The sequence below is a fragment of the Tasmannia lanceolata genome, unplaced genomic scaffold, assembly GCF_043159265.1.
Source record: "Tasmannia lanceolata isolate RefF3 unplaced genomic scaffold, GAP_Taslan_0.1 ptg000012l, whole genome shotgun sequence".
NCBI classification, from domain to species: Eukaryota; Viridiplantae; Streptophyta; class Magnoliopsida; order Canellales; family Winteraceae; genus Tasmannia; species Tasmannia lanceolata.
This window is the reverse complement of record NW_027518689.1, coordinates 58,101,137-58,171,254: the sequence shown is the minus strand read 5'-3', so window position 1 is coordinate 58,171,254 and position 70,118 is coordinate 58,101,137. Positions and strand designations below refer to the sequence as shown.

At 42.7% G+C, this 70,118-nt stretch overlaps 4 protein-coding genes across 5 annotated transcripts; 3 read left to right on the top strand and 1 right to left on the bottom strand.

Annotated features, from left to right (window-relative positions):
- The first annotated feature begins 18,831 nt into the window (after positions 1–18,831).
- On the top strand, positions 18,832–21,371 carry LOC143888984 (uncharacterized). The gene is made up of 2 exons (XM_077393362.1): positions 18,832–21,117; positions 21,242–21,371. The coding sequence occupies exons 1-2, from the start codon at positions 18,832–18,834 to the stop codon at positions 21,248–21,250; spliced, it is 2,295 nt and encodes a 764-aa protein (XP_077249477.1). The 3' UTR covers positions 21,251–21,371.
- Positions 21,372–35,301: 13,930 nt separating this feature from the next.
- Positions 35,302–37,841, top strand: LOC143888983 (uncharacterized). The gene is made up of 2 exons (XM_077393361.1): positions 35,302–37,587; positions 37,712–37,841. Exons 1-2 carry the CDS (start codon positions 35,302–35,304, stop codon positions 37,718–37,720), a joined length of 2,295 nt encoding a protein of 764 aa, XP_077249476.1. The 3' UTR covers positions 37,721–37,841.
- Positions 37,842–50,933: 13,092 nt separating this feature from the next.
- LOC143887480 (uncharacterized) lies at positions 50,934–63,002 on the top strand. Of its 2 annotated transcripts, none has more exons than XM_077391558.1 (4): positions 50,934–53,721; positions 53,902–53,979; positions 60,700–60,790; positions 62,476–63,002. In XM_077391558.1, the coding sequence occupies exon 1, from the start codon at positions 51,254–51,256 to the stop codon at positions 53,525–53,527; it is 2,274 nt and encodes a 757-aa protein (XP_077247673.1). In that variant the 5' UTR covers positions 50,934–51,253; the 3' UTR covers positions 53,528–53,721; positions 53,902–53,979; positions 60,700–60,790; positions 62,476–63,002. The 2 variants fall into 2 exon arrangements, with proteins under 2 accessions (XP_077247673.1, XP_077247674.1); XM_077391559.1 differs by having other exon boundaries at positions 50,934–53,789.
- LOC143888982 (uncharacterized) lies at positions 55,705–58,031 on the bottom strand. Its single transcript, XM_077393360.1, has 5 exons — positions 57,753–58,031; positions 57,045–57,635; positions 56,699–56,944; positions 56,308–56,512; positions 55,705–56,141 (listed from the first exon to the last, which is right to left on the bottom strand). Exons 1-5 carry the CDS (start codon positions 58,029–58,031, stop codon positions 55,705–55,707), a joined length of 1,758 nt encoding a protein of 585 aa, XP_077249475.1.
- Positions 63,003–70,118: the final 7,116 nt, after the last annotated feature.

Sequence of the window (70,118 nt, the reverse complement as noted above, 5' to 3'; positions counted from 1 at the left end):
GGTTGGCCTCAACGCGACCCAACCCCGACCTGAGTTGCACCCCTAGCAAGAGCCTACAGAGTCCATGAAGTGGATAGTTAGGATCATTTCACCCCTAGATGGGTCATGTTGATTATTTGTTAAAAAATGAAATGAAATGAAATCAACTCAAATCCGACCCAATTTTATAGTAAAAGCTCAACCCAAAATCCAAAAAAATTCCCCGAGTTGCACCCTTAGATGTCTCCCATAACCCGTACTTCAATCGACTTTTCAAAATGTTTCAATTTAAGTTGTGGGCAAATTGAGTTGGTCAATGGCCTCAATAGAAAAAATAAATCCCACAGTTGGGCAATTTAGCCATCGAATAAATAAGGGAAATGATAAATGCGCCCCTTTTCATCTTATGGGACACCCAACTGCATTGTACGTAGCAATCAAATCTGTTGAATACTTCGGACGTGAAGTACATCAGGCCCTTTGCAGTCATTGATACACTTCTGCTGGGTGTCCCAAGTGATGAAAAGGGGCGCATTTATCATTTCCCATAATTAACCTGCATATGAGTAAATAAAAGAAGATAAAGATTAGGCAAAAATGGCCATAGCTCTGCAGATATGACCTATACGGTCTGGTTTTGATGAACAAAAATGACCATAGTTCAGTGCACACATGACACATTTTCTTGGTGATTGGGCCCACATTACCCTCATTCTGTTAATCTATTTCAATTGCGATCGATACCAAATAAAGATCTCATTCGTCTGATTGATGCGTGCAAAAATCAATGGCTAGAAGATTTGCTAAGGATGTTTTTTCATCATGCTTGATTGGATAGTCTTCGGATGAGATGAAGACAGATTTTTAGTAAAAAATGTGAGTCATGAGATCGTAAGCCCCATTATCCATGATTTTTTATTAGTAACCTTATGGGTTTCTTGTTTTACTTCTTTCTGTCACATGTAATAATAAAAAGGAATTTTCCAGGGTTTTATCCCTATAGTATTAGTAGCCATCTCTGGTTTCTTCTTCTTATTCTTCTGCTGTGGCCTACATTCCTCTCAAAAGAAAGGGTTTTTTTTTTTTTTCCTGGGTTTTGGACAAGGTTGCCAAGGCGGGAATCGAAAGCGAGATTCGATTCGGGATTCGAAAGCGGGAATCGAAGGCTCCTGGGATGGTGGGAAGCGGGAATCGTAGGTTTGCCAGAGAGTCGACGGGGATTCGTTGGGGATTCGCCGGGGATTCGCCAAAAGTCGCTGGGGAGTTGGGATTCGCAGGGAATCGCCTGGGAATCGGGGTTCCTATAAAGTGAGAATCGGGGTTTTCATAAATTGGGAATCGGGGTTCCTAAAATTGGGAATCGGGGTTCCCAAAATTGGGAATCGGGGTTCCCCATAATCGGGGATTCGAATCGAATCATGGTTCGGATTCACGATTCGGGGATTCGCGAATCCCCAACTCCAGGTACGAATCCTGCTTCCCTGGTTTTGGGTTAATAACTTTCTAGGTTCCTTCTTCTTCATCTTTCACTTGCTTACATTTCTATAAATGCACAAGGTTTTTCTCACGATGGGATGGAGATTTTTTTTTCCAGTGTTCTTATTCTTCTCTCAGCTTCTTTATTTGGTAATTTCTGATTTTTCATGAGGACCTTTTTCATTTTCCCTCATCATGGCAGGACTTCATATTTGATGTACTCATCAAGGAAACATGTAAGGATAGAAGGGTTTTGGAAACTCTATATAGTATGCTTGTTAACATTTATGTTCAGGGAAACATGATAGACGTGGCTTTGACATTCATTTATCGGATGAAACTACTTAACTTCTTCCCTGCAATAGGGGTCTGTAATTGTTTAATTCGGGTATTGTTGGAGTCAAAGCAGATGGAACTGTTGGAGAATTGATTGTTGGAGAACTCGAGAGTACTGTTTGTGATAGAAAACAGAAACTAAAAACTGTTGCTTCAAGGTGTGATATCACTTTCCTTAAGACAACATTCGCCCCACCAGTAGTGTGCAAAGGGGATCCGTGAATTGCCTCCAAGATACAATGAAGCCTAGTAGGGAAGCCCTACTAACGTTTGATGACGCCTCGCACTAGCGGAATCAAACTCGAAATGCCCTTCAGAAATTTCAAGCCTTAGAGAAATTTTCAGATACTGTTTCTGCAGAAGAATAGTATCTAGAATAATAAAACAAAAGAAAGCAGTATGTAGAAATACTTGGGGAATTTGTAAGAATGTAGAAGTGTGTTTAGAATCTGTCAGAATGGCAGAAGGAAATTGGTAATTCGATTCTGTAATGAAATGATAGAATTCTGCACATTTTACAGACCACCAGGTGTCTTTTCAGTGTGTAAAACACCTCTACAGGGCACCTTTCCAGAATGATTGAAATCTGACCGTTAAATCGCACCCATTTGAAATTGAACGGTCCTGATCGATCTTAGACGTGACTGTTGGTTTGAGCAAAACCTCACTCCAACCCCGTCATCGTTAGATCAATTATCTATGGTGCGGATCACACCCCCTTGGCTCTTGACCGTTGGGGGAAGGGACATAACCCATTTGATCACACTCCTTGACCGTTGGAGTTCTGGGCCCGTTGGGCAGACTGTTAGGCCCGAGTCAAAGCCCAACCCAACCGAACCATTCGGCATTGGGCTTGATGGGCCTACGAACCATTTGGCCCATCCATCCAACCGGTCCACCTTCATCTTGATCCAGCGGTCTAGATAAAATCTGGAAAAATTAAAAGCTCCAATCGCTCCTCGCAACATTGTGTACGTGTGAAGTGCAAAGCGTGCATTAAAAAAGCGCAAATAAAGTGCCACTATGTGCCCTATAGCCCACGCCGCGCGCGCGTGTGTGAACGGTGCGTTGCACCGTCCCGTGGGTCCAACCATGGGTTCAACCCAATGTGTAACCAAACAAGTGGTAGAAAAGTATAGTGCTTTATAAGCTCTTCTCTTTCCTTTCTCTCATTCGGTACGGGACTATCTTTTCAACTACACTTCTACATCCTTTTATAAAAAGCAAATCTTTGCAAGAAAACATTTTCTTTTTTCCAAACGCTATTAAGAAAAACACTAAAACATGGCAAAATATAAGATTTTGAAAACCAAAATCACTAACAATCCCCCACCATTTTCAAAATCAAAGAAAATTTTCTCATCAGGCTTGGAAATCTTATGCATAGATGAAGGTATCTCTCAATTTGAACCTTCACTTAGTGAGGACACATCAAAGTTAACCAGAATTGCATAGTAGACGTATCTTTGAACTAGCTATTCTATTTGGTTAACCGGATACGTCTCACACACATGATTTCACCTCTTCGGGCAATTTCTAAAAACCGACACATGTACTGGCCTTGTGTCTATATCTTGGTTTCATAAGCGCTCTAGAGACTAGCCAGGTCTCATAGGAAGCGGCACCACTCCCTCACTCACATATGTAGGCTTATCAAGAGTGCCCCTGTAACTAAAACACTCCAACACTATGTTATAAGCCTATTAAGAGTTTAAATACTCAGCCTTCTCCTTTTAAACATTACAGGTACCAAGCACTTTACTTTGGGATGGCAAATAATAAAGATTATAGTGCTTGCAATCACTCCATATGATGTACTTGGACTTAATGAACTCAAGACTTGATGTTTATTCAAGTGTTGAGTTGATGTTCCATCATTGGTGACTATTGGTTAATGGCTTTAACCCCATCCCTAATGATATTTTACACACTAGATCTCTTGCAAGAGCTTTAGTGAATGGATCGGCCAAGTTCTGGCTCGATCTCACAAAATCAATAGTTACTACTCCATTAGTAAGTAACTTTCTTATAGTACTATGGCTAAGTCATATATGTCTGGACTTACCATTATAAACATGATTATATGCCCCTGATAGTGCGGCCTGACTATCACAATGGACATAAATCAATGGCATTGGTTTAGGCCATAACGGAATTTTCAATAACAAATTCCGAAGTCATTCCGCCTCTTTACAACATGCTGCCAAAGCTATAAACTCTGCTTCCATAGTTGAAGTTGTTATGCATGTCTGTTTCTTAGAAGCCCAGGAGACTGCTCCCCCACCAAGGGTGAAAATTCACCCACTGGTTGATAAATGGTCTATTCGCTCAGTTATCCAACTAGCATAAGTGTATCCTTCTATTATAGTTGGATACCCACTATAACATAAATCATAGTCTATAGTTTTCTTTAAATATTTTAAAACTCTATAGACTGCATTCCAATGAGAAAAACTATGATTACTGGTAAACCTACTAAGTTTACCTACAACAAATGCTATGTCTGGTCTAGTACAAGTCATAGCATACATAAGACTACCAATTACACAAGCATACCCCAGTTGAGAAATAGTCCTACCAGTATTAAGATACAACTTCATATTTGGGTCAAAAGGTTTTGAAATGGGTGAACATTCAAAATGGTTAAACTTTTTGAGAACTTTCTCAATAGAATGAGATTGGGTAAGAATAAACTATTATCCTGTATTATGATTCTAATACCCAAAATCACATCAGCTTCACCCATTTCTTTCATATCAAAATTTTGAGAAAGAAATGATTTAGTACTTTGAATGCTTTAAATATCGGTACTAAAAATTAACATGTCATCAACATATAAACAAAAAACAACACATTTGCCACCTTTAAAGTTACTATACACACATTTATTTGACTCATGAATCCTATAACCATTTGATACGAAGACTTTATCAAATCTTTCATGCCATTGTTTAGGGGCTTGCTTAAGGCCATACAAAGATTTGATTAGCTTCCATACTTTATGCTCTTGGCCTGGCAGAATAAATCCTTCAGGTTGTTCCATATACACTTCTTCATCAAGTTCACCATTTAAGAATGTGGTTTTAACATCCATCTGGTGAATGTGAAGTTTGTATATGGAATCAAAAGCAATCAACACTCTAATGGTAGAAATCCTAGCAACTGGTGCACATGTGTCAAAATAATCAATACCGGGTTTTTGAGTAAACCCTTTGGCAACTAACCTTGCCTTAACTTTTCTATGGTCCCATCTACTTTGATCTTCTTCTTGAAGATCTTTTTACATCCTATAGGTTTAGACCCAGGTAGTAGATCAACCAAAATCCAAGTTTTATTACCCATGATAGAATCCATTTCGTCATTAATTGCTTCTTTTCAAAAGACAGCATCTTGTGACTTTATGGCTTCTCCATAGGTTTGAGGGTCACTTTCTATGCTTAAGCTTAACAAGACAGAACCTTGGAGTTTTTCTCTTGTCCCTTCTACCAGATAGGTTACAAAGTCAGGGCCAAAACTCCTATCTCTTCTATCTCTTGAACTTCTTTTTATTTTACTAGGTTGTACACTAGGTTCACCAACTTCTGTTTGTGATTCTAAAGGTTGATCTACAGAATTTGAAGGTTCAATTTCTTTAGGAATTGAAGTGAACCTATTTTCATAGAAAATGGCATCTCTAGACTCAATTATGGTATTGACATCTATGAAATCATTAGGTTTTATAACTAAGAACCTATAGGCCTTACTGTGACTAGCATATCCCAAAAAAATACACTCAATACCCTTTTCACCTAATTTCCTTAACTTAGGTTTAGGGACTTTAACTATAGCCCTACAACCCCAAACTTTAAGGTAACTTAAGTTTTGTTTCATTTTCTTCCACAATTCATAAAGGGTTATATTAGATTTCTTACTAGGTACCCTATTCAAAATGTGACAAGTCGTAAGTAAGGCTTCACCCAAAAAACTCTTATTTAAACCAGAATTAACAAGCATAGAATTAATTATTTCAGTAAGAGTCATATTCTTCCTTTCTGCTACACCATTTTGTTGTGGTGTATAAGGGGTGGAAGTTTCATGGACAATGCCTACTGATTCACATAAATGAGGAAAGTGATATTTACCACCTCTATCCGATCTGAGACACTTAATGCTTGTTTCACATTGGTTTTCAACTTCTGTTTTATAAATCTTAATTTTTTCTAAAACCACATCTTTATGACTAAGTAGATATACATAACAGTACTTAGAATAATTATCAATAAATGTAACAAAGTACCTTTTACCTTCCTTTGTGGGAACACTATGTATGTCACATACATCACTATGTATTAAATCTAATAAATTACAAGTTCTATCTACTTTAGGAAATGACTTAGTGATTATCTTGGTTTGCATGAATATTTTACATCTATCTACTAAGTCATTTTCATATTTAGGAGTTAAAGCTAACTTAACCATATCATTCATTTTCCTAGTATTTACATGTTCTAAACGATTATGCCATAAAGATAAAGAAGAATCCAAAACATAAGCAAAGACATTCACTTTATTGATATTAAGTTTGAACATCCCTTCATACATATATCCCTTCCCAACAAAAGTACCCCCCTTAGAAAGAATGAACTTATCAGATTCAAATACAAGTTTGAAGGCATTATTGTTAAGAATGCTTCCAGATACTAAGTTCTTTCTAACTTCTGGTACATGAAAGACATCGGTTAGAGTGAGTCGCTTGCCGGATGTGAACTCAAGTTCTACCTTTCCTTTCCCTTTGACTTCTGCTGCCGACGAATTTCTCATGTATAACACGCTTCCATCTTCAACTGTTTCATAAGTTGAAAACAGGTTCCTGTCTTTACAGACATGCCTCGTCGCACCAGAGTCAATCCACCAATCATTGCCATCTTCAAGCATATTTGCCTCTAAAATCATGGCGACAAACTTTTCTTTATCTGTTGGTGCACCGACTTCTTATCCTTAAGAAGCCGACACTCACTCTTGTAATGGCCTGGTTTGCCACAGTTGAAACAAGCACCCTTCTTTTTCTTATTCTTATTATTCTTCTTTTCAGGGTGTTTGTTTCTCTTCCGATTGCCTTTTCCTTATTGGTTCGGTTTATTGACATTTTCCACCAAGTGTATCTTAGAGGAAGAATTCTCATGATCTTCTTTAGGATCTTTAATTCTCGACTCTTCCTCAATCCTGAGACATTGAGCCAAGTCATCAAGAGAAATCTCCTCCTTCTTGTGTTTAAGACGCTTTCTAAAGTCTTTCCAACTTGACGAAAGTTTGTCAATAATCGACGGAATTATGAAGGAATCATCAAGTAAAATGCCTTGCAAATGAATTTGACTCACCATGTGTTGAATTTCATGCAGTTGATCAATAACAGGTCTATCATCTATCATTCGATAATTCAGGAAACGACTCACAGAGAACTTTTTGCTGCTTACATCCTCTGCCATGTATTTTGCTTCGAGTGCATTCCAAAATTCGCTTGCCAACCCCATTCCCTGATATATGTCGAATACAGTATCAGACATAGCGTTGAGGATATGCCCTTTGAAGATGTAATCATCTTGTTCCCATTTCATTCTTGCACGAGCCTGCGCTAATGTCTAATTTTCAACTGCCGCCGGCCTTGGGGATGTGAGAACTCGAACAACTTTGAGCGACGTAAGGATGAAGTGCACCTTCTTCTGCCATCGCTTGAAATTCCCTTTGTCAAACCTCTCATTTTTGACAAAGTCTTGGGACATTTGACGGATTGAAAACAACACCATTGAAGCAAGAAATAAATCTTGTCTTAAGATTGTAGGAGAATTGATTGTTGGAGAATTCGAGGGTACTGTTTGTGATAGAAAACAGAAACTAAAGACTGTTGCTTCAAGGCATGATATCACTTTCCTTAAGACAAGATTCGCCCCCACCAGTAGTGTGCAAAGGGGATCCGTGAATTGCCTCCAAGATACAATGAAGCCTAGTAGGGAAGCCCTACTAACGTTTGATGACGCCTCGCACTAGCGGAATCAAACCCGAAATGCCCTTCAGAAATTTCAAGCCTTAGAGAAATATCTAGATACTGTTTCTGCAGAAGAACAATATCTAGAATAATAAAACAAAAGAAAACAGTATGTAGAAATACTTGGGGAATTTGTAAGAATGTAGAAGTGTGTTTAGAATCAGTCAGAATAGCAAAAGAAAATTGGTAATTCGATTCTGTAATGAAATGACCGAATTCTGCACATTTTACAGACCACCAGGTGTCTTTTCAGTGTGTAAAACACCTCTACAGGGCACCTTTCCAGAATGATTGAAATCTGACCGTTAAATCGCACCCATTTGAAATTGAACGGTCCTGATCGATCTTAGAGGTGACTGTTGGTTTGAGCAAAACCTCACTCCAACCCCGTCATCGTTAGATCAATTATCTATGGTGCGGATCACACCCCCTTGGCTCTTGACCGTTGGGGGAAGGGACACAACCCATTTGATCATACTCCTTGACCGTTGGAGTTTTGGGCCCGTTGGGCTGACCGTTAGGCCCGAGTCGAAGCCCAACCCAACCGTGCGAAGTGCAAAGTGCGCCTTAATAAAGCCCAACACATTTTACAGACCACCAGGTGTCTTTTCAATGTGTAAAACACCTCTACAGGGCACCTTCCCAGAATGATTGAAATCTGACTGTTAGATCGCACCCATTTGAAATTGAACGGTCCTGATCGATCTTAGAGGTGACTGTTGGTTTCAGCAAAACCTCTCTCCAACCCTGTCATCGTTAGATCAATTATCTATGGTGTGGATCGTACCCCCTTGGCTCTTGACCGTTGGAGTTCTGGGCCCGTTGGGCCGACCGTTAGGCCCGAGTCGAAGCCCAACCCAACCGTACGAAGTGCAAAGTGCGCCTTAATAAAGCGCCAATATGCGCCCTATAGCCCATTGCCCACGCCGCGTGTGCGAACGACGCACCGTCCCGCGGGTCCAACCCAATGTGCAACCAAACAACTAGTAGAAAAGTATAGTGCTTTATAAGCTCTTCTCTTTCCTTTCTCTCATTGTACGAGACTATCTTTTCAACTACACTTCTACATCCTTTTGTAAAAAGCAAATCTTTGCAAGAAAACATTTTCTTTTTCCGATCGCTATTGAGAAAACATTTTCCAAAAATACTAAAACATGACAAAATATAAGATTTTGAAAATCCAAAATCACTAACAGGAACTGGCTTGGGAAGTGGTATGGGGAATGCAGACTTGTGGAATGAGTCTTAGTGCTACTATTATGAGCTTATTTATTCATGCTTACTGTGTTGAAGGTAGCTTGTAATCTGCTTGTAAATTGCTTTTTGATGTGAAAAACTATGGGTGTGAAACAGATGTTATTGCATGCACAACAGTGATTAACACACTACGCAGAAGGATTCTCCTTAAAGAGGTGATGTCATTCTTTTACAAAATAATCCAAATGGGTATGCATCCCGATTCTGTTTTAGTTGCTTCTGTCGTTGATGGTTACTGTAAAGCAGGAAGGCTTGTAGCAGCAATGCATGTGTTTAAAGGTGTCTGGCATTTCTCCTGACATTTTTGTGCATAAAAGTTTCCTATCAGAGTTATGAAGAATTGGTAATGTAGTGGAAGCCGCTAAGACGTTTGATGAAATGTCTGAGTCAGGAATGTTTCCTGATTGTTGTAGTTATACTACTATAATTGGAGGTTGCTGTAAAGCTTGTAAAATAGATCAAGCTCTTATGTTTTTGGCAAAACGTTGAAAAATGGACTTAAACCAGCTATTATAACATATACAATGGTGATTGATGGCTATTGTAAGATCCACGATTTGTAAGGGGCATAGTATTTCTTTAAGATGATGTTGAGAGACGGTTTGAAACTAGATGTCGTCACTTACAATGTGTTAATAGATGGGCATATGCATAAGGCTTTTCAGTGGCTTGATATGATGAGGAGAGCTAATGATTCTTCGGATGTTGCGACTTAAACCTAGCCCAATCCCTCAAATGATTTTTAAATATTGGCTCTAGGGTGATACTACTTATTCCCACTGCATAAGTTGGAGAATTAAAAACAGCATAAGTTGGGGAGCCGACTGTCCACTGCATGGTCAATACCGGACTTGTTCCCACTATTGACTTTGGAAAATCATATCGGATTTTGATGTTCTCGTGCATTCCAAAAACCTTGGAGAGTCTACTTTCTGTTTAAAAATGATTTCAATATTATTTGAAATTTCCCCAGTGCAATTATCCACACATATATAAAGAGGGGTTAGTTTACATTCTAAGACTTTACACACATCTTCAATTCTTCAAGTCGTCTTCAGTCCTCTTCTTCATAGATCTTTTTCTCCTTCCTTTGGTTTAGTTGATGTTTAATTCAATCCTTGCTTGTACCCAAGCTTTGGTTCCTTGATTCATGCCTTCTTGCCTCAATGCACTACTTTTGTTCTTTACAAACTATTCTTAGACAACTTTGAAGGCATTAGTAAAAAAATTAAAAATAACATATTGTGTCTGTTGTCATCAAAACAATCCTTGAGAAAATGACCGAGGTTGAACCCTTGGGCAATCACATAGTAGAAACCTCTTCACTAGAAGCTTCTTCTTCCAATCTTTACTTACAACCTACTACAAGAAAGTGTACACATTAGAACATAACATTTTGTGTTTGTTGTCATCAAAACAATCCTTGAGAAAATGACCGAGGTTGAACCGTTGGGTTAACACATAGGTGAAACCTCTTCTCTAGAAGCTTCTTCTTCCAATCTTTACTTACAACCTACTACAAGAAAGTGTACACATTAGGACCCTAACCTTTTACTTTTTATTCCCTTTAATACTACTCAAAAGTGAGTGATGGGACACAAATACGGCGTCGCTCTCAGATATCGTCACGTGTCGTCCACGCACAAGTAGAGCCTAACCATCATGAAGAAAGGCGTTGGAAAACGGCAAAGACCATACAATCATGACACGTGTTGCCCTCTCACCGTCCGGGTCTCATCATCACAAGTTATTGAAGGAAATATCCGGCAAAGTGTAGACACCCCATTTTGACCGTGCCCTAAACCCTTCCCATTTTGTGCAAAACCCCATCAGATCAATGATCTAGGGTCCCAAACTTAACCCTAGGCTAGCTTTGGGTCCCAGCTAGGTCCCCGCAAAATTTCGTCAAAATCCGAGTACATTTGCCTAGCGAACGAGCAGAGAAAGGACCGTAGTGTAAACCAGAAAAGGGGGGTGAATTATCCTGGAACGGTGCAGAGCAGATTTCGAATAAGACACGATTGGATGGTGCGTCCATCAATTTTTCCGCCAATAGTGCGCCCATCAATATTGGTAGTGTCAATATCACCACCCTGTTTTTATAAAATAAAAAAAATATATATATATATATATATATAATGTGGGACCCGCTTGTGTGGGGCTCACTTGTGTGGGACCCGCTTGTGTGGGGCCCGCTTGTGTGGGGCCCGCTGGTGTGGGACCCGTTTGTGTGGGACCCGTTGATGTGGGATCCGATTATATTCAAAGAAAGAAGAAAGGGGACATCATCATTTTCTTTTGATTTTTAAAATTTGTAAGCAATGATTATGTTTTTTGTTTTCTTTTGGTATCCTATGCATGTAATGATTTTTTATTTTATTTTTTTAAAAAAAAAAAATAAAAAAAATTAAGAAAATGGGGGACATGAGGGGGACAACCACTCTCACTTTCTCTCCCCCTCATGATGACTCATGATGGTTTTCTTCTCTCTCGCGAGGAGAAACCAGAGGAGGGAAGAGAAAAAAAAAACAACACAGAAAAAAAGAAAAACGAGAGGAAGAAAAGAAAGGAAAAACCAGAGGAAAAAAGAGAAAGAGGAGAGAGAGATCTGCAGAGGGGAGAGAGAGAGAGAGAGAGAGAGAGAGAGAGGAGAGATCTGTAGAGAGAGAGAGAGAGAGAGAGAGTCTTCTCCTCCGGCAACCCAGCCGGAATCCGGCGAGGCCAAACCCATTTCCGACCGGCCATCCACCGATCACCACCACCATCATCCGACCCTCCATCCACCACAGACCACCACCTCTTCTCCTCCGGCAACCCAACCGGATTCCGGCCACCTTCTCCGACATCCTCCCAACCAACCACCGGAGCTCCACCGGCATCCACATCTCCTCCACCCCACCTCCAGCGGGCCCCACCTCCAGCGGGTCCCACATCAGCGGGTCCCACATCAGCGGGCCCCACACAAGCACGACTCTGTCAACACCTTCCTGGATCTCTTGTGGCGTAAGTTCATTTTTTTTTATTTTTATTTTATTTTATTTTTTATTATTTTTTTAATTATTCATTCTTTGCACTACACACACGGGTCCCACAGCGGGTCCCACAGCGGGTCCCACAGCGGGTCCCAAAGCGGGTCCCACAGAGGGTCCCACATCTGCGGGTCCCACATCCGCGGGTCCCACAGCGGGTCCCACAGCGGTAGGTCCCACAGCGGGTCCCACAGAGGGTCCCACATCTGCGGGTCCCACATCCGCGGGTCCCACAGCGGGTCCCACATCCGCGGGTCCCACAGCGGGTCCCACATCAGTAGGTCCCACAGCAGTAGGTCCCACAGCGGGTCCCACATCCGCGGGTCCCACATCAGTAGGTCCCACAGCGGGTCCCAGCGGGTCACAGCGGGTCCCACAACAGCGGGTCCCACAACGGGTCCCACAACAGTGGGTCCCACAGCAGTGGGTCCCACATCAGCGGGTCCCACATCAGCGGGTCCCACATCAGCGGGTCCCAGCGGGTCCCACATCAACGGGTCCCACAACAGCGGGTCCCGCAGCGGGTCCCACAACAGCGGGTCCCACATCAACGAGTCCTACTATGAATAGTAGTTTTGAATAGTACTTATAAATAGTAATTATGAATAGTAGTTTTGAATAGTAATTATGAATAGTAGTTTTGAATAGTACCTATAAATAGTAATTATGAATAGTATTTTTGAATAGTAATCTTGTATAGTAATTATAAATAGTAATTATAACAGTCTTCAGCACAGGAGTTAGTCCTTCAGTCAGTCCAGGAGTTTTTCCTATTATCATAGGGGTTAGGATTCTGTCCATCCTCTCATCAAGTCGTGATCTTTACCCGCTCCTGCAAGGTATAGGATGCTGTCCAACCCTTGCCGAGTTATTTTCCTGTTCGTTCCCCCGCAAAGCATAGGATGCTATCCAACCTTTGCGGGATTCCAGAAGTCTCCCTACCCGTATGATGATAGGATTTTATTCTCTGGTGTCAAAAAACAATAAAAACATTTCAAAAATACTTGAAAACAACAAAAACATTCCAAAAAACACTTGAAAATTCAAAAACATTTCAAAAACAATTCAAAATCCAAAAACATTTTAAAAATCAAAATTTCAAAAAAAAAAAAATCTTGAGTCATGTGCAGAGTAGTTAGGAATTCTGGTCCGAACTACGGATGGCTTGATCCCTAGCTGAGGGGTACGTAGGCAGCTCAGGCGTGCTGCTGGCACCCTGAGTTCAGTCACCATTTTTACACCCTTTCACCATTTTTAGACACCATTTTTGTAAATATTTCTCACAACTTTCACCATTTTTCATAACTTCAAAACCTCAAAAAAATACAAAAAAAAAAACTTCAAAACCTTTTCAAAAAGATCTTCCCCTAGAGTTAGGAGTCTGTCCTAGATATTTAGGGTGTTTTAGAGTTAGGAGTCGGTCTTGATTTGTATTGATGTGGTGTGTCCTGTCGTGTGAGTGTCCCTAGAGTTAGGAGGCCTCGAGTCGATCGGTCAGACACTTAGTCGAACCGATGGCTAGACTAGGAAGCATATAGTCAGCCCATGGTTTTCTTTATGTTGCACAGCCTAGATACACATAGGATGTAGGGCCCACCTGCATTAGCTTAAGGCTAATCAACTTGCATTAGTTAGGGCATATAGAGTCCTAAAAATTACAATCCACTTGAATTTAAGCAATCGCACAAAAAGCTTTAAACATCAGTCGAGTCTAGTGGATCGAGTCTAGGATAGCGGTCCTAGAGTTTTAGGCATCGTAGTTTAGAATAGGGCACCGAACTACGTTGGCTCTGATTCTTCCCGAGGCCGGGATACGTAGTGCAGCTAGGATGGATGGCCATCCTGGTCCGAGTCAAGTATTGCATTAAAGTCTAGGGTTTGTCGTGTCGGGTCATGTGTCGAGTCGTGTTGTGTTGTGTGTTTTGCCGTGTTTTCTTATTTTTATGTACAGATCCTATACCTTTAGCTGTAGCATGCATGTGCTTGTCCACCAGAACTTAGACACCAATTAGGCATGGCACTCATAACCTAGCTATTCTTAGGCGACATATCTTTCATTTCTTTTGTGTGTGCTTCTTATTCATCTCCGAGACATGCATGATTAGCTAGACGTTATCTCGGAGATATTCGTTCTCATTTCGCATGATTTTCGCCCCAAAACTCTTCAAAATTAATAATAAATGGCATAAGAGACCAGGTGCTAGCACTTGGGCGAATTGGGGGCGCCTAATCCCTTCCCCATTCGTCATCAGGCACGAACCCTATTTTATATCTCTGGTTATCCGTTGCAACAGAGCACAGCATGGGATCCAGGGCCCACTTCCTTGGATGGCGACTCTTCTTTGTTTAAGATACGCCTCGAATCTGGGCTAGTCCCCGAATCGAGAGGTATCTCACTTTACATCGCCGCTCATGCTGTGAGGGGCACTCTTTCGAGAGTTCCTTGGTGGGGCTCTCCTTCACGTGGACGATCTAGAGAGACTCGCGCGGGGGCCCGTCCCCTCACGCCCGTCCCGGATCCGGTTCCACAGATTGGCGACTCTGCTGGGGATTTCTTGAAACATTGCCTAACTCTGTAAAAATGCCATTGTTACTAATTTTGAGGAAATTTGGGCCAAAATCGAGTTAAATGGGAACTTTATCGTTAGAAATCCAGGGGCACCAAGTAGGCGCGTAAATAAAACAAGGGATTCACACATCGCACATCATACATTGTCATATTCTTTATTTCTTTCATCATTTTCATTATTGGCCTCAGGGAATAGATATGACGCGTACCAGATGGGAACCGTTGTATCTATTTCCGAGCTATGCGCCGGAGCTGCAGCCGTAGACACTGGGTGTGCTGGTGTTCTACAGCAGCCGATGAGCAATGAACATACTTTGTATAATGCTGGGTGTGCTGGCGTTATACATCAAGGGTATGGTCATAAGCATAGTACCCTGCAGAAATGCCCGGGCCCTACTTTTATTTCATTATATTATGTATATATATTAGTTTCTCCCTTTAGAACCAAAATTAGGGAACCCTTGCTAGGACACTATATATATGTACTCATATAGGACGAACATGTGCGACCAGCATATGTGAGCCTAGGATAGAAGTCAGCCTACCCATGTAGTGTAGAAGGGTAAGTCACACCGTGGTTACCCGCGCGTTTTCTAGTACACTCACAAGCACTTTTGAGTCAAGATTATCTGGGCTCCGCTAGATCAGGTTAGGGCTGGTGCCCCTGGTTAGGATATGTATGTATATATGTACGTGTATGTGTTATATTTATTCTCAGATTAGGACATGTCTCCTAGATTAGGTTTCTGTATCTGTCGCAGTCGTGCATTCCTTCAGACCTGATCGATGACCCTTACTCTTGCTCAGTTGTCAGCTAGATCGTGATTTACCCTGTGATCTCTTATCATACGGTCACCCCGGTGTGTTGGGTTCATGTGTTTGAGTTGTTCTGATCCATTACATCAGGTAAAGTCTATTCCTTCTTTCAGTTTGGGTCTGGCCGACGGTTTTGTTCACCGCCTTTCATGGTCATGGTCCAGTCCTTGATTCCTTATTTTCCTGATCGGTCTTTGTGCTAACCTGTTAGACCAGGGTCTGTCTATCAATAGAATTTTCTGGTCTAACTATCAGCTACATAGTTTCATTCCTCAGTCTTCAAAATGGTTAATCATTTTCCCTGGTCTTTGTCCTGATCATGGTCTATGTTTTGTCTCCTGAGTGTACGGTGGTCTTGTTCCTTTGTACATGTATTATTCGCTGAGTCGATGTACAGTTTAGCCATCTTCTTGTGCATACCCTATGTGTCGAGTCGGTCGTTCAGATCAGGCCACCTTTTTACAATAGGTGTTCCAGGTCTGATCCATCCTATTGCACTCCTTCGATGCAGTCGATAGTATTTCTTTTACCTTTGTTGAGACTATATCTGTCGTTTTGTCTTCAGATTGTACAAATCTCTTTGGTATGTCCCGTTTTGTCGATTGGTTAGATCAGAACCCTCTTTTCCAGTGAGGGATTCCTGGTTCAATCAATCATATGTACATTCTTTCAGAGTCACCTGGTTAGTGGTCTATACTCGTCACTCTCATTGCCATGGTCTATTCATGTGTCATAGATCCGTGTTGTGTGTGGATATTACTCATTGGGTTAGATTTTCGCTACTTGCATGCTCTGTCTTAGATATGGTTGATGGCTTGTCCGCTGTCTCTATGACCATGATCTATCATTATCGATCCTCTTGATCATACAGTTGTCAATGTCCATCATCAGATTTGAGATCCAGTCTATGACCTACTTCTGTCATTTTGTGGCCGTGGTCTACCTTTCTGATCTATTCGAAAGTCTATGATTATTGATGAACAAAATCATTGTCACCAGTTGTATCCTTCCCATATGATCGGTCAAAATTATCCCTATTATTTCGTTATTCAGGGTTATCTTCCCTCTCTTCTGATCTTATCCTATCTGTGATTAGGTTAAATCATGTCGAACAAAGTGATGAGGGTTTGGATAAGTGAGTCAATTCGAGCTCTCCCGCGCGAGCGTGCACAGTGGAGTACGGCCGACAGGTTCATCAGCACGTTTAATAATTTGAGCGCATCCGGTGTGAATTGGCAATTTCTTCAAGCAGCTGCAAGACTCTGGGATCCTATTCTTCATGTTTTTCAATTTGGTCCCTTTGAAATCTGTCCTATATTCGAGGATTGGTGCGCCCTGTTAGAACTCCCACCCGAGGGACTCTGGATCCAACCTTCGAGTATAGCGTCTCCTCGTTCCATTTTCTGTAAGCTTTTCGAGAACCAAACTGTTGATGCTATGCCCTATTTCAAAGACACGTACGTGCAATTCGATGACCTCATTGAGCGTTTTTCTAAAAACGTTGACCCTATCGATTCCCGTTTCCAAAATTGTCGACGCAGTGCCTTAATCTTTGGTGTCCTTGCACGTCACGTTGTCCGTGAAGACTCCAGTATTGCCCCTGTGACCTTATTGAGTGTAGTCGATCAAATTCATGAAGGAAGGAATCCTGTCCCCCTCATGCTAGCAGAAACCTTCTCTGGGCTGGATCTTATTGCTAGGCAAGAGGTGAAAGATAATTTCCATGGGTGCGTCAAGTTACTTTATTTATGGCTCTGTGAAAAACTCACCATCCTTCGGCCACAGAGTTCCCTTCAGTACACCCTCAAGGATCATCTTTCGTGGCAACCAATGGCCAATAAACCTCAATCCATTGATGAGTGGCGTAATTGGTTGCAACACGTGGAGAAGGATCAATTTCACTGGGTGAGTCATTCATGCTTACATGTTATCACTAGCACCTACCCACACCCATTTGTGTATCTTATGGGTTTGGAAAAGTCAACCTTTTATGCGCCCACTCGTCTGCTTCACCAGATCACGGGAAATCCATGTCCTCCCGGATTTGTAACCCCTCCTCCTTGCGAAAAGCTTACTCCCGGTCTCATAAAGTCTATAATAGCTGCTTGGGGAAACAAGGTTACCACTAAGAGACTTGCTCTATCATCTAAAGTTCATCGGAAGGAGTTACCAGAAAAGCCTGCGGGAAAGAGAGCTCGGATCATGGAACATTGAAGACCATTTTCATGCAATTGTCATTTTAATTTCAAGTTTCATTATGCTCATTTGGTTCATCTACTTGTTTATCAATCGTAACTACAGTCGGATTTGTGAATCGTAACTACAGTCGGATTTGTGATTAATGAAAATGTGTTCTTTTCAATTTCTCTTGTCTGGAATTTGTGTGAAGTGTTCCATCTCAATTGTCAAATGTGCAATCTAACTTATTAACTTCCACTCAGGAGTCTTAGCGGAACATCATTGCTCCCAAGAAAGTCAATTCAAAACCGGCCTGGTCCCGTCCGTCTTCAGATTCCAGGCTGAATAGACTTTCTTTTTCCCCAGAATCCTTTACTTCTCCTGCGCCGCTTCTCCTTGGTTGTCCAGAAATTCTTTCACCCATTTCACTTGCATCTGAATCAATGGAAGGTACCGGAAACAACAATCCAGATACGAATGAGATGATGAAGGCTATTCTTCTTCAGCTGAGTGCCATGAAGGATGATATAGCCCTCCTGAAAAATGATCGTCTTTCTACCTCTAAAGACCCGGCCAATCAGCAGCCTTCAGTTATACCTTCTGTTCCTCTTGTTTCTCCCAGGCCAGCTGTATTGCCTGAAATCGAAGACTTTGATGAGGGCCAGTACGCAGCAGAGAACTGTCTTCCTAACCTGGGAAATCCTGATAAAGCACAGGAATTGGCTGACCAAATTGAGAAGCTGACTCGGGATATGGAAACCATGAAGTGCCAAGGTCCCAAAAATTTGGATATGTCTGAGTTCATGATAGCTCCAGGGGTCGTACTTCCGCCCAAGTTCAAAATGCCAGACTTTGACAAATACGACGGAATGGGGTGCCCTCGTAGCCATCTCAAGTCAGTCATTCCTTTGTTGCAGCAACACGGTTTATCCCCAGAACAGATTGCTTTAGTGTTCCCTAGAACTTTGACTGGGACAGCGAAGAAGTGGTTTTTGCATCTGAAACCAGAAGAAAGCAGGACCCTTGAAGGTGTAGCCAACAAATTCGTCCAGCAATTCTCCATGGAAGAGGGGATTGATGTGACAAAAAGGGACCTGAAATCGCTGAAGCAGGGACCCAATGAGACCTTTACTTCCTTCATTCGGCGATGGAGGAGAAAGGCAGCACAAATGACCCACAAGTTACCGGATGACGATCTTATCAAGATTGCCGTCAAGAACCTTTCCCCTTTTTACTTTCCCCATATGTCAATCCAGTACTTCAATGACTTCGATCACCTGATTAAGACCGGGACTAGGATCGAAGACATATTGGCTAAGGGCGGCCTGAGAACTAGGGCCTCCACTTCAGATGTCAGAGAGGGAAAAAGGCCTATGGCGCCTCCGAAGGAAGTTAACAACGTGAATACTGCTCGTCCAGTTAGGAGAGAAGGTCCCGGAGGAGTTCGTCCGGAAAGAAATGAGCCCAGACAGTTCACTCCTTTACCTTATTCCCTGTCTGTAGCTCTCAAAAAGCTGTTGAGAGACAAGAAGATCACTCTACTAGAACCCCGGGAAGTTCCCAATCCTCTCCCGAAATACTGGAGAAAAGATCAGTACTGCGAATATCACCAGAGTGTTGGGCATTTGACTGACAGATGTTTGGCACTAAGGCATAGGATCCAGGATAAGATCGAGGCAAAAGAAATTGTGGTGGAAGCTCTTCCCAATGTCACCAGGAATCCATTGCCGACGCATACTATGCCTCCTCCAAATGTCTATGCCATTCTTACTGAAGAGGTTGTCCTGGACCATTCTCGTATATGCGCAGTCATCTCTGATGAGCCATATATCTTGAGATGGGAATCCGATGATGAAGAATTAAAGCGCGAAGAGCCTTATGTCTTATCCTCTGTGCACGAAGTTGGGGAATCCTCTGGATGTCCTTATGTCCTCAGATTCGAGGGGGAGGAGGAGAAAAGCGAAGTCCCATATGTCCTTAAGCTTGAAGATGAGGACTTGCTGCTGTTGAACGATCAGTGTGATGAGGTTCGCCATGTTACCCGCGGTGGACGTTTCTTTAAGCCTCCTGAGTTGAGAGCAGAGAATCCCGCTGAGATTGCCAGAGCTGTTGAGAATCAGAATCAGAGGTTGAGTCCTGAGGAAGATGAGGACATTCTGTTGAAGCAGCTTAGAAAGACCCAAGCTAATATTTCTATCTGGGGTCTGTTGATGTCATCACCTAAGCATCGGCAGGTTATACTTCGTGAATTGAATACAGCGCAGGTGTCTGTGAATATAACCCCTGATGAGCTGGTTGGGCTCGTATCTATGGCCAGATCAGCTATGACCGTGTCCTTCTCGGATGAAGATTTGACCCCGGAGGGTAAGAATCACACAAAATCTCTCAGAATTACCGTCGTGTGCAATAAGAAGAAAGTGCCAGAGGTTTTGGTCGACAACGGGTCAGCTCTGAATGTGTGTCCTTTGAGCACCGCTACTGCCTTGGGGTTTGGGCCGAATGACTATATTCCGTCGGAGCAGGGGATACTAGCTTATGATGGGACTAGGAGAGACGTCATCGGCACCTTGGTCACCGAAATTGAGATCGGAGGTGAAGTGTTTGACGTAGAATTCCAAGTTCTAGATATCAAGACCTCTTTCTTTCTCCTTCTCGGCCGACCTTGGCTTCACAAAGTCGGAGTAGTTCCTTCCACTGTCCATCAGAAGCTCAAGTTCATCAAGAATAACAGAATTATCACTGTTAGAGGGGATCCAGAACCAGAGGTTGGGCAGATTTCCCAAGAGCAGATCGGTTCAAGCACCATAGATGTCAGTCTGACTGGATTTTCACTTGAAGTTTCAACCATTACTATGGAAGAAGCCATGAAGGAGGAAATTTTGTTTATGTCCAGTACAAATGCGCAGGTAGCCCGAATAATGCGCAAGTATGGGTATATTCCTGGAACTGGTCTGGGGAGAAGCCTGCAAGGTTTAACTGAGTGGCCGGAGCTGAAGGTTGCAAACAATTTGTTCGGGTTAGGATATGAACCCACCCAGAAAGAGATCAAGGAGAGAAAGCAGTACATGCTGAAGTGGGCAGAGCTGCGTCGTCGGGGCCTAGAGCTGCCTATGGGGCCGTTCAGTCTGTTGATGAATGGTAAGTACAGGAAAGAAGGAGCCGATCGCCCGTTCTATGGTTTTCCCGAGCCGTGGTTTGATGAGTCTGGAAAAGAGTTACCAGGTTTTGAAATCTTCTCCACTGATGAATTGCCAGATGAATACTTCCATGGACAGATTGTAGCCGTCGAAAAGCAGGAATCTGATTGGGCTAAGAACTTAGAGTCGCAGCTTCTGGACTCCCTCTTCGAGGTTGAGGCACCGGTCATTGCTATGATCGGAAAAGATGCACGCTTCCTGAATCCGAAGGGCCGAATTACCCCAGCTGAGGTACCCCTTGATAACTGGACTTCTCAGGTCATTCCTCAATTAGTTCTTCAGTGTGGTCATGTTCCTCTAAAAGAGTCTCAAGTTTCTGAGTATGTGTCTGTTTCCGAGTCAAATATAAAGTCTGCTATTTCTAACAATTCTTTGGATGCAGGTACCTTAGAAAGCTTAGACATTCCTGGTGTGGGTGGCGAGTCCTCCGGTATAGATGTTGTCTATGAAGATGAGTCTGTTATGGAATATACTACAAAGTCCATACATGGTCCAGTTGAGTCAAGTGTCAGCATTTCAGTTGACGATGCAAACTTTCCTTTTGAGCATACTGTAAAGCCTGCTGTGGGCCAGTTGATCAATGATGTAAACTTTGATTCTATGAATGAAATAAAGGACTCGTTTCAGTATCTTCCTGTCTCTGTTTCTGCTTCTCAAATTGATAAAACTAATAACAATGATCAAGACTCCCCCTCTTACGAGGATGTCGACGAAACTCCCCCTGAGATCAAACACATGATTACTCAGGAGGAGCAGCGTCGGGCTAAACCACTTGAAGAAGAAATTGAAATCGTCAACATAGGTGATGAAACCTTAATTCGGGAAATACGGATTGGAAAAACGTTATCCCCGGAGGAGCGTGAAGAATTAATCACTTTGCTTAAAGAATACGAAGAAGTTTTTGCTTGGTCCTATGATGACATGCCAGGATTAAGCGAAGACATAGTCCAGCATCGTCTTCCCTTAATCCCAGGCGCCAAGCCGAAAAAGCAAAAACTTCGAAAATTAAAACCAGAATGGGAATTGAAAGTCCATGATGAAGTCAAGAAGCTGTTAGATGCGGGCTTCATTCAAGTGGTTGAATATCCGGAATGGCTGGCTAACATAGTACCGGTGCCCAAGAAGGACGGAAAAGTCAGAATGTGCGTGGATTTCAGAGATTTAAACAAGGCGAGTCCCAAGGATGACTTTCCTTTGCCGAGCATCGATCGCCTGGTGGATAATACAGCTGGTCACGCTTTGTTATCCTTTATGGATGGGTTTTCCGGATATAATCAGATCAAGATGGCCCCTGAGGACATGATAAAAACTGCGTTCACCACTCCATGGGGAACATATTGCTACAAAGTAATGCCGTTTGGGTTGAAGAATGCAGGGGCAACCTATCAGAGGGCGGCTACCACCTTATTGCATGACATGATTCACAAAGAGGTCGAGGTTTATGTCGATGACATGATTGTTAAATCCAAGACTCGACCAGAGCACGCCACAGTCCTGGGGAAGTTTTTTGAAAGGATCCGGAAGTACAAGCTTCGCTTGAACCCGAGCAAGTGTGTATTCGGGGTCACTTCAGGGAAGTTGTTGGGATTCATGGTCAGCGAAAGAGGGATCGAGGTAGATCCTCAAAAGATCAAAGCAATCCAAGAGATGGAGCCGCCGAGGACCGAGAGGCAGATCCGGGGTTTCCTGGGAAAGGTTCAGTACCTCAGAAGGTTCATAAATCAGTTGACAATGACGTGTGAACCCATCTTCAAGCTGCTGAAGAAAAATTCTCCGAAGAAGTGGAATGATGAGTGTCAGGAAGCATTTGAGAAAGTCAAGCAGTGTCTAACTTTGCCTCCTATCCTGTCACCAGTTATCCCGGACCAGCCACTGTTGCTGTACCTGTCTGTCACTGACACAGCTATGGGTTGCATGTTAGCCCAGCAAGACCTTGAGTCGAAGAAAGAAAAGCCTATCTACTACATCAGCAAGAAAATGCTGGAGTATGAAATCAAATATTCTATCTTGGAAAAGACTTGTCTGGCACTGGTTTGGGCAACTCAGAGGCTTAGGCATTACCTGTTATCGAACAAGGTTCTCTTACTCTCACGGATGGATCCGTTGAAATACTTGTTCGAGAAGCCCGCTCTCACCGGGCGAACATCCAGATGGTTGCTGCTATTGTCTGAATTCGATATTGCCTATGTGACCCAGAAATCAGTTAAAGGGCGTGTGATAGCTGAGCAGTTGGCTGATGCGCCTATAGATGAGAATGCCGTTCTAACGGCAGATTTTCCTGATGAAGAGATCATGGCTGTAGAAGAGGAGGTCCAAAGCACCAAATGGTTGATGTATTTTGATGGTGCTGTGAACAATCGAGGTCAAGGAGTTGGAGCAGTGTTGATATCTCCGAAGAAAGAGTACATCCCTGTGTCCATCAAATTGCAGTTCAAGTGTACCAACAATGAGGCCGAGTATGAGGCTTGCATTGCTGGTCTCGAAGCAGCCTTGGCTCTGCATATTCAAGGGATAGATGTTTTTGGGGACTCGATCTTGATCATTTGTCAGATCAATGGTCAATGGAAAACAAAGGAGGATAGATTGATCCCGTATCACACGCACCTGGATTCCCTGGTCAGGAGGTTCAAGAATGTTACATTCACTCATCTGTCGAGGACAAGAAATCATTTCGCGGACGCTTTGGCTACGCTAGCCTCAATGTTAGATATCTCTGCATCAATGGAAGTTCAGCCTCTAGCAGTGCGGTTACAATGGGCTCCAGCGCATGTGAACGCTATAGAGATAGCAGCCCGATGTCCAGATGGAAAGCCCTGGTACATTGATATAAAGAATCTCATTTTAGGCCAAGGGCACCCCCCTGAAGCGTCAGGAAAAGAGCGGAGATCTCTCCAGAAGTTGGCGGCTAACTTCATTATCTGTGGCAATGAGCTCTTCAGGAGGTCGTTTGATGGAATCCAACTTCTTTGTGTAGATGAAGATCGAGCAGCTAATCTCATAGAGCAGACGCATGAAGGAGTCTGTGAATTCATTCGAACAAACATCATCTGCAGATATGGGGTACCGCATGAGCTGATCTCAGACAATGGATCGCACTTCAAGAAAGAAGTGGTACACCTCTGTGAGGAGTTCAAGATCAAGCATCACAAGTCCTCACCATACAGGCCTCAGACAAATGGAGCCGTCGAAGCCGCAAACAAGAACATCAAAGCCATCATCAGCAAGATGACAGAGACGTATAAGGACTGGTCAAATAAGTTACCATATGCTTTGTGGGCTTATAGAACGTCGATCAGGGCCTCTACGGGAGCTACGCCATATTCATTAGTGTATGGGATGGAAGCGGTCCTACCAGTTGAGCTGAGAATTCCTTCGTTAAGGGTAATGATGGAAGCTGATTTGCCAGAATCAGAGTGGGCAAAGGCCCGGTATCAGGAGTTGCAGATGATTGATGAGAAGAGGCTCAGAGCCCTGTATCACGTCCAGGGATATCAGCGTCGAATTGAGAAAGCCTTTAACAAGAAGGTGAAGATCAGAGATCTCCAGAAGGGTGACCTCGTTTTGAAGTCCTACAGGGCACCGGTCCATGATCCCCGAGGAAAGTTCAGGCCAAACTGGTCAGGTCCTTATATTGTCGATGAAGTCCTGCCTGGAAAAGCCGTCAGACTCCTTGATCAAAATGGTGAAAAACTAACAGAACCCACAAACCTTGATCAACTTAAAAAGTATTATGCTTGAGACACCGGGAGGCCGTCCTTGGTCGATCTGAGCTTCAAAGCCAAAAATCCCATTCAAAAAAAAAGAAGAAGGGAAAGTCAAAGACCGTTTGCAAACCCTTTGAGCCAATAATCAAAATTTCTTTGTCACACTCAAACCAGGGGCATCTTTTATGACTTGCGTCATAAAAGATGCAAAGCCTGAACTACGCCATGACCTGATCCCTTTCCACAGGGTACGTAGGCAACCTGACAAACTCGGGTTCGGTCAAATCTTTCAAAGCTTTCGAAAAAAGAAAAGAAAAGAAAGAGACTTAAATCAAAGCAATCTCTACCCGAAGTCCCCAAGGGGCGAACTACGCGGACCTGATCCTCACTCTTTGGAGGTACGTAGGCTATCTGGAAGGGTCCAGATTCGGTCCAGTCAATGCAAACATCCTAATCCAATTCTTTCAAACCCTAACCCACCTAGAAGTCCTCCTGGTGTGATAAGGCAAAGGTTTGTGGCAAAACAGAAAAAGAAAAGAAAAGAATAATGAAGTCTTAGACCCGCTAGACTGAAAACCCGAAAGGGCGGTCTAGGCAAAAGTTAGGGTCATTCGCCCGCTAAGTTGAAAACCCGAAAGGGCGGCTTAGGCAAAAATCAGGGTGCAGAGCCTGCTGGATGGAAAACCTGCAAGGGCAGGCAGTCCAGGCAAAAATTAAGGCAAGCGGTCCGCCAGATTGAAAACCCAAAAGGCAGTCTGGTCATGGCAGTGACTTCTCGCGAAGGACTAAATTTCAGAAGCTAGCAAGACGTCATACCTGTATCGGCATCACTTCAAGGTCTGAAAAGTGCCGGCAAGGCTTCCTTTGATATTCCTCTAAGCTAGGGGTTAAAACCGAGCAATCCAAAAGGTATAATAACCATGACTAAATACCAGAAAGAGGCGAAATCACCTTAAAACACGGTATTCAAAGAGTTCCAAGAGTGGTAAACTGTACCATCTTAAAACAATTATCAAATTGAGAAGCAGATTCAGTCTTTCTTCAAAGTCAGTCTTGTAACTCGGTCGTGTAATCACCAAAAGTCCTTTGTCAAGCAGTCGTCAAGGTCATTCTTTGTCAAGTCAAAGTCATGTACTCAGTCGAGTCAGGTGTGTCCCAAAATGACCTGTTTGGTCCAGTATCCTTTCGAAAAGCTGAGGTAGCAGGTACCAGAAACTGAAGTCGCATCTCCAAAAGGCGAAATGACCTATACATGGTCTAGAAGCGCGGCAAGCTCTCAGGCCCATTTGAAATTCCTGCAGCAGACGGGAGGTTGAAGATGTGTCAAGCGGAATCAGTCTGCTTGGAAGTTGAAAGTCATTGCAACCTGAAGTTCTGATAGCTGGCAGAAAATTGACAGTATTTCAGGCAGAACCAGTCTCTTGTGCATTTTGAAAGCCTTTGAGGCCCGGAGCCCTTGCAATTGGCATAAAAGTGGTAGACCTTTCGGCAAGAGTCGGTCTCTTGTACCTTCAAAATCTTTGTAACCCAAGTTTCATAAAAGAAAGCTTGGATCTGTTTGAGTTGTGTTAAGACTCCTGAACTGGAAGCGAAATTTTACTAGGGGCATCTTTTATGTCCTGACGAAAGTCAGACCATAAAAGATACCTAGCATGCATTGATGTTTGAGATATCAGTTTTAACGAATCAGGATTTGAGAAAACTTGAACGCATTTTTCAAATCAAATTTTCAATTTAGGTTTGATCATGATGCTGTCTAATCATTCCGTTTTTTACGATCTGTCAAGATGCTGTCTTCTCAGATCCCAATTTAGGTTTGATCATGATAACTGTCTAATCATTCCGCCATGTTGATCTGTCAAGATGCTATCTTCCCAGATCCCAATTTAGGTTTGATCATGATAACTGTCTAATCATTCCGCCATGTTGATCTGTCAAGATGCTGTCTTCCCAGATCCCAATTTAGGTTTGATCATGATAACTGTCTAATCATTCCGCCATGTTGATCTGTCAAGATGCTGTCTTCCCAGATCCCAATTTAGGTTTGATCATGATAACTGTCTAATCATTCTGCCGTGTTGATCTGTCAAGATGCTCTCTTCCCAGATCCCAATTTAGGTTTGATCATGATAACTGTCTAATCATTCCGCTTCGTTCATCTGTCAAGATGCTGTCTTCTCAGATCCCAATTCAGGTTTGATCATGATAACTGTCTAATCATTCCGCAACGTTCGTCTGTCAAGATGCTGTCTTCTCAAAATCTCAATCCAGGTTTGATCATGATGCTGTCTAATCATTCCGCTGTGTTCATCTGTTAAGATGCTGTCTTCTCAGATCCCAATTCAGGAATGATCAAGATGCTGTCTAATCATTTCGCTTGTCCCAGATCCAAATTTAGGTTTGATCATGATATTGTCTAATCATTCCGCTTTACAATCTCCAAATCCCTGAATGGCTTAAATAGATGCTGTCTAATCATTCCATTCTGCATTGTGTGAGAGTCTGTCTCATTACCACTTGAGAGTCCATCTCAGTTTTCTTTTCGAGATTCTGTCTCGTCAATTCATCTTATCATTCCTTCTCGATGAGAATGTGTCTCGTCGATCCATCTCGCCACCCTTTTGCATCCCTTCTGTTCGAAATCTTGGGCCAGTCAAAATGTGTTGTCTGTTCAGCTTTGACATTCGCGCGACAAGCGCGCTCTGCCAAAGAGGGGCATCTGTAGACACCCCATTTTGACCGTGCCCTAAACCCTTCCCATTTTGTGCAAAACCCCATCAGATCAATGATCTAGGGTCCCAAACTTAACCCTAGGCTAGCTTTGGGTCCCAGCTAGGTCCCCGCAAAATTTCGTCAAAATCCGAGTACATTTGCCTAGCGAACGAGCAGAGAAAGGACCGTAGTGTAAACCAGAAAAGGGGGGTGAATTATCCTGGAACGGTGCAGAGCAGATTTCGAATAAGACACGATTGGATGGTGCGTCCATCAATTTTTCCGCCAATAGTGCGCCCATCAATATTGGTAGTGTCAATATCACCACCCTGTTTTTATAAAATAAAAAAAATATATATATATATATATATATAATGTGGGACCCGCTTGTGTGGGGCTCACTTGTGTGGGACCCGCTTGTGTGGGGCCCGCTTGTGTGGGGCCCGCTGGTGTGGGACCCGTTTGTGTGGGACCCGTTGATGTGGGATCCGATTATATTCAAAGAAAGAAGAAAGGGGACATCATCATTTTCTTTTGATTTTTAAAATTTGTAAGCAATGATTATGTTTTTTGTTTTCTTTTGGTATCCTATGCATGTAATGATTTTTTATTTTATTTTTTTAAAAAAAAAAAATAAAAAAAATTAAGAAAATGGGGGACATGAGGGGGACAACCACTCTCACTTTCTCTCCCCCTCATGATGACTCATGATGGTTTTCTTCTCTCTCGCGAGGAGAAACCAGAGGAGGGAAGAGAAAAAAAAAACAACACAGAAAAAAAGAAAAACGAGAGGAAGAAAAGAAAGGAAAAACCAGAGGAAAAAAGAGAAAGAGGAGAGAGAGATCTGCAGAGGGGAGAGAGAGAGAGAGAGAGAGAGAGAGAGAGAGAGGAGAGATCTGTAGAGAGAGAGAGAGAGAGAGAGAGTCTTCTCCTCCGGCAACCCAGCCGGAATCCGGCGAGGCCAAACCCATTTCCGACCGGCCATCCACCGATCACCACCACCATCATCCGACCCTCCATCCACCACAGACCACCACCTCTTCTCCTCCGGCAACCCAACCGGATTCCGGCCACCTTCTCCGACATCCTCCCAACCAACCACCGGAGCTCCACCGGCATCCACATCTCCTCCACCCCACCTCCAGCGGGCCCCACCTCCAGCGGGTCCCACATCAGCGGGTCCCACATCAGCGGGCCCCACACAAGCACGACTCTGTCAACACCTTCCTGGATCTCTTGTGGCGTAAGTTCATTTTTTTTTATTTTTATTTTATTTTATTTTTTATTATTTTTTTAATTATTCATTCTTTGCACTACACACACGGGTCCCACAGCGGGTCCCACAGCGGGTCCCACAGCGGGTCCCAAAGCGGGTCCCACAGAGGGTCCCACATCTGCGGGTCCCACATCCGCGGGTCCCACAGCGGGTCCCACAGCGGTAGGTCCCACAGCGGGTCCCACAGAGGGTCCCACATCTGCGGGTCCCACATCCGCGGGTCCCACAGCGGGTCCCACAAGCGGGTCCCACAGGGGGTCCCACATCCGCGGGTCCCACAGCGGGTCCCACATCAGTAGGTCCCACAGCAGTAGGTCCCACAGCGGGTCCCACATCCGCGGGTCCCACATCAGTAGGTCCCACAGCGGGTCCCAGCGGGTCACAGCGGGTCCCACAACAGCGGGTCCCACAACGGGTCCCACAACAGTGGGTCCCACAGCAGTGGGTCCCACATCAGCGGGTCCCACATCAGCGGGTCCCACATCAGCGGGTCCCAGCGGGTCCCACATCAACGGGTCCCACAACAGCGGGTCCCGCAGCGGGTCCCACAACAGCGGGTCCCACATCAACGAGTCCTACTATGAATAGTAGTTTTGAATAGTACTTATAAATAGTAATTATGAATAGTAGTTTTGAATAGTAATTATGAATAGTAGTTTTGAATAGTACCTATAAATAGTAATTATGAATAGTATTTTTGAATAGTAATCTTGTATAGTAATTATAAATAGTAATTATAACAGTCTTCAGCACAGGAGTTAGTCCTTCAGTCAGTCCAGGAGTTTTTCCTATTATCATAGGGGTTAGGATTCTGTCCATCCTCTCATCAAGTCGTGATCTTTACCCGCTCCTGCAAGGTATAGGATGCTGTCCAACCCTTGCCGAGTTATTTTCCTGTTCGTTCCCCCGCAAAGCATAGGATGCTATCCAACCTTTGCGGGATTCCAGAAGTCTCCCTACCCGTATGATGATAGGATTTTATTCTCTGGTGTCAAAAAACAATAAAAACATTTCAAAAATACTTGAAAACAACAAAAACATTCCAAAAAACACTTGAAAATTCAAAAACATTTCAAAAACAATTCAAAATCCAAAAACATTTTAAAAATCAAAATTTCAAAAAAAAAAAAATCTTGAGTCATGTGCAGAGTAGTTAGGAATTCTGGTCCGAACTACGGATGGCTTGATCCCTAGCTGAGGGGTACGTAGGCAGCTCAGGCGTGCTGCTGGCACCCTGAGTTCAGTCACCATTTTTACACCCTTTCACCATTTTTAGACACCATTTTTGTAAATATTTCTCACAACTTTCACCATTTTTCATAACTTCAAAACCTCAAAAAAATACAAAAAAAAAAACTTCAAAACCTTTTCAAAAAGATCTTCCCCTAGAGTTAGGAGTCTGTCCTAGATATTTAGGGTGTTTTAGAGTTAGGAGTCGGTCTTGATTTGTATTGATGTGGTGTGTCCTGTCGTGTGAGTGTCCCTAGAGTTAGGAGGCCTCGAGTCGATCGGTCAGACACTTAGTCGAACCGATGGCTAGACTAGGAAGCATATAGTCAGCCCATGGTTTTCTTTATGTTGCACAGCCTAGATACACATAGGATGTAGGGCCCACCTGCATTAGCTTAAGGCTAATCAACTTGCATTAGTTAGGGCATATAGAGTCCTAAAAATTACAATCCACTTGAATTTAAGCAATCGCACAAAAAGCTTTAAACATCAGTCGAGTCTAGTGGATCGAGTCTAGGATAGCGGTCCTAGAGTTTTAGGCATCGTAGTTTAGAATAGGGCACCGAACTACGTTGGCTCTGATTCTTCCCGAGGCCGGGATACGTAGTGCAGCTAGGATGGATGGCCATCCTGGTCCGAGTCAAGTATTGCATTAAAGTCTAGGGTTTGTCGTGTCGGGTCATGTGTCGAGTCGTGTTGTGTTGTGTGTTTTGCCGTGTTTTCTTATTTTTATGTACAGATCCTATACCTTTAGCTGTAGCATGCATGTGCTTGTCCACCAGAACTTAGACACCAATTAGGCATGGCACTCATAACCTAGCTATTCTTAGGCGACATATCTTTCATTTCTTTTGTGTGTGCTTCTTATTCATCTCCGAGACATGCATGATTAGCTAGACGTTATCTCGGAGATATTCGTTCTCATTTCGCATGATTTTCGCCCCAAAACTCTTCAAAATTAATAATAAATGGCATAAGAGACCAGGTGCTAGCACTTGGGCGAATTGGGGGCGCCTAATCCCTTCCCCATTCGTCATCAGGCACGAACCCTATTTTATATCTCTGGTTATCCGTTGCAACAGAGCACAGCATGGGATCCAGGGCCCACTTCCTTGGATGGCGACTCTTCTTTGTTTAAGATACGCCTCGAATCTGGGCTAGTCCCCGAATCGAGAGGTATCTCACTTTACATCGCCGCTCATGCTGTGAGGGGCACTCTTTCGAGAGTTCCTTGGTGGGGCTCTCCTTCACGTGGACGATCTAGAGAGACTCGCGCGGGGGCCCGTCCCCTCACGCCCGTCCCGGATCCGGTTCCACAGATTGGCGACTCTGCTGGGGATTTCTTGAAACATTGCCTAACTCTGTAAAAATGCCATTGTTACTAATTTTGAGGAAATTTGGGCCAAAATCGAGTTAAATGGGAACTTTATCGTTAGAAATCCAGGGGCACCAAGTAGGCGCGTAAATAAAACAAGGGATTCACACATCGCACATCATACATTGTCATATTCTTTATTTCTTTCATCATTTTCATTATTGGCCTCAGGGAATAGATATGACGCGTACCAGATGGGAACCGTTGTATCTATTTCCGAGCTATGCGCCGGAGCTGCAGCCGTAGACACTGGGTGTGCTGGTGTTCTACAGCAGCCGATGAGCAATGAACATACTTTGTATAATGCTGGGTGTGCTGGCGTTATACATCAAGGGTATGGTCATAAGCATAGTACCCTGCAGAAATGCCCGGGCCCTACTTTTATTTCATTATATTATGTATATATATTAGTTTCTCCCTTTAGAACCAAAATTAGGGAACCCTTGCTAGGACACTATATATATGTACTCATATAGGACGAACATGTGCGACCAGCATATGTGAGCCTAGGATAGAAGTCAGCCTACCCATGTAGTGTAGAAGGGTAAGTCACACCGTGGTTACCCGCGCGTTTTCTAGTACACTCACAAGCACTTTTGAGTCAAGATTATCTGGGCTCCGCTAGATCAGGTTAGGGCTGGTGCCCCTGGTTAGGATATGTATGTATATATGTACGTGTATGTGTTATATTTATTCTCAGATTAGGACATGTCTCCTAGATTAGGTTTCTGTATCTGTCGCAGTCGTGCATTCCTTCAGACCTGATCGATGACCCTTACTCTTGCTCGGTTGTCAGCTAGATCGTGATTTACCCTGTGATCTCTTATCATACGGTCACCCCGGTGTGTTGGGTTCATGTGTTTGAGTTGTTCTGATCCATTACATCAGGTAAAGTCTATTCCTTCTTTCAGTTTGGGTCTGGCCGACGGTTTTGTTCACCGCCTTTCATGGTCATGGTCCAGTCCTTGATTCCTTATTTTCCTGATCGGTCTTTGTGCTAACCTGTTAGACCAGGGTCTGTCTATCAATAGAATTTTCTGGTCTAACTATCAGCTACATAGTTTCATTCCTCAGTCTTCAAAATGGTTAATCATTTTCCCTGGTCTTTGTCCTGATCATGGTCTATGTTTTGTCTCCTGAGTGTACGGTGGTCTTGTTCCTTTGTACATGTATTATTCGCTGAGTCGATGTACAGTTTAGCCATCTTCTTGTGCATACCCTATGTGTCGAGTCGGTCGTTCAGATCAGGCCACCTTTTTACAATAGGTGTTCCAGGTCTGATCCATCCTATTGCACTCCTTCGATGCAGTCGATAGTATTTCTTTTACCTTTGTTGAGACTATATCTGTCGTTTTGTCTTCAGATTGTACAAATCTCTTTGGTATGTCCCGTTTTGTCGATTGGTTAGATCAGAACCCTCTTTTCCAGTGAGGGATTCCTGGTTCAATCAATCATATGTACATTCTTTCAGAGTCACCTGGTTAGTGGTCTATACTCGTCACTCTCATTGCCATGGTCTATTCATGTGTCATAGATCCGTGTTGTGTGTGGATATTACTCATTGGGTTAGATTTTCGCTACTTGCATGCTCTGTCTTAGATATGGTTGATGGCTTGTCCGCTGTCTCTATGACCATGATCTATCATTATCGATCCTCTTGATCATACAGTTGTCAATGTCCATCATCAGATTTGAGATCCAGTCTATGACCTACTTCTGTCATTTTGTGGCCGTGGTCTACCTTTCTGATCTATTCGAAAGTCTATGATTATTGATGAACAAAATCATTGTCACCAGTTGTATCCTTCCCATATGATCGGTCAAAATTATCCCTATTATTTCGTTATTCAGGGTTATCTTCCCTCTCTTCTGATCTTATCCTATCTGTGATTAGGTTAAATCATGTCGAACAAAGTGATGAGGGTTTGGATAAGTGAGTCAATTCGAGCTCTCCCGCGCGAGCGTGCACAGTGGAGTACGGCCGACAGGTTCATCAGCACGTTTAATAATTTGAGCGCATCCGGTGTGAATTGGCAATTTCTTCAAGCAGCTGCAAGACTCTGGGATCCTATTCTTCATGTTTTTCAATTTGGTCCCTTTGAAATCTGTCCTATATTCGAGGATTGGTGCGCCCTGTTAGAACTCCCACCCGAGGGACTCTGGATCCAACCTTCGAGTATAGCGTCTCCTCGTTCCATTTTCTGTAAGCTTTTCGAGAACCAAACTGTTGATGCTATGCCCTATTTCAAAGACACGTACGTGCAATTCGATGACCTCATTGAGCGTTTTTCTAAAAACGTTGACCCTATCGATTCCCGTTTCCAAAATTGTCGACGCAGTGCCTTAATCTTTGGTGTCCTTGCACGTCACGTTGTCCGTGAAGACTCCAGTATTGCCCCTGTGACCTTATTGAGTGTAGTCGATCAAATTCATGAAGGAAGGAATCCTGTCCCCCTCATGCTAGCAGAAACCTTCTCTGGGCTGGATCTTATTGCTAGGCAAGAGGTGAAAGATAATTTCCATGGGTGCGTCAAGTTACTTTATTTATGGCTCTGTGAAAAACTCACCATCCTTCGGCCACAGAGTTCCCTTCAGTACACCCTCAAGGATCATCTTTCGTGGCAACCAATGGCCAATAAACCTCAATCCATTGATGAGTGGCGTAATTGGTTGCAACACGTGGAGAAGGATCAATTTCACTGGGTGAGTCATTCATGCTTACATGTTATCACTAGCACCTACCCACACCCATTTGTGTATCTTATGGGTTTGGAAAAGTCAACCTTTTATGCGCCCACTCGTCTGCTTCACCAGATCACGGGAAATCCATGTCCTCCCGGATTTGTAACCCCTCCTCCTTGCGAAAAGCTTACTCCCGGTCTCATAAAGTCTATAATAGCTGCTTGGGGAAACAAGGTTACCACTAAGAGACTTGCTCTATCATCTAAAGTTCATCGGAAGGAGTTACCAGAAAAGCCTGCGGGAAAGAGAGCTCGGATCATGGAACATTGAAGACCATTTTCATGCAATTGTCATTTTAATTTCAAGTTTCATTATGCTCATTTGGTTCATCTACTTGTTTATCAATCGTAACTACAGTCGGATTTGTGAATCGTAACTACAGTCGGATTTGTGATTAATGAAAATGTGTTCTTTTCAATTTCTCTTGTCTGGAATTTGTGTGAAGTGTTCCATCTCAATTGTCAAATGTGCAATCTAACTTATTAACTTCCACTCAGGAGTCTTAGCGGAACATCATTGCTCCCAAGAAAGTCAATTCAAAACCGGCCTGGTCCCGTCCGTCTTCAGATTCCAGGCTGAATAGACTTTCTTTTTCCCCAGAATCCTTTACTTCTCCTGCGCCGCTTCTCCTTGGTTGTCCAGAAATTCTTTCACCCATTTCACTTGCATCTGAATCAATGGAAGGTACCGGAAACAACAATCCAGATACGAATGAGATGATGAAGGCTATTCTTCTTCAGCTGAGTGCCATGAAGGATGATATAGCCCTCCTGAAAAATGATCGTCTTTCTACCTCTAAAGACCCGGCCAATCAGCAGCCTTCAGTTATACCTTCTGTTCCTCTTGTTTCTCCCAGGCCAGCTGTATTGCCTGAAATCGAAGACTTTGATGAGGGCCAGTACGCAGCAGAGAACTGTCTTCCTAACCTGGGAAATCCTGATAAAGCACAGGAATTGGCTGACCAAATTGAGAAGCTGACTCGGGATATGGAAACCATGAAGTGCCAAGGTCCCAAAAATTTGGATATGTCTGAGTTCATGATAGCTCCAGGGGTCGTACTTCCGCCCAAGTTCAAAATGCCAGACTTTGACAAATACGACGGAATGGGGTGCCCTCGTAGCCATCTCAAGTCAGTCATTCCTTTGTTGCAGCAACACGGTTTATCCCCAGAACAGATTGCTTTAGTGTTCCCTAGAACTTTGACTGGGACAGCGAAGAAGTGGTTTTTGCATCTGAAACCAGAAGAAAGCAGGACCCTTGAAGGTGTAGCCAACAAATTCGTCCAGCAATTCTCCATGGAAGAGGGGATTGATGTGACAAAAAGGGACCTGAAATCGCTGAAGCAGGGACCCAATGAGACCTTTACTTCCTTCATTCGGCGATGGAGGAGAAAGGCAGCACAAATGACCCACAAGTTACCGGATGACGATCTTATCAAGATTGCCGTCAAGAACCTTTCCCCTTTTTACTTTCCCCATATGTCAATCCAGTACTTCAATGACTTCGATCACCTGATTAAGACCGGGACTAGGATCGAAGACATATTGGCTAAGGGCGGCCTGAGAACTAGGGCCTCCACTTCAGATGTCAGAGAGGGAAAAAGGCCTATGGCGCCTCCGAAGGAAGTTAACAACGTGAATACTGCTCGTCCAGTTAGGAGAGAAGGTCCCGGAGGAGTTCGTCCGGAAAGAAATGAGCCCAGACAGTTCACTCCTTTACCTTATTCCCTGTCTGTAGCTCTCAAAAAGCTGTTGAGAGACAAGAAGATCACTCTACTAGAACCCCGGGAAGTTCCCAATCCTCTCCCGAAATACTGGAGAAAAGATCAGTACTGCGAATATCACCAGAGTGTTGGGCATTTGACTGACAGATGTTTGGCACTAAGGCATAGGATCCAGGATAAGATCGAGGCAAAAGAAATTGTGGTGGAAGCTCTTCCCAATGTCACCAGGAATCCATTGCCGACGCATACTATGCCTCCTCCAAATGTCTATGCCATTCTTACTGAAGAGGTTGTCCTGGACCATTCTCGTATATGCGCAGTCATCTCTGATGAGCCATATATCTTGAGATGGGAATCCGATGATGAAGAATTAAAGCGCGAAGAGCCTTATGTCTTATCCTCTGTGCACGAAGTTGGGGAATCCTCTGGATGTCCTTATGTCCTCAGATTCGAGGGGGAGGAGGAGAAAAGCGAAGTCCCATATGTCCTTAAGCTTGAAGATGAGGACTTGCTGCTGTTGAACGATCAGTGTGATGAGGTTCGCCATGTTACCCGCGGTGGACGTTTCTTTAAGCCTCCTGAGTTGAGAGCAGAGAATCCCGCTGAGATTGCCAGAGCTGTTGAGAATCAGAATCAGAGGTTGAGTCCTGAGGAAGATGAGGACATTCTGTTGAAGCAGCTTAGAAAGACCCAAGCTAATATTTCTATCTGGGGTCTGTTGATGTCATCACCTAAGCATCGGCAGGTTATACTTCGTGAATTGAATACAGCGCAGGTGTCTGTGAATATAACCCCTGATGAGCTGGTTGGGCTCGTATCTATGGCCAGATCAGCTATGACCGTGTCCTTCTCGGATGAAGATTTGACCCCGGAGGGTAAGAATCACACAAAATCTCTCAGAATTACCGTCGTGTGCAATAAGAAGAAAGTGCCAGAGGTTTTGGTCGACAACGGGTCAGCTCTGAATGTGTGTCCTTTGAGCACCGCTACTGCCTTGGGGTTTGGGCCGAATGACTATATTCCGTCGGAGCAGGGGATACTAGCTTATGATGGGACTAGGAGAGACGTCATCGGCACCTTGGTCACCGAAATTGAGATCGGAGGTGAAGTGTTTGACGTAGAATTCCAAGTTCTAGATATCAAGACCTCTTTCTTTCTCCTTCTCGGCCGACCTTGGCTTCACAAAGTCGGAGTAGTTCCTTCCACTGTCCATCAGAAGCTCAAGTTCATCAAGAATAACAGAATTATCACTGTTAGAGGGGATCCAGAACCAGAGGTTGGGCAGATTTCCCAAGAGCAGATCGGTTCAAGCACCATAGATGTCAGTCTGACTGGATTTTCACTTGAAGTTTCAACCATTACTATGGAAGAAGCCATGAAGGAGGAAATTTTGTTTATGTCCAGTACAAATGCGCAGGTAGCCCGAATAATGCGCAAGTATGGGTATATTCCTGGAACTGGTCTGGGGAGAAGCCTGCAAGGTTTAACTGAGTGGCCGGAGCTGAAGGTTGCAAACAATTTGTTCGGGTTAGGATATGAACCCACCCAGAAAGAGATCAAGGAGAGAAAGCAGTACATGCTGAAGTGGGCAGAGCTGCGTCGTCGGGGCCTAGAGCTGCCTATGGGGCCGTTCAGTCTGTTGATGAATGGTAAGTACAGGAAAGAAGGAGCCGATCGCCCGTTCTATGGTTTTCCCGAGCCGTGGTTTGATGAGTCTGGAAAAGAGTTACCAGGTTTTGAAATCTTCTCCACTGATGAATTGCCAGATGAATACTTCCATGGACAGATTGTAGCCGTCGAAAAGCAGGAATCTGATTGGGCTAAGAACTTAGAGTCGCAGCTTCTGGACTCCCTCTTCGAGGTTGAGGCACCGGTCATTGCTATGATCGGAAAAGATGCACGCTTCCTGAATCCGAAGGGCCGAATTACCCCAGCTGAGGTACCCCTTGATAACTGGACTTCTCAGGTCATTCCTCAATTAGTTCTTCAGTGTGGTCATGTTCCTCTAAAAGAGTCTCAAGTTTCTGAGTATGTGTCTGTTTCCGAGTCAAATATAAAGTCTGCTATTTCTAACAATTCTTTGGATGCAGGTACCTTAGAAAGCTTAGACATTCCTGGTGTGGGTGGCGAGTCCTCCGGTATAGATGTTGTCTATGAAGATGAGTCTGTTATGGAATATACTACAAAGTCCATACATGGTCCAGTTGAGTCAAGTGTCAGCATTTCAGTTGACGATGCAAACTTTCCTTTTGAGCATACTGTAAAGCCTGCTGTGGGCCAGTTGATCAATGATGTAAACTTTGATTCTATGAATGAAATAAAGGACTCGTTTCAGTATCTTCCTGTCTCTGTTTCTGCTTCTCAAATTGATAAAACTAATAACAATGATCAAGACTCCCCCTCTTACGAGGATGTCGACGAAACTCCCCCTGAGATCAAACACATGATTACTCAGGAGGAGCAGCGTCGGGCTAAACCACTTGAAGAAGAAATTGAAATCGTCAACATAGGTGATGAAACCTTAATTCGGGAAATACGGATTGGAAAAACGTTATCCCCGGAGGAGCGTGAAGAATTAATCACTTTGCTTAAAGAATACGAAGAAGTTTTTGCTTGGTCCTATGATGACATGCCAGGATTAAGCGAAGACATAGTCCAGCATCGTCTTCCCTTAATCCCAGGCGCCAAGCCGAAAAAGCAAAAACTTCGAAAATTAAAACCAGAATGGGAATTGAAAGTCCATGATGAAGTCAAGAAGCTGTTAGATGCGGGCTTCATTCAAGTGGTTGAATATCCGGAATGGCTGGCTAACATAGTACCGGTGCCCAAGAAGGACGGAAAAGTCAGAATGTGCGTGGATTTCAGAGATTTAAACAAGGCGAGTCCCAAGGATGACTTTCCTTTGCCGAGCATCGATCGCCTGGTGGATAATACAGCTGGTCACGCTTTGTTATCCTTTATGGATGGGTTTTCCGGATATAATCAGATCAAGATGGCCCCTGAGGACATGATAAAAACTGCGTTCACCACTCCATGGGGAACATATTGCTACAAAGTAATGCCGTTTGGGTTGAAGAATGCAGGGGCAACCTATCAGAGGGCGGCTACCACCTTATTGCATGACATGATTCACAAAGAGGTCGAGGTTTATGTCGATGACATGATTGTTAAATCCAAGACTCGACCAGAGCACGCCACAGTCCTGGGGAAGTTTTTTGAAAGGATCCGGAAGTACAAGCTTCGCTTGAACCCGAGCAAGTGTGTATTCGGGGTCACTTCAGGGAAGTTGTTGGGATTCATGGTCAGCGAAAGAGGGATCGAGGTAGATCCTCAAAAGATCAAAGCAATCCAAGAGATGGAGCCGCCGAGGACCGAGAGGCAGATCCGGGGTTTCCTGGGAAAGGTTCAGTACCTCAGAAGGTTCATAAATCAGTTGACAATGACGTGTGAACCCATCTTCAAGCTGCTGAAGAAAAATTCTCCGAAGAAGTGGAATGATGAGTGTCAGGAAGCATTTGAGAAAGTCAAGCAGTGTCTAACTTTGCCTCCTATCCTGTCACCAGTTATCCCGGACCAGCCACTGTTGCTGTACCTGTCTGTCACTGACACAGCTATGGGTTGCATGTTAGCCCAGCAAGACCTTGAGTCGAAGAAAGAAAAGCCTATCTACTACATCAGCAAGAAAATGCTGGAGTATGAAATCAAATATTCTATCTTGGAAAAGACTTGTCTGGCACTGGTTTGGGCAACTCAGAGGCTTAGGCATTACCTGTTATCGAACAAGGTTCTCTTACTCTCACGGATGGATCCGTTGAAATACTTGTTCGAGAAGCCCGCTCTCACCGGGCGAACATCCAGATGGTTGCTGCTATTGTCTGAATTCGATATTGCCTATGTGACCCAGAAATCAGTTAAAGGGCGTGTGATAGCTGAGCAGTTGGCTGATGCGCCTATAGATGAGAATGCCGTTCTAACGGCAGATTTTCCTGATGAAGAGATCATGGCTGTAGAAGAGGAGGTCCAAAGCACCAAATGGTTGATGTATTTTGATGGTGCTGTGAACAATCGAGGTCAAGGAGTTGGAGCAGTGTTGATATCTCCGAAGAAAGAGTACATCCCTGTGTCCATCAAATTGCAGTTCAAGTGTACCAACAATGAGGCCGAGTATGAGGCTTGCATTGCTGGTCTCGAAGCAGCCTTGGCTCTGCATATTCAAGGGATAGATGTTTTTGGGGACTCGATCTTGATCATTTGTCAGATCAATGGTCAATGGAAAACAAAGGAGGATAGATTGATCCCGTATCACACGCACCTGGATTCCCTGGTCAGGAGGTTCAAGAATGTTACATTCACTCATCTGTCGAGGACAAGAAATCATTTCGCGGACGCTTTGGCTACGCTAGCCTCAATGTTAGATATCTCTGCATCAATGGAAGTTCAGCCTCTAGCAGTGCGGTTACAATGGGCTCCAGCGCATGTGAACGCTATAGAGATAGCAGCCCGATGTCCAGATGGAAAGCCCTGGTACATTGATATAAAGAATCTCATTTTAGGCCAAGGGCACCCCCCTGAAGCGTCAGGAAAAGAGCGGAGATCTCTCCAGAAGTTGGCGGCTAACTTCATTATCTGTGGCAATGAGCTCTTCAGGAGGTCGTTTGATGGAATCCAACTTCTTTGTGTAGATGAAGATCGAGCAGCTAATCTCATAGAGCAGACGCATGAAGGAGTCTGTGAATTCATTCGAACAAACATCATCTGCAGATATGGGGTACCGCATGAGCTGATCTCAGACAATGGATCGCACTTCAAGAAAGAAGTGGTACACCTCTGTGAGGAGTTCAAGATCAAGCATCACAAGTCCTCACCATACAGGCCTCAGACAAATGGAGCCGTCGAAGCCGCAAACAAGAACATCAAAGCCATCATCAGCAAGATGACAGAGACGTATAAGGACTGGTCAAATAAGTTACCATATGCTTTGTGGGCTTATAGAACGTCGATCAGGGCCTCTACGGGAGCTACGCCATATTCATTAGTGTATGGGATGGAAGCGGTCCTACCAGTTGAGCTGAGAATTCCTTCGTTAAGGGTAATGATGGAAGCTGATTTGCCAGAATCAGAGTGGGCAAAGGCCCGGTATCAGGAGTTGCAGATGATTGATGAGAAGAGGCTCAGAGCCCTGTATCACGTCCAGGGATATCAGCGTCGAATTGAGAAAGCCTTTAACAAGAAGGTGAAGATCAGAGATCTCCAGAAGGGTGACCTCGTTTTGAAGTCCTACAGGGCACCGGTCCATGATCCCCGAGGAAAGTTCAGGCCAAACTGGTCAGGTCCTTATATTGTCGATGAAGTCCTGCCTGGAAAAGCCGTCAGACTCCTTGATCAAAATGGTGAAAAACTAACAGAACCCACAAACCTTGATCAACTTAAAAAGTATTATGCTTGAGACACCGGGAGGCCGTCCTTGGTCGATCTGAGCTTCAAAGCCAAAAATCCCATTCAAAAAAAAAGAAGAAGGGAAAGTCAAAGACCGTTTGCAAACCCTTTGAGCCAATAATCAAAATTTCTTTGTCACACTCAAACCAGGGGCATCTTTTATGACTTGCGTCATAAAAGATGCAAAGCCTGAACTACGCCATGACCTGATCCCTTTCCACAGGGTACGTAGGCAACCTGACAAACTCGGGTTCGGTCAAATCTTTCAAAGCTTTCGAAAAAAGAAAAGAAAAGAAAGAGACTTAAATCAAAGCAATCTCTACCCGAAGTCCCCAAGGGGCGAACTACGCGGACCTGATCCTCACTCTTTGGAGGTACGTAGGCTATCTGGAAGGGTCCAGATTCGGTCCAGTCAATGCAAACATCCTAATCCAATTCTTTCAAACCCTAACCCACCTAGAAGTCCTCCTGGTGTGATAAGGCAAAGGTTTGTGGCAAAACAGAAAAAGAAAAGAAAAGAATAATGAAGTCTTAGACCCGCTAGACTGAAAACCCGAAAGGGCGGTCTAGGCAAAAGTTAGGGTCATTCGCCCGCTAAGTTGAAAACCCGAAAGGGCGGCTTAGGCAAAAATCAGGGTGCAGAGCCTGCTGGATGGAAAACCTGCAAGGGCAGGCAGTCCAGGCAAAAATTAAGGCAAGCGGTCCGCCAGATTGAAAACCCAAAAGGCAGTCTGGTCATGGCAGTGACTTCTCGCGAAGGACTAAATTTCAGAAGCTAGCAAGACGTCATACCTGTATCGGCATCACTTCAAGGTCTGAAAAGTGCCGGCAAGGCTTCCTTTGATATTCCTCTAAGCTAGGGGTTAAAACCGAGCAATCCAAAAGGTATAATAACCATGACTAAATACCAGAAAGAGGCGAAATCACCTTAAAACACGGTATTCAAAGAGTTCCAAGAGTGGTAAACTGTACCATCTTAAAACAATTATCAAATTGAGAAGCAGATTCAGTCTTTCTTCAAAGTCAGTCTTGTAACTCGGTCGTGTAATCACCAAAAGTCCTTTGTCAAGCAGTCGTCAAGGTCATTCTTTGTCAAGTCAAAGTCATGTACTCAGTCGAGTCAGGTGTGTCCCAAAATGACCTGTTTGGTCCAGTATCCTTTCGAAAAGCTGAGGTAGCAGGTACCAGAAACTGAAGTCGCATCTCCAAAAGGCGAAATGACCTATACATGGTCTAGAAGCGCGGCAAGCTCTCAGGCCCATTTGAAATTCCTGCAGCAGACGGGAGGTTGAAGATGTGTCAAGCGGAATCAGTCTGCTTGGAAGTTGAAAGTCATTGCAACCTGAAGTTCTGATAGCTGGCAGAAAATTGACAGTATTTCAGGCAGAACCAGTCTCTTGTGCATTTTGAAAGCCTTTGAGGCCCGGAGCCCTTGCAATTGGCATAAAAGTGGTAGACCTTTCGGCAAGAGTCGGTCTCTTGTACCTTCAAAATCTTTGTAACCCAAGTTTCATAAAAGAAAGCTTGGATCTGTTTGAGTTGTGTTAAGACTCCTGAACTGGAAGCGAAATTTTACTAGGGGCATCTTTTATGTCCTGACGAAAGTCAGACCATAAAAGATACCTAGCATGCATTGATGTTTGAGATATCAGTTTTAACGAATCAGGATTTGAGAAAACTTGAACGCATTTTTCAAATCAAATTTTCAATTTAGGTTTGATCATGATGCTGTCTAATCATTCCGTTTTTTACGATCTGTCAAGATGCTGTCTTCTCAGATCCCAATTTAGGTTTGATCATGATAACTGTCTAATCATTCCGCCATGTTGATCTGTCAAGATGCTATCTTCCCAGATCCCAATTTAGGTTTGATCATGATAACTGTCTAATCATTCCGCCATGTTGATCTGTCAAGATGCTGTCTTCCCAGATCCCAATTTAGGTTTGATCATGATAACTGTCTAATCATTCCGCCATGTTGATCTGTCAAGATGCTGTCTTCCCAGATCCCAATTTAGGTTTGATCATGATAACTGTCTAATCATTCTGCCGTGTTGATCTGTCAAGATGCTCTCTTCCCAGATCCCAATTTAGGTTTGATCATGATAACTGTCTAATCATTCCGCTTCGTTCATCTGTCAAGATGCTGTCTTCTCAGATCCCAATTCAGGTTTGATCATGATAACTGTCTAATCATTCCGCAACGTTCGTCTGTCAAGATGCTGTCTTCTCAAAATCTCAATCCAGGTTTGATCATGATGCTGTCTAATCATTCCGCTGTGTTCATCTGTTAAGATGCTGTCTTCTCAGATCCCAATTCAGGAATGATCAAGATGCTGTCTAATCATTTCGCTTGTCCCAGATCCAAATTTAGGTTTGATCATGATATTGTCTAATCATTCCGCTTTACAATCTCCAAATCCCTGAATGGCTTAAATAGATGCTGTCTAATCATTCCATTCTGCATTGTGTGAGAGTCTGTCTCATTACCACTTGAGAGTCCATCTCAGTTTTCTTTTCGAGATTCTGTCTCGTCAATTCATCTTATCATTCCTTCTCGATGAGAATGTGTCTCGTCGATCCATCTCGCCACCCTTTTGCATCCCTTCTGTTCGAAATCTTGGGCCAGTCAAAATGTGTTGTCTGTTCAGCTTTGACATTCGCGCGACAAGCGCGCTCTGCCAAAGAGGGGCATCTGTAGACACCCCATTTTGACCGTGCCCTAAACCCTTCCCATTTTGTGCAAAACCCCATCAGATCAATGATCTAGGGTCCCAAACTTAACCCTAGGCTAGCTTTGGGTCCCAGCTAGGTCCCCGCAAAATTTCGTCAAAATCCGAGTACATTTGCCTAGCGAACGAGCAGAGAAAGGACCGTAGTGTAAACCAGAAAAGGGGGGTGAATTATCCTGGAACGGTGCAGAGCAGATTTCGAATAAGACACGATTGGATGGTGCGTCCATCAATTTTTCCGCCAATAGTGCGCCCATCAATATTGGTAGTGTCAATATCACCACCCTGTTTTTATAAAATAAAAAAAATATATATATATATATATATATAATGTGGGACCCGCTTGTGTGGGGCTCACTTGTGTGGGACCCGCTTGTGTGGGGCCCGCTTGTGTGGGGCCCGCTGGTGTGGGACCCGTTTGTGTGGGACCCGTTGATGTGGGATCCGATTATATTCAAAGAAAGAAGAAAGGGGACATCATCATTTTCTTTTGATTTTTAAAATTTGTAAGCAATGATTATGTTTTTTGTTTTCTTTTGGTATCCTATGCATGTAATGATTTTTTATTTTATTTTTTTAAAAAAAAAAAATAAAAAAAATTAAGAAAATGGGGGACATGAGGGGGACAACCACTCTCACTTTCTCTCCCCCTCATGATGACTCATGATGGTTTTCTTCTCTCTCGCGAGGAGAAACCAGAGGAGGGAAGAGAAAAAAAAAACAACACAGAAAAAAAGAAAAACGAGAGGAAGAAAAGAAAGGAAAAACCAGAGGAAAAAAGAGAAAGAGGAGAGAGAGATCTGCAGAGGGGAGAGAGAGAGAGAGAGAGAGAGAGAGAGAGGAGAGATCTGTAGAGAGAGAGAGAGAGAGAGAGAGTCTTCTCCTCCGGCAACCCAGCCGGAATCCGGCGAGGCCAAACCCATTTCCGACCGGCCATCCACCGATCACCACCACCATCATCCGACCCTCCATCCACCACAGACCACCACCTCTTCTCCTCCGGCAACCCAACCGGATTCCGGCCACCTTCTCCGACATCCTCCCAACCAACCACCGGAGCTCCACCGGCATCCACATCTCCTCCACCCCACCTCCAGCGGGCCCCACCTCCAGCGGGTCCCACATCAGCGGGTCCCACATCAGCGGGCCCCACACAAGCACGACTCTGTCAACACCTTCCTGGATCTCTTGTGGCGTAAGTTCATTTTTTTTTTTTTTTATTTTATTTTATTTTTTATTATTTTTTTAATTATTCATTCTTTGCACTACACACACGGGTCCCACAGCGGGTCCCACAGCGGGTCCCACAGCGGGTCCCAAAGCGGGTCCCACAGAGGGTCCCACATCCGCGGGTCCCACAGCGGGTCCCACAGCGGTAGGTCCCACAGCGGGTCCCACAGAGGGTCCCACATCTGCGGGTCCCACATCCGCGGGTCCCACAGCGGGTCCCACAAGCGGGTCCCACAGGGGGTCCCACATCCGCGGGTCCCACAGCGGGTCCCACATCAGTAGGTCCCACAGCAGTAGGTCCCACAGCGGGTCCCACATCCGCGGGTCCCACATCAGTAGGTCCCACAGCGGGTCCCAGCGGGTCACAGCGGGTCCCACAACAGCGGGTCCCACAACGGGTCCCACAACAGTGGGTCCCACAGCAGTGGGTCCCACATCAGCGGGTCCCACATCAGCGGGTCCCACATCAGCGGGTCCCAGCGGGTCCCACATCAACGGGTCCCACAACAGCGGGTCCCGCAGCGGGTCCCACAACAGCGGGTCCCACATCAACGAGTCCTACTATGAATAGTAGTTTTGAATAGTACTTATAAATAGTAATTATGAATAGTAGTTTTGAATAGTAATTATGAATAGTAGTTTTGAATAGTACCTATAAATAGTAATTATGAATAGTATTTTTGAATAGTAATCTTGTATAGTAATTATAAATAGTAATTATAACAGTCTTCAGCACAGGAGTTAGTCCTTCAGTCAGTCCAGGAGTTTTTCCTATTATCATAGGGGTTAGGATTCTGTCCATCCTCTCATCAAGTCGTGATCTTTACCCGCTCCTGCAAGGTATAGGATGCTGTCCAACCCTTGCCGAGTTATTTTCCTGTTCGTTCCCCCGCAAAGCATAGGATGCTATCCAACCTTTGCGGGATTCCAGAAGTCTCCCTACCCGTATGATGATAGGATTTTATTCTCTGGTGTCAAAAAACAATAAAAACATTTCAAAAATACTTGAAAACAACAAAAACATTCCAAAAAACACTTGAAAATTCAAAAACATTTCAAAAACAATTCAAAATCCAAAAACATTTTAAAAATCAAAATTTCAAAAAAAAAAAAATCTTGAGTCATGTGCAGAGTAGTTAGGAATTCTGGTCCGAACTACGGATGGCTTGATCCCTAGCTGAGGGGTACGTAGGCAGCTCAGGCGTGCTGCTGGCACCCTGAGTTCAGTCACCATTTTTACACCCTTTCACCATTTTTAGACACCATTTTTGTAAATATTTCTCACAACTTTCACCATTTTTCATAACTTCAAAACCTCAAAAAAATACAAAAAAAAAAACTTCAAAACCTTTTCAAAAAGATCTTCCCCTAGAGTTAGGAGTCTGTCCTAGATATTTAGGGTGTTTTAGAGTTAGGAGTCGGTCTTGATTTGTATTGATGTGGTGTGTCCTGTCGTGTGAGTGTCCCTAGAGTTAGGAGGCCTCGAGTCGATCGGTCAGACACTTAGTCGAACCGATGGCTAGACTAGGAAGCATATAGTCAGCCCATGGTTTTCTTTATGTTGCACAGCCTAGATACACATAGGATGTAGGGCCCACCTGCATTAGCTTAAGGCTAATCAACTTGCATTAGTTAGGGCATATAGAGTCCTAAAAATTACAATCCACTTGAATTTAAGCAATCGCACAAAAAGCTTTAAACATCAGTCGAGTCTAGTGGATCGAGTCTAGGATAGCGGTCCTAGAGTTTTAGGCATCGTAGTTTAGAATAGGGCACCGAACTACGTTGGCTCTGATTCTTCCCGAGGCCGGGATACGTAGTGCAGCTAGGATGGATGGCCATCCTGGTCCGAGTCAAGTATTGCATTAAAGTCTAGGGTTTGTCGTGTCGGGTCATGTGTCGAGTCGTGTTGTGTTGTGTGTTTTGCCGTGTTTTCTTATTTTTATGTACAGATCCTATACCTTTAGCTGTAGCATGCATGTGCTTGTCCACCAGAACTTAGACACCAATTAGGCATGGCACTCATAACCTAGCTATTCTTAGGCGACATATCTTTCATTTCTTTTGTGTGTGCTTCTTATTCATCTCCGAGACATGCATGATTAGCTAGACGTTATCTCGGAGATATTCGTTCTCATTTCGCATGATTTTCGCCCCAAAACTCTTCAAAATTAATAATAAATGGCATAAGAGACCAGGTGCTAGCACTTGGGCGAATTGGGGGCGCCTAATCCCTTCCCCATTCGTCATCAGGCACGAACCCTATTTTATATCTCTGGTTATCCGTTGCAACAGAGCACAGCATGGGATCCAGGGCCCACTTCCTTGGATGGCGACTCTTCTTTGTTTAAGATACGCCTCGAATCTGGGCTAGTCCCCGAATCGAGAGGTATCTCACTTTACATCGCCGCTCATGCTGTGAGGGGCACTCTTTCGAGAGTTCCTTGGTGGGGCTCTCCTTCACGTGGACGATCTAGAGAGACTCGCGCGGGGGCCCGTCCCCTCACGCCCGTCCCGGATCCGGTTCCACACAAAGCCACGCGTGCCAGCGAAGCAGGGGGACGGCCCAATCCTGCAAAGGAAGGTTTTCTCTCCATAATGATGAAAAGGCCCGCGCACCTCCCTTTAAAAAGGAGGGAAAGGAAGAAGAGAGGGGATCCACATTTTTGGAAAGACTTCCCCCATTCTCAACTCCCGCAAAACAACCGGAAAAAGAGGCGAGGCAACAACAGAGGAGACTAGGAACTCAATCCTACTCTCCCTGCTAGTCCCCTCCGACCCCCTCATCTCCGCACCCAGAAAAGAGCATGCACCTTGGTCCTGGTAACCCTGATACAATCCCTCACTCTTCTCGCCGTCCTTTATATTGATTGGTCGAAGGATCTGACTTGGGTGTCGAAGTGGTCGTCCGGGACCCACCCCGGACCCCCTGACCCCCTTTGTTTGTGATTGCAGACCCCGCGGAGGCCCTCTACCGACCGCGCGATCGCAGACCCGGATTCAGACGCCATCAGTGAGCTTTACAATCATATGTATAAGCCTCCACATGTAACCCCAATCCTAATGAACAATACACGTGAATAATGAGGAATAGTGAAGCGGTCTGCATCTTTAAAACATAAAGATGTCTTAACATGACTGAAGAACTCACATGCCCCAATTTCATGTGAATTGATTCCCTTCGAATAGTGCTTGATATTTCCACCCCTTGTAGTTGCATTCTTCAGCTTCTTCCTTCGATCTTCAGTTCCTTCAAAGTGTCCAGGAGGATGAACTACATCACCATGAGTCCATGACTCATCGCTATCTTGAAAATTCAACAATGCCAAACCTTAGACACTATGGAGAAGGCAATAGGACATCTCTCCATCACTTGCTAGCTCCTGGTTTGATCCATAGTCACAAATATCTATCTTGGTAATTTCTCGTGAAGTTTGTATTGGTATATTTTTAGTGTTTTTTTGTCATTTTTTATTTTATATCGAGAAAAATTAAAAATATATTAAAATATAAAGGATTAAGAACAAATTAGTGAAAAAAATAATATTGTGAATTTACTTTTCCTTGCTTCAAAAACTAATGCAGCAGGTTTTGTCTCCTTCCGCCCTTTACATTTTCACGGTTGGGCATCATATAATTTCTCTTTTTCTAGTTGTCTCAAGATGTCCAACCATTAATTTCATCTGTGGGGGCTGTTCTCACTAGCAAAAGTCAGCAGCGAAATAGCTTTCCGCGAAATTGCCTAGCAAAACCCATTATTTGTTAGGGTAGGTGTGGAGGGTGCGTGTGTGCAACATCGAGGGTTGCCCACCGTAAAAAAAACATTGCATTGATTATGGATCTTACCCATCGATTGAAGGGCCCATTTGCCTTGGATGGTTTGGATTGCAACATCTATGTGAATTTTGGGTTATGGTTCAGATGCCGATGAAGGGTCCTCTTGATTTCTAGGCTGGAGTTCATACATGATGGGTCTATGGGTGCAACTTGGATCACTTTTTGGATATTTGGGTTAAGATTTTACCATAAAATCGGGTCAGGTTCGGGTTGAATGTAATTCTTTTTTTTTTTTAGCAAAACGTCAACCTGACCCAACCCAAGTTGCACCCTAGTCCCGCTAGATAAAACTTATTTGTCCTTCCAGGGATTGTTTAGAAAAGAAAATCCTTTAGGGGCGTTTGGATACGCAGATTTTAGAATCCAGGTTTTAGTTTGAAAATAGTGTAAATGAGGGTCATGAATCATGATCAAGCTGCTGGTATGCTGTCCAGGCAGCATTTTTAAGATTTTAAGTAAGAAATCTAGGTTTTAGAAATCTCTCCCGCATCCTAAGATTTCTGAAAGCTGGAAACTTGGGACGATCGCCAGTTCTCTTGCTGCAGGAAAGAAGGGTTAGAAATCATAAAACAACGGCTGCTCTCTTTCTTCTCTTGTCTCCCAACTACAATTTTGAGGAAATCTAGGATTCTAAAATCCGCGTATACAAACGGCCCCTTATAATTTTCCATTGTTTGACTAGAAATGAAGTTTTTGGTTAGAATTTATTGGAGTTTTTTTTTTTTCCTTATCCTCTCCTCTGTCCCTTTCATCTTGCTTCCTCTCCCATCCTCCCTCACCATTTGGTATGCTAATATTCTATGGAAAAAAATTATGGTTTCCAAACATGGCTTAAAACTTAAAAAATCCTTGGAAATTTTTTTTGCCAGAAATATTTTTACTGCAATCCAAACGGCGGACAAAGCCCTTTTTTTCCTGAATAATGTCTATAGCAAAAGGTTACTTGCATTGTTGACAGATCAACAGGGGTCCACAATTGAATTGACTAGAATTTGTTTGAAATCACCACTGAAAAAAAGGCATTGTAACAATAATGAAATTAGTATATTTTTCTCTTGAATATAAATTTTTTTTGCCGTAATTTTCCTTGTGGAATCAAGGTTTTGCTTGAGAAAAGGTGTGACCTTTCACCTTGTACATACAAATTGAGTTAGAATTAAAGAATGCAAGAGCTAGGTGTGCAACTTGGGTCTGGCTCAACCCGAACCCAATGGGTTCAACCCGATTTTGGCTCGGGTTGGGTTGGGAAAAGCCAACCTGATTTAATTTCGGGTTGTGTTAGGGTTGAGGCCTTGGCAACCTGAACCGAACCCAACCTCGGTCCTCTAATTTTCTCATGATTTTTTATGATTATGCTATTTTTTCTTGTATTTTTCTATTTGGCCCTAGATGAACTCGAATCTAACCCGATTTCACCCCTAGATGTTGGGTCATATGTATTATTTGCTAAAAAACGAAATGGAATCAACTCGAATCTGACCCAATTTTATAGTAAAAGCTCAACCCAAAATCCAAAAAATCTCCCATCACCCGTACTTCAATGTTCTTTTTGAAATGTTTCGATATAAGTTGGGGGCAATTGAGTTGGTCAATGGCCTCAATAGAAAAAAATTCCGCAGTGGGGCCAGATTTGACCAAAAAGGGTGAGCCATGAGATCGTAAGCCCCATTCTGTTCATCCACAGGATCAAAGCGGATGACTGTAATAATGTATTGGCCAAGTCTGTTGTGGCACGTGTTTCGTAAAGGGCTCCACACGTGTCTCAGCCCTCGCACGAGGCTACCACGAAACACAAGGGCACACACAACCATCGCTCCTCGAGGAGGCTACATCTCTGCAGTAGCTCGGCCCGGGGACTTTCCTTGGTCTGTCCAACTGCTTGAGTCAGACGCGACCAACCCGCTTCATCTCAATGACTCGAAGAAAGACAAATTTTCCCCTACTTTTATACACTGATGTCCCGTTTAAAAGACCCGATGTGGGACTATTTTTAAAACACTAATGATAGTTTCACCACTAATATTACACATAAATTACCATAATACAAAGAACCTTGAAGCTCTCTTTGGATCAGAAACTTGGATACTGCTGAAACGAGAAAGTGAATAAAAAAGATCTTTCGAGCTAGTTAGGTTGCAGGGACACATGTTCTCCATGATTTTCCATTAATATCTTTCTGGGTTTCTTGTTTTACTTGTTTCATTCACATGTAATGGAAAGGAGTTTTCTGGGGTTTTATCCTAATAGCCATATGTTTTCTTCTTATTCTTCTGCTCTGGCCTATATTCCTTTCAACAGACATGGGTTTTGGGTTAATAACTTTGTGGGTTCCTTCTTCTTCATCATCTTTCACTTGCTTACATTTCTATAAATGCAGAAGCCTCCTCTCACGATGGGATGGAGATTGTTTTTTTCACTATTCTTCGTCTTCTTTCAGCTTCTTTATTTGGTAATTTCTGGTTTTTCATGAGGGCTTTTGTATTTTTTTCCCTCATCAATGGCTATGTTGGGGGGTCAAAACTGGTATATAGAAGGGACAACATCCTTAAATTCCTATTCCTTTCATTCAGGAATTTTGGCTCTCCATGTTCCTCTTTTTTGGATAATGAAATCTCAATTTCTGAAGATTCTGGAGACGAGATTTCATTACCGAATTCGCGACAGGTTCAAATCGAATCCGGGGAACAAGATGGGTTTTCTTTTTATGGGAATGGAATGTGTGGCCCTGTTAGAAGGAATCCATCAATATTAAGTTTTTGGGAAAGTACATCAAATTGTACAAATTGGGAAATACATGAAGATCCTATGAAAAGGATAGTATCAATTCTTTTGCTTCGAGGATGGGATTTGAGCCTCTCAAATGAGCTCATCATTGATCTCGACGATTCAAATGTAGCCCTGATATTGAATGATTTGTTCGATTCGAGTTCAGATGCCGAACTTGCATTCTATTTCTTTAGACGGTCTGAGATGTGCAATGGATCAAAGCATGGAGTTCGATCAGTTTGTACGATGACACATATTTCTATTTTGGGGGGAATGAATCACCTTGCAATGGATTTGCTTCCAAATCTTATTAGAAACAATGTTGACGGAGAATCATGGCAGGACTTTGTATTTGATGTACTCAAGGAAACATATAAGGATAGAGGAGTTTTGGAAACTGTATATAGTATGATTGTTAACATTTATGTTAATGATAACATGATAGACATGGCTGTGAAATTCATTTACCAGATGAAACTACATAACTTCTTCCCATCAATAGGGGTCTGTAATAGTTTTCTTCAGGTATTGTTAGAATCAAAGCATATGGAACTGGCTTGGGAAGTGTTGTGGGAAATGCAGAGCCGTGGAATGAGTCTTAATGCTACAATTATGAGCTTATTTATTCATGCTTACTGTGCTGAAGGTAGTTTGGCATCTGCTTGTAAATTGCTTTTCGATATGAAAAAATATGGGTGTGTAACAGATGTTGTTGCATACACAATAGTGATTAATGCACTCTGCAAAAGGAGTCTCCTTAAAGAGGCAACGTCATTGTTTTACAAAATAGTCCAAATGGGTATGCATCCCGATTCTGTTTTAGTTACTAATATTGTTGATGGCTACTGTAAAGCGGGAAGGATTGTCGAGGCAATGGATGTTTTAAAAGTGTCTGGCATTTCTCCTGACATTTTTGTGTATAATAGTTTCCTATCAGAGTTATGTAGAATTGGTAATATAGTAGAAGCCGCTAAGATGTTTGATGAAATGTCTGAGTCAGGAATGTTTCCTGATTGTTGTAGTTATACTACTATAATTGGAGGTTGCTGTAAAGCTTGTAAAATAGATCAAGCTCTTATGTTTTTTGGCAAAATGTTGAAAAATGGACTTAAACCAGCCATTATAACGTATACAATGCTGATTGATAGCTATTGTAAGATTGATGATTTGCAAGGGGCAGAGTATTTCTTTAAGATAATGTTGAAAGAGGATTTGAAGCCGGATGTCGTCACTTACAATGTGTTGATTGATGGGCATAGCAAAAATGGTCGTATGCATAAGGCTTTTCAGTGGCTTGATATGATGAGGACAGCCAATGTTTCTCCGGATGTTGCGACTTATAACATTCTCATCCACGGCCTTATCAAGAGAGGCTTTGTGAAGGAGGCCAAAGAAATATTTGATGAACTTGTTAGAAGGGGGTTTTCTCCCGACCAGTTCACTTTTACCAACATCATTCATGGGTTGTCTAAGGAGGGTAACTTCCAAGAGGCATTTCTTATATGGTGCCACATGGGCGAAATTGGTATAGAACCTGATATCATTACTTGCAGTGCTCTCCTTAATGGTTTCTGCAAAGCATGTCGTATGCAGGAAGCAAATGCTCTATTTAATAAGATGATTGATGCTGGTTTGAATCCCGACTTAATATTGTACAATATGCTTATAAATGGTTTTTGCAGTGAAGGAAATATACATGATTCTTGCCAATTGGTAAATATGATGGCGGAACGTGGTATAATTCCTAATGATGTCACTTATCGGGCATTAGTCCATGGTTTTCAAAAAATTGGGGTTAATAATGCAGCTAAAAATGCCACCACCAAGATCCGACACATATTGCTGAAGAATGGTATTGATGTCGACGAATGTCGGTACATGGCCAAGTGCGAAGTAGCTGATTAAGAGATTACATGGGTTCGATGGTCACCCCTGTGTTTCCTTATGGAAAATATCCGCCAAATGAATTCTCTAGGCCATCCAGTAAAGGGAGTGGTCTACCACCTACACGTTTGACATGCAGTTAATCTGGCACCTGCCTGTGCTCTGAGACCAAAGGCAATTATCATTAATTTGGACTTCTGAAACTTCAAAGACATGTAAGTTCTTGGTATTTTCTTGGTTGGTGATGTTGACTGAACAGAGTATCTATAACTGTTATATCGAGGTATATAATGTTTGTGCATGAAGTTTATTCATGTTGTGTATAAGAAAGATAAGTTTCATTCGGTGGCCATGATTTAATAAGAAATAACTACATGATACTATGCCTTACACAGTTACAGAGAGGAGCTCACTTATTGATGAACTAGAGGGGAGCTCATTCACCGATGGAGCAGTCTCGTCATTGCTATGTTGTAAGTACTAATTCTTTTAAGTACCATATGTGAATCTTTGAATGTAAATTCGTCTTTTTCAGTTTAGGTACAATAGCCTAATAAATGTCTCAACATTTGATACCTTTCCACTTGCCTTGTCTTTCCCTTTTTTCTTTTGTGACGTTAGATTAAATTTATGAGAATGTTAGCAGGCTGCAGAAATTCTGAATCTTTGGAACAAAACAGATCTCGGTCTATTTATTCTTTCTTTCTTGTTCTGTTATTTAATCAATAAATAATGTTTCCTGATTGTTGTAGTTATATTACTATAATTGGAGGTTGCTGTATTGCTTGTAAAATAGATCAATGCCTTATGGTTTTTGGAAAAATGTTGAAAAATGGACTTAAACAGGCCATTATAACATATACAATGCTGATTGATAGCTATTGTAAATCGATTATTTGCAAGGGGCAGAGCATTTCTTTAAGATGATGTTGAGGGAGGGTCTGAAACCATATGTCATCATTTACAATATGTTAATTGATGGGCATAGAAACCAATGGTGTGCGTGCGTCTGGGAATTCATTCTACATTTCTTATGTGAAAGTGTAGCTCTTGAATCCTTGAACCTTCACATTGAACTGGTTGTAGATCTCTAGATTAATGAGCCTTACCTATGTGCGTTCACTAGGGGCCATGAGAACAATGCTATTGAAGTAACAAAAGCTTGAGTTTGTCATTGAGCTATCTTTTCCCCTGATGCTGAAAGGAATCTGTTGATCAGAAATTAGATTGACACCCTCTCCAAAGAAACTCCTATCTGAAACATATCCATTTAATTACATTCGGCAACTCTCTACTATGAAAGTGGCTGTGAATTGGGAGAATAGCAGCTTGTAGGACTCAGTTCATCTCTAATAGTGCCTTATGGCTTTGGCACGAGAGGGGGTCATTTAGCTCGAGCTCTTTGCTATTTGATCATTCATTCGTCTATATTGTCTTATATAGTTTGTCATATTCCTGTACAATGGAAAGGGATGTTACTAGGAAAATGACTTGAGGCTGCCTGGGGGCGGGGGCTGGCGGGATGGCCTGTGACATGAAATTCTAAGTTGCTATTTCTTTGCTGTCTCACAGGGAATTCCCTATCATAAACTCATCCGGTTCCAAGGCTCTTGGGGAGGATATTGATTTGAGAACTCGAAAAAATTCCGCATCGATCAGTGGACTAAGGAGTGTTAGGTTTTCCTAATCCGTTAATTTCATTTGAATATGGGCAGGAGTAGTAATTGTAGAATGTGGGGTGAAGCTGTGTAGTTTTTTTTATTTTATTTTTTAAGATGTGGAACAAGAGGGTTTGCTTGATATTTTGGGGTAATTTAGGATGAGTTCATGTTGGCTTCTTAATGTGGGGATTCAGTTTCACTATCATTGACGATTGGTCATGGTATGGAAGAATTTTGTTTCTATTACTTATTGAAGCCAATGAATGACCTGGAGTCCTCAAACTGAGGAGGACATCTCTCCTGAGCAACATACCCAAGAGATTGCACCATATACACCTCCTCAGTCAAACTACCCATGAAGAAAGGCATTTTTGACGTCCATTTGATATAGGGGCCATCCTTGATTGACAGCGAGGGAGATAAAAACTCGGACATATTTGATGGAAAATACCCAGCGACAACCAATAGCCTCAGCTCCAGAAGGAAGGGGAACCAAATCCGGGGTATGATTAGATTGAAGGGCCTCCATTTCGACATTCATAGCAGCACGCTAGCCACAATAGGTGAATCAACTGAAGTAACAGGACTAGAAGCAACGGATACCTGAGTGGCAGCAGCCGGGATCTCTGTCTGGGAGGAAACCTGCTCAGGCATGACATTAGATGCCTTCTCTTTTGCTCGTCGTTGGTAGACCTTAGTAACAGGCGGTGGGTGACACAGTGCATCTGTAGTAGGAGGACTAGGATGATCAATAGGATCATGAAGAACGGGGATAGGGAGAGGAAGCAACGACGCTGAAATGACAGAAGCATCTCCTGAAGTGGGAGGAAAGAACGGCTCCGACTCAAAGAAGGTAACATCGGTTGAAACAAACATGCGTCTCAACCATGGGATATAGCAACGATAACCTTTCTGGGTACGAGAGTATCTTAGAAATACACATTTCTCTACCTTACGATTCAATTTATTAGCACCTGGAGATAGATTATGGACAAAACAGACACATCCGAACACTCGCAGATTCAGATGAAAGGGCTCATCCGTAGGATGGAGAACCGAAAAAGGGGTAGAGCCATCCAGAACAGAGGATAGAAGATGGTTAGCTAAGAAACAAGCAATGATTACGGCATCACTCCAAACCATTTGAAAAAAGCATAGAGCGAGTGATATCGAGAAGGTAGCGCAGCTTGCGCTCAGCCAAACCATTTTGCTGTGAAGTATATGCGAATGAAGACTGATGCACAATACCACGAGAGGATAAGAAATCCTGAAACTCAGTAGAGAAATATTCCCTAGCGTTGTCAGTGCATAAACATTTAATGATACAATTGTATTGGTTAACAATCTATGCATAAAAAGTGCGACAAAACATGAAAAACCTGAGATCGATCCTTAAGCTAGTATAACCAAGTAACACGATAATAATCATCCACAAACACAATAAAATATCGGTAACCAGAATGTGACATAATCCGTGAAGGACCCTATACATCTGAATGTACTAAAGCAAATGACTCATAACACGACTAACGACTCTAGAGGGAAAAGGCACACGACAGTGCTTCCCGAGTTCACAAGACTCGCAATCAAAAGACTGAACAGTAGATGACACAACTGACAACTGGCGAAGCTTCTGTAGAGAAGGGTGGCCTAAGCGACAATGCCACAAGTAAGAAACAACAGAGTTGTGCAGAATATGACGAGGTGGGCTACTGTCCAAGCGGTAGAGCCCATCATGCTCACGGCCCGAGCCAATCATGCTCCCAATTGAGAGATCCTGAAAGACACAATAAGACGGATAGAATGAAACAGAGCAATTTAAATGTTTTGTAAGCTGACTAACATAAATGAGATTAAAAGGGGATTTAGGCGCACACAAAACAGAAGATAAAAAGCCCAGAATGGGGCGAAAGAGTACCAATACCCGAGATAGGAGTGGATGTCCCATCAGCGAGAGTGACCGAGTGGGAATCAGAGGGAAAATGGCGAAAAGAGCTTAGAGAAGAGGAATTACCAGTGAGATGGTTCGAAGCCCCATAATCAATGATCCAGGAGTTGGAGCTACTAAGTAAGGATGCTGGAGAACTACCTGTCTGGGCAAAACTCGTAATGGCTGTACAGATGCTCAAGCGAAGACATCGAAACTCATCATAATCAACTCGTGAAATGGTCAGTGTATCCTTAGCAGGTACAGGAGCCGAGTCAGATGGAATATAAGTATCAGGTAGACCGGCAGCAGTGATGTGGGTCGAGCGTGGAGATCGAAGCTTAGGATGGAGCTGAAAACTGATATCAACATGGTGGCCCTCTCTCTGACAATAGGTACAAAAGGAGCATCTTTGGCCGCGACTAAGATGACCACCACCACGGCCTCCACAGCCACCTCCACGACCAAAGGAGGCACCACCACGGCTCGAACGAGAACCGCTATCATATGCTGCTAAACACGAGCCATCAACAGACACTTGCTACTGAGGAGTCACCAGGAGAGCACTGCTGAAGATGGGAATAAACTTCCGTGAGTGAATGAATGGATCAAGATCCAATAATCTGCTGACGAAGATGTGTGTACTTGGGACCCAAACTCTCAAGGTAATAACACCACACATCTGGTCCCTCTGGTGAGCAACAACAGTAAGATCAGACGTGAGAGGCATAAATACATCAAGCTGCTGGCAGAGGGCTGCGAACTGACTGTAGTGGGCAACAGTAGACATATCTCCACGGAGAAATCGTATCCACTCAGAGTACGTGGAGCAGATACGGCTGATGTTGGCCACACCAGAATAAAGAAGGGTAGTCTGATCCCAGACCTGCTTCGATGTAGGAAGAAGCATCAAGGGACCAACAATATGAGAGGCCATACTCTGCTAAAGTATTGTACGGGCTAGGGCATCCTCCTGTTCCCACCTATCATGGGTAGTATCAGTAGGAGGGGGAGGATCACACCGAATGATGTGGGCCTTTCCACGAGCAACGAGATAAGTCTTGACTGCAACCTTCCAAGTCACATAGTTTGTCCCATCTAATTTGACAAGGGTCATCTTTGGGACTAAACCATCCACAGAGAAAGAAGAAGTCGAAGGAGAGGGCATCGCATGGATCCCATGGGTCACGCCGGTAGATGGATTCTCAATAACAGGATCCATAACGACAAACAAGAAGAGATAAATGACAACCCTGACTATGTGGCTCAGAAATCACAGATAAATGAAAAGAGGGACAAACTAAATGAGGAAGAACATGCTAAACGCGGCTTTGACGAGAACAGACACATGAAGTAAAGCGCAATAAGGCATCCATAGGGAACAAATACGAAGATGCGAACGAGAGAAAAGGAAGAAGGGAAGATGGAATGGCAATCTAGTGCATTAGGGAACTAGGAAAAATAGAAAAGCTGCAAAGGAATAGAAAATAGACGATTTAAATGATGGTTAGGGTTAGGGTTTTAAGAACAAGAAAGTAGAATAAGGTGGGGGCAGGGTTTTAGAACATGTGTTGGGGTGGGATAGAGGGTGTTGTATTGATTTAGGTAAGGGAGAGGGGATGTGGCACTGATTTGGGGTTGGAGGGGGTGACACTATTCACAGTACTGTTCACGGGTTAGGGTTTGGAAAGGATGGATTGATGGATTTGGGGTTAGGTTAGGGCTAGGGTTAGAGTTAGGGTTAGGGCTTTGGAGTGGAATCGTCGATCTTCAATCTGGAGCTTCGCTCGGGTTTGTGGCGGAGATGGGGATGGGTTTGTCTGAGAGAGAGAGAGAGAGAGAGAGAGAGAGAGAGAGAGAGAGAGAGGGCGAGGCGGACGTGGTCCCTAGGGCATCGTAACCCTAGGGCTCTGATACCATGTTAGAGTGGAAATGAGAGAATAAGAAGAGTTGGGGACTTGCTCCCCCTCACTATGATATTTATATTATAAAGACAAGTGCAATGACTATATTGCCCTCAGGCTTATTACATGTATCTAACATCGCTTTATCTATATTTCTCTCTTATAGACCCCGCAATGGCCGGAGCCTCATGCACTGGGCCGCCCTTTCTTATCTATATTCTCTCTTGGCTCTGTCTATTTTGCAAGGAGACAATTAGGATGCTACAAGGCCACCCTTGACGACCAAACACACCAACGGGTTTACCACTACTCTACCAGTTGGCTACTCACCCACTACTCTACTAAGACACAGTGGTGCATCCACACAGACCTGCATCCAAACAGACCCCAGAAATGTGAATGAAATAGCCGATAAGTTGTGGAAAAATAGGGGTGGGATGGGTGTTGTATTACTGGCAGTTGCTGCCCACCGATGTAAACTTGTAATTTTTTATTTTTTAGGGTCCAATCCGACGATCGGATTTGATGGAGGCAGAAGTAAGAGCACATACAACAGACAGGGACAGAGCACGTATGGAGGCTAGGGCATTACATGAACCAGATATTTGAAAAAAATGAGGGGTTTGTGGAGTGTAACCACCTTCCTAGAAGTGGGAATGAAACAGCCCATAAGTTTGGGAAATCAGGGGTGAGAACTGTGGAGTTGCATTACTTGCAGTTATGCCCACTGATTTAAATTTGTAATTTTTCTTTGATTATTTCAATAAAATTATCCTTTCAGTCTTTCACAAAAAAAGGGTAAAAAAATTGAAGGATCTTGTCAAAGATGTAAACATCCCTGTCATCTACCCAATCAAGTGATCTTTCCATTCAACCAATGAGTAAATTGGAATGGTTAAAATCTTCAAATTGGCACTCCTTTTCTAAATGATCTACAAGAGCTTCTTGCATTTTGTGAAGTACAGTGTCCTACATTTCCCAATTGCATGAGGGTTATTCTTAGATGGTTGTAAATCAGATAGCTATTAGACTTTGGCATACATTGTCCTACATTTCCCAATTGTATGAGCGTTATTCTTTGGTGGTTGTAAATGAGATATATGTTGGACTTTGGTATAAATTGTTATGTGTGTGTGTGTGTGTGTGTATATATATATATATATATATATATATATATATATATATATATTGAGGAAAAGGATTGTACGCTCGAGCGTACAAAGCTTATGGTACGCTCGAGTGCCCCAATCACATGGGTCCCACATTTTTTGTGCTGATCCAAAGCATTCATTTGCAAGGCCCTATCATAGATAGGGTGTGTACCAAAAATCAGCTCCATTGAATCATCCTAACCCCTCCAAAAGTGGAGGGCAAAAATGGGCAGATTTGTGGTCTGTCCATTTTGCCCTCCACAAATGGATGGGTTAGGATGATCCTATGGAGCTGATTTTTGGTACACACCCCATCTATGTAAGGGCCTTTCAAATGAATGCTTTGGATCATCCTAACAAAGTGGGCCCACATGTGATTGGGCACTCGAGCGTACCATAAGCTTGGTACGCTCGAGCGTACAATCCTTTTCCTCACACACATATATATATATATATATATTCCTGTTATTTTAGATTCGATTAAAGTTTAGATCTGTAAAGTGTTTCTAATTAGTGATCATGTCTTCAATTGGACATTACTGTTTCTCAGGCTTGAGCATTTTACTGCAAATCTCGCCAATTTTATTCAGCATGGTGGTCTGTCTGCAAATGCTGCATCTCTCGCCCCATCTCTAATAGAGGTACATATTGCACGCATTAATTGTATTGCTAAATCACTATCTCTCTCCCTCATTCTAGGGTTTTCTTATCTTATAGGGTTTCTATTAGCTTTGCAGCAGATCTCTAATTTTGGATTAATATTTTCTCTGATTTGATCATTTTAAGTTTTTCTTTTTGCACGGATATAATGAAGATTAGACTAGATCTTTTGAAGAGAAGCTAGATCTGCTGAAGATCGTTGCACACTGTATTTTTGCACCCCATAATTCTGGTTTTGCTTGGACTGTTGGTGGTTAAAGGGTTTTTTGGTTACTTTTCATTGTAATATTCTTGTCTTCTGTTTCAAGTATTGAGGGTGCCGCCGTGCCGGACTAGGAAGCATATTTGATTTGATTGAGAATTATTATATCCAACAGTTGTAACAAATCTTGCTCTGATACTATCTAATTCCACCAACACTCAATACCTCGAGAAGCCTAACAACCAAACCCAAGCATATCCTATAACCCAAGCCCATGATAGGCCAATGCCAGATATCTTTATTCTGCCAAATTCCAAATCCTACAATTTATCCTAGGCCTAAGTTCTTACTCGAGCATAAACATATTAAGTATAAAATATTAGTACTCGGGAGAATGTGGGGAAGAATGTGGCTAAAGGTCCCTCTACCATATGTAGCAAAATTTCCAAACTAGAGGGTATGAATACAAATCTTTGGCCGAAAGCTAGAACCCATTAATTTGGCAGCCATATGAGAAATTTTTATGCAAAATCTTCTCGTTTAGATCCCTTAAATATTGCTGTTCATGTTTGATGCAGCTAGTGGAAGGAAAATGGAATTCTTCAAGATTATAAGCATCTCAAATTTTGAGAAAAGAATTTGATAGCTCCTCGATTTTTTTTCATAACTGTAGTTCATGGGTCGAGTGATTTGTGTAGATCTGCATTACTAGCCCACTGAAACCTTGAGTCTTGAAACATGGAAGTGGTGAGAGGAGGTACTAGAATGCCATGTTTTGTCTTAAGTCTCTTCATCCTCTGATGTATAACCAAAAAAAAAAAATGTAAATTCCAAATTCTATGAACAAATCATGTCTTAACAAATCTCCTGATAGAATAGTAATTAAAATCTCTTAACTTTAAAGTTAGAAAGAAAAGAAATCAAAATCAGAGGAATAAAACACACGTAGTCCATTAAAAAGATAACATAGGTGGGATTAGAGACTTTAGTAGGAATGAACCTATGACATCATCATTCCTAGAAGCGTCAAGCAGACATACTTAGATAATCTGGTGTTTCTCATTCTTATCTGTATGATGTTATTCTTGAATGAATGTGGACCGATTTTAATAGAGGGTTGTAGTTCCTCATATGATGCATTGGATTATATTTTTTGTTTTTCTAGAAGTGCTCCTTATGATGCGCTAGATTGTATTCCTTATTTGAATGTAAAAGGAAATCAAGTTAGGGGTAGGGGTTTCTTTAGTTTTTTTTTTCCCTTATGAACTTTGTTTTGAGTGTGGTCTACATATGCTACTAGTGAACGAAGACCACAATCCTCAAGATGACTGTTATCTTCTAATCTTCATTGAATACTGTTAAACAATGTGTAATCTGACATTTAAAAAAATAATAAAAAACGAGACTAGCTTCGTGCATGTTTGAAGGTTGTCTTTCTCATTCTTTATGGTGACATGGTTGTAGGTGTGAATTAATCTACCAGTTGAAATCAGATTTCACACATCTGGCTAAGGACCAACATGCCATTAGTCATGACCGAGCTTCAAGCCCAGATTGGGAATTTCCAATATGCGGTGAAATGGTGTTTCAGCAGGTGGACTTGGACGGCCGTTCAACTCTCTGGGACTATATTTATTATTTTGTAAACTGCCCTACTAGGAAATCAGCTTGTATACGGCTCAAGTGGCGAAGGCCCTTAGCTCAATATGAAATCCTATTTCATTGCAAGACGCGTTCGAACAAGGGGAAACACCAAAGATTGCTTCGAAGTTGGATCCTCATCTCGTGTAACCACTCCATGTGTCTATTTATTCTTTGCCACTAACAATTATCTTACTTTGCATGTAAATGTAGTATACTTCCAAGTAAAAACCCATTTCATCATTCTCCGAAAGAGTTGCATATGTGCATGCTTCATGTGAGTACTAGTCATGGATCTTTATTGTTTTGAGTAACATGGAGAATGTGATAGCAAGCATATCTTTGAATTATGAGCAAGTTTGTTGGTTGAGAGCCAATTCATGGATGACCTGTCTGCTAATGACGATGTACTGTGCTACCATTGTAGTTATACATATAGATAATTTATCTTTAAGCTACATAAATGAGTTAAAACAAGATGAATTTCCACATACTCAATTCCAAAATTTTCTCTCAAGCATTCGTTTAACATGGTTTTGACCGTAAGATCATGTCAATATATTTTAGGCAGAAGTACAAAAGGTTGACACTAATTCACAGCAAAACATGTTGCAAATGCAGAGATTATATTGGAAAGTTTACTTGGTTGGACTTGGGTTTGGATTTTCATTATTGCGTGGGTTACAGGCCCATATGCATGATAGAGGTAGTTTAGTTATTTTCTCTTAAATAAGGTATATTCCCATTTTCCAGGAGATAAGGTATTTTGGTCATTTCTCATTTGAATGGGGTTGGTTATTTTTCCATGAGATAGGGCAAGTTGGTCATTTTCCATGAGATAGGGTATTTTGGTCATTTTCTATTCGACAAGGGTATTTGTTTGATAATATATGGGTGTTTGGCTCATTTTCAATGAGATATGAATTAATGAATATGTTTGTTATTTTCCATGATCGGGATACTTCAATCATTTTTCATGACATGGGTATTTTGAAAATGTTTTATGACAGAGAAGTACTTTGGTTATTTTTTAATGAGTTAGGGGTACTTTTGGAAAGTTTATTCATTTTCCATGAGATAGGGTTATTTTAGTCATTTTAGTCATTTTCCATGAGACGGTGGTATTTTACTCATTTTCAATGAGACAGTGGTATTTTAGTCATCTTTATCCTATGAAGGTACTTTGGTGGGGTTTTCTAGTCCATTTGCATGATATAAGGGAATTTTGGTCATTTTATGTAGAGGGGTGTTCTTATTTAATGTCATTTTTCATGAGATGTATTTTGGCTATATTCAATGAGATATGGGTATTTTAGTCATTTCCCATGTGATATCAGGTGGACAATGGGAGCCATCCGGCGTTACTGGACAGTGGGCTTTCAATGTGGGCCCATCCAGAAAAAATCAAAAAATATATAATTTTCCTTTATATACTTGTAAATCGAATAAATTTTTTTCTTCCTGTGGAATAATTTTCATTTCAAGTTTGGTAATCCAAACCGTAGAAAATGTTAGATGTTAAACTTTGATGGTTCTAGCTTGAGGAATCCGGGGCCGTTAGATATAGAACGCATTCTTAAAGATCGGCGAATGGAGTGGCTAATCATCTCTAGCTCACGAAGGAGTGTTCAGATTGGCACTTGAGGCCTTTGATTTTCTCCCTCCTTGAGGAGGTTTTTGTTCTTGTATCTTCCCCTTTGCTTTGCTTCCTTTCTCCTCATGATTGTCTCAGTCATGGTTCGTTCTATTTAATAAGTTTAACCAATTAAAAAAAAAGGATAATTACATTTACACCCCCTCTAGTTTCTGACACATCCACTTCAACACCAATAGTTTAAAAAGTGATAAAGACATCCCCTCTAGTTTCGTTTTGTTTAAGGTTTGCCCCCTCAGCTGAAGGTTCGTCTATATATTGAAGGGTTAGGATGATCCGATGGAGCTGATTTTTTGGGCACACCCTATCTATGTCAGGACCCATCAAATGAACGCTTTGGATCATCCAAATAATGTGGGCCCATACCCGAATCCAAAGCGTTTGGTAGTGTTTGGATTCGGGTATAGGCCCACATTATTTGGATGATCCAAAGCGTTCATTTGATGGGTCCTGACATAGATAGGGTGTGCCCAAAAAATCAGCTCCATCGGATCATCCTAACCCTTCAATCTATGGACGAACCTTCAGCTGAGGGAGCAAGCCTTAAAGAAAACGAAACTAGAGGGGATGTCTTTGTCACTTTTTAAACTATAGGGGTTGAAGTGGATGTGTCAGAAACTAGAGGGGGTGTAAATGTAATTATCCCTAAAAAAAAAGGAAATAAATTCCAAGAAAAAATTCTGCCAGAAATATTTTTCCTCCAATCCAAACGGGCCCAAACATGATTCATTATGAGCATAAGGAGGTTCGAACCATTAACAGAGCAAGGTTGCCCATTAACAGAGCAAGGTTGCGGCCTCAAAACTATAGAACAATCAGATTCAGAAGTACTCTCCCATAAGCATTTTTCTGAAAGTTCTTGCTACACTACCTTCTGTGAAATTCAGAACTGAAAAACCTATTCATTTTCCTGAATGATATAGATATATGGAGTTTATATATATATATATATATAGGAAAAGGTGTGTGTACTCGGTCGAGTAGATAAGCTTATCTACTCGGTCGGGTTAAAAACAGTGGGGGCCCACATTTTTGGGGTGATCCAAACCATTCATTTGAAAGGCCCTTACCTAGATAAGGTGTCCACGAAAAATCAGCCCCATAGGATCATCCTAACCCATCCAACAGTGGAGGGAAAAATAGGCAGATTTGTGGACAAGCTGTGTTTGTCCATTTTTTCCCATTTTTCCCTCCACTGTTGCATGGGTTAGGATGATCCTATGGGGCTGATTTTTGGTGGTCACCCTATCTAGGTAAGGGCCTTTCAAATGAATGGTTTAGATCACCCCAAAAATGTGGGCCCCCACTGTTTTTAACCCGACCGAGTAGATAAGCTTATCTACTCGACCGAGTACGCACACCTTTCCCATATATGTGGGCCCCCATATATATATATATATATATATATATATATATATATATATATATATATATATATATATATATATATATATATATATATATATATATGGGAAAGGTGTGCGTACTCGGTCGAGTAGATAAGCTTATCTACTCGGTCGGGTTAAAAACAGTGGGGGCCCACATTTTTTGGGTGATCCAAACAATTCATTTGAAAGGCCCTTACCTAGATAGGGTGTCCACAAAAAATCAGCCCCATAGGATCATCCTAACCCATCCAACAGTGGAGCGGAAAATGGGCAGATTTGTGGACAAGCTGTGTTTGTCCATTTTTCCTCATTTTTCCCTCCACTGTTGCATGGGTTAGGATGATCCTATGAGGCTAATTTTTTGTGGACACCCTATCTAGATAAGGGCCTTTCAAATGAATGGTTTGGATCACCCCAAAAATGTGGGCCCCCACTGTTTTTAACCCGACCGAGTAGATAAGCTTATCTACTCGACCGAGTACGCACATCTTTCCCTATATATATATATATATATATATATACACACATATGAGAATAGAGTTCCTAAGGTGTCACCTCATATAGCTTATATGAGGTGGCGCTTACAAAACATAACGGGCCCACATTTTTGGGGTGATCAAAACCACTCATTTGAAAGGCCCTCAGATGGATATGGTGCCTACAAAAAATCAGGTCCATAGGATCATCCTCACCCTTCTATTTATGGAGGTTAAAAATGGGCAGATTTATGGAGGTTTATACCCATCCATTTCAACCTCCACGAATGGAAGGGTTAGGATGATCCTATGAAGTTGATTTTTTGGGCACACCCTATCTATGTGAGGGCCTAATATGAATGCTTTGGATCATCCAAACAAAGTGGGCCCCTTATGTTTTTAAGCGCCACCTCATATAAGCTATATGAGGTGACACCTTAGGAACTCTACTCTCTCTCTCTCTCTCTCTCTCTCTCTATATATATATATATATATATATATATATATATATATATATATATATATATATATATGAGGAAACTGTTGGTGAGCTTAAGCTCACCAAACTTTTGGTGAGCTAGCTTGCCCAATCACATGGGGGCCCACTTTGTTAGGATGATCCAAACCATTCATTTTAAAGGCCTTATGATAGATAGGGGGTGTACCAAAAATCAGCTCCATAGGATCATCCTAACCCCTTCATTTGTGGAGGACAAAAATGGGCAGATTTGTGTCTGTCCATTTTTGTCCTCCACAAATGGAGGGGTTAGGATGATCCTATGGAGCTGATTTTTGGTACACCCCCTATCTATGATAAGGCCTTTAAAATGAATGGTTTCGATCACTCCCCAAAATGTGGGACCCATGTGATATATATATATATATATATATATATATATATATATATATATATAGAGGAAACTGTTGGTGAGCTTAAGCTCACCAAACTTATGGTGAGCTAGCTTGCCCAATCACATGGGTCCCACATTTTGGGGAGTGATCCAAACCATTCATTTGCAAGGCCTTATCATAGATAGGGGTTGTACCAAAAATCAGCTCCATAGGATCATCCTAACCCCTCCATTTGTGGAGGACAAAAATGGGGCAAATTTGTGTCTGTCCATTTTTGTCCTCCACAAATGGAGGGGTTAGGATGATCCTATGGAGCTGATTTTTGATACACCCCCCATCTATGTAAGGGACTTTCAAATGAATGGTTTGGATCATCCTAACAAAGTGGGCCCCCATGTGATTGGGCAAGCTAGCTCACCATAAGTTTGGTGAGCTAAGTTTCCTCAATTCTAAATACCTCAACTTTGCTTAAATCGCCCACGGAGTTGTTAAGCGCCTTCTTGAATACTAATTACCGCAAGTTGTTAAGCACCTCCTTAATCCCTTCTTCTTAATTGTTAATCGAAGTGCGTAACAGAGAGAAGGATTAGAGAGAGTAATAAGAGAGAAGGATTAAAGAATTGGATGTAATAGGGTTAACGTTTTTTGCGGGATACCTCACCGTGAGCAACCCTCTATAAAACACCACCTGCGTGTTGTTTGACTCATCCTACCCATTCATTCTATAGGACCTCACATAGATAGGATGTCCCTAAGAAACCACCTCCATACCATAATCCTAACCATTCGATTTATAGGAGTTTAATTTGCAGCCATCCATTTGGAAACCTCCACTAATCATAACCATAACCATAACCCATAACCCTAACCCTAATCCTACCTATAACCTACATAACCAATGGGTTGGATGAGTCAACCAACTATGGGAAATGGGATATCTAGAGGGCTGCTCACGGTGAGCGATACCTCAGAAACCTTTTTCTATATATATATATATATATATATATATATATATATATATATATATATATATATATGGAGTTTTTATATGGTGCCCGATCGTCAAGTCTCCTGTGGGCGGTACCACCCTTGATGTTTGATCCAACAAGAGATCACTTTTTAAGATGCTGCTGGTGGATCAAACATCAAGTGTGGTAAGGGATTTCTCTAGATATATGATCAAACCGAAGAGATGAAATGCATCTACAAACTGCACACCCTTTTTGGATTTCATGCGCATGAAATGAAGTTTATTGCATGAAATAAGGCATGCCGAGCAACCATGACATTATTTTTCACGGAATATTAGTTTATGACAGTTGAAGAAAGTAGAGTATAAGTATCCTACCATGCATCTCATGAAAGTCCCATCTCATACTCTTAGGGACTGTTAGGATGTAGGAAATTTTTTTTTAGATTTTCTTTCCATCAAAATGAATTTTCAAGTGTTTGGTATACTCATTTTCCAAGGATTTTTTTTCTAAAATAAATTTTTTTCCTTGTCTTCCAAGAAAAACTGCATACTTTTGGTTGCCGGATGTAAATGCTGAAGAAATGCGTATTAACATTGGTCCATATTCAAAGGCCAAATACACATTATTAGAAGGGCGCTGATATTCTCTCTCTCTCCCCCGCCCCCACCCTCGCTCTCTTGTAGGCTATTTCCCCGCCCTTGACGGCTGGCTAACGTTAAACGTTAGGATTTAACATATACGTCACTTTCCCACCATTTGACTCACTTTCCCACCATTTGACTGCTCTCTCTCTCTCTCTCTCCACACACACAAGAGGAACAGTTGGTGGGCCCATCTTTGATCAATGTACGCCCCGCCCATACCACACCATAGGATAATCCAAACCGTACATTTGATGGGCCATAAACGTAAATAGGTTGCGTCCCAAAATATCATTTCCATAGGCTGATCCTAGTCCTCCGATCTAAATAGAAACTACATCTTATGCAACCTCTATAGATTGTAGGGTTGTGATCATCCTATGGAAATGATTTTTGGGGCACAACCTATTTACATTGTGGCCCATCAAATGAATGGTTTGGATCATTCTATGGAGTTGGTCGTAAAGTAACATTAAGGCCCGTCCACAACATAGGACGATCCAAGCCGTCCATGGTTTGGATAATCCTATGGAGTTGGTCGTACAGTAACATTAAGGCCCAATCGTAGGCCCCACCGATATTTTTTTCAAATTGAAGCGTACCGTCCACAACATAGGATGATCCAAGCCGTCCATGGTTTGGATCATCCTATGGTGTGGTTCGTACAGTAACATTAAGGCCCAATTTAGGCCCCACCCATATTTTTGAAAATGAAGTGTACCGTCCAGACCATAGGATGATCCGAGCCATCCATTTGATGGGCCATAACGGAAATAGGTTGTGCCCCCAAAAGGGTTGGCCCATCAAATGAATGGTTTGGATCATCCTGTGGTCGTATAGTAACATTAAGGCCCGTCCACAACATAGGATGAGCCAAGCTGTCCATGGTTTGGATCATCCTATGGTGTGGTTCGTACCAATTTAGGCCCCACCCATATTTTTGAAAATGAAGTGTACCGTCCAGACCATAGGAAGATCCGAGCCATCCATTGGATGGGCCACAATGTAAATAGGTTGTGCCTCAAAAATCATTTCCGTAGGATGATCACAACCCTACAATCTATAAAGGTTGCATAAGATGTAGTTTCTATTTAGATCGGAGGGCTAGGAGCAGCCTATGGAAATAATATTTTGGGACACAAAGTATTTACGTTTATAGCCCATCAAATGGACGGTTTGGATTATCCTATGGTGTGGTATGGGAGGGGCCTACGTTGTTCAAAGATGGGCCCACTATTCCACCAACTGTTCCTGTTGGGCCCACCAACTGTTCCTGTTGTGTGTGTGGATGAATATCAGCGCCCTATTAGAATTGTATGATTGGCATGATTTGTAGACCATTAAAGATATGATGTAGGTCTTATCAGATGGATGGTCAAGATCATCCAAAGGTGGGGCCGCTGGCCAGGTCTATTGCCGTGCTTCCTTGAGTCCCATAATCAGTTTTCGACTCAAAAATCAATTCTTAAAATTCAAAATGA

Bases quoted from the DNA above. Each gene is read 5' to 3' on its own strand.
- LOC143887480 (XM_077391558.1), top strand. From the start codon at position 51,254: ATGGAGATTGTTTTTTTCACTATTCTTCGTCTTCTTTCAGCTTCTTTA.
- LOC143888983 (XM_077393361.1), top strand. From the start codon at position 35,302: ATGACCCACAAGTTACCGGATGACGATCTTATCAAGATTGCCGTCAAG.
- LOC143888984 (XM_077393362.1), top strand. From the start codon at position 18,832: ATGACCCACAAGTTACCGGATGACGATCTTATCAAGATTGCCGTCAAG.
- LOC143888982 (XM_077393360.1), bottom strand. From the start codon at position 58,031: ATGGCCTCTCATATTGTTGGTCCCTTGATGCTTCTTCCTACATCGAAG. The intron at 56,945-57,044 runs GTGTGCGCCTAA...TGTGTCTTTCAG, and splicing joins GGCTTTTTATCTTCTGTTTT to GATCTCTCAATTGGGAGCAT. The intron at 56,142-56,307 runs GTTTGGAGTGAT...ATCTATCTCCAG, and splicing joins CTCTATGCTTTTTTCAAATG to GTGCTAATAAATTGAATCGT.